Source organism: Argopecten irradians, chromosome 15 (genome assembly GCF_041381155.1).
Source record: "Argopecten irradians isolate NY chromosome 15, Ai_NY, whole genome shotgun sequence".
Lineage (NCBI taxonomy): Eukaryota > Metazoa > Mollusca > Bivalvia > Pectinida > Pectinidae > Argopecten > Argopecten irradians.
In genome coordinates this window covers 20,548,141-20,620,229 of record NC_091148.1, presented here as the reverse complement: position 1 = coordinate 20,620,229, position 72,089 = coordinate 20,548,141, and the positions used below count along the sequence as shown (strand labels likewise).

The window sequence follows — 72,089 nt, the reverse complement described above, 5'->3', positions numbered from 1 at the left end:
AAACGCTGTGTTTGATATTCGATGACTTGGTACCAGAGGAGTTGTTTAACAGAGTCTTTGCTGTGATCTTGCGGACTTTTAAAATATCAGCACTACCCGGAACAGCTGCACAAGATACCATCTGCCTTTTCAGGGGGTTTGGATGTTTCGAGATCAACGATCTTTGCAGCATGATACTGTCCATGCACTGGGAACGATCAACTATAGCGGTCACTGTGTTCAGCCATTCACAACCAGAACTTCCTCCAGGCTCGGGATGTCGGGCTAGAGAAACCCTGGAACGGATATTACAGGAGACGTTGGCAATGAGCTGTCAACAGCATTACCAGTATTCGTACAAGATGCACTGCAACTTTTACCTGAATCCATATGACACTCCAGTAGATAATGTACAGCGTGATGTACGCCCACGGAGGGATGTCCTGTAAAGGAGACGACTGTCGAGGGAAACATAAACTGACAGGATCGGATCTACTGGTTTGGGGGATAACAGAGGTATAAATAATCTCTAAAAGACAGAATTAGGTAAGTGTTTGTTTTCCGGAAGGAATATGCCAAACATTTGTTATATATTTTACTTATAAACATAGATTGAATATTCATAAGTGCTGAAAAAAAGGTAAATATATGTATCAGATGTTCAGAAAATGTACTGATAACTAAACCATATTAGTTTTCTAGAAGGAAATGATATATATGGTAAACATATTGTAAATACTAGTGGCCATTATGAGATTTCCAATTTATATCAAATAAAACAAAAACAAAATATATGAATAAATAAAAAATACGTAATAAAATCACTGTTTTAAAGTTGATGTCGCACTCATTTTTACAGACTGGTAGAGTCCCCCAAAAACTACGATTCAATAGCGGTACGTAGATGTCACACAGCCATTTGATAACTACAATTTTTTTTAGTGTGAAACATTCATTTTCCAATTCTCATTGAATTTATATCATTATTACTCAGATTTATACCCCAGTTTGATACAAAATTTAAACCTGTATTACTTGTAATAGTGTAATTAATAATACAATTGCATTCATCGTTTTAGTGGAAACCTACCTAAGCAGGAGGCCAACACCGAAGGAACTAGGTCAACTGTCGTTTGCCATAGTGGCATCTAGACGTGAGCTGTTCTTTATTGAGCTAGGTCTGTCATTAGCAGAGATTTCAAACATCGAGGAAGGAGCTAAAACTCTCGGGGTTGAAACACAGACTACGAAGATGTTTCTTAGATGGACTTGCTGCTATCCTAATCTCACATTTGGTTATATCCAAGATGCGATGAAGAAAGCCGATATGGCTTATAATGAACTAGGCAGATCTATAGAGCGTTCGCAAGGCATCACTCTAGGTAGATATCAACATATTTGAATTGAGCTATCGCCTCATAACCAATCAGATGAGATAAGTGTTTCTGACTTAACAATAAATACAATGATATAAATAGAAAGCACAGGTTCGTAAAAATTAGAATTTCATCATATCTCATTAATATGAAGACTAAAGATTTTACAAAACTTGAGTGCAAAAGCGTTATTGAACACTGGTTTATTTCTGTGTCTGATTTACAGTACATTATGATTTTTGCTTAGTTAATTTCGATCCACACAATTTTTCTTATTTATTTTATTTTATTTATTTATTGAGATTAACAATTTGGCTCTTTCAGATGGCATGGACTCAATTGACGAGCTCAACAAGCCACTGGATGTCGGGAATATCAAATTTGTTTTAAGAAATGTTGGAAACAATTACTTCATCTTGTTTCTGGAGCTTGGACTTTCCGCCTCCGCCATAGAGAGATGTGAAGTAAATCACCCAGATATCGAAAAAAGGTTGGAAGCTCTCCTCAAGCTCTGGATAAATACTTTCCAGGAACACGCAACCATTACGAAGATTCTGAAGGCCATGAAATTGTGCGGGATGGACTGGAACTCAACAGCTGGGTTATGTTGTGGCACTAATGCTACCAGTGTAAAAGGCCTAAAAGGCGTTGCAACATTTTGTAGCACACTATGATGGGTGCAACTTATCCGATGTTGCAAGACAATTTCTGTCTATGTCATATCGACGACTTCCATTTCATATTTGTATAAGCAACTACGTCCACATGATTAGTACTGGATCAGTGCATTTGTTCAGCTGCTGTGGATCCGTTTTGTATAAAATGTTTCATAAGCAGGAGATATCGTTAAAATGACGTTGATAATATTTCCCCCCAAACGAGAACTGTGGTTGATAGAATGTATTTCCATGGTTTATGTTTACACTTATGCCAACAATCCTCTATCAAGTGTATTTTTTATAAATCCAAATTTTGTTATCATTTTAACATTTTAGCATTCCCTGTGCATGTAAAATCCAATATTCTAATATACATATAATAAAAAAAAAAACATTGATGATTATATACCAGGATTTCTGTTCTTTTTTTTTTCAAGAACAAAAGAATGCCTTTTTCTCTTTAAAAATGAGTTTTTGATGGTTAAACGATTTTCTGGTATATCTTAAAAGTCCTTAAACACATACTAAAAAGAATTAACGTTTTGATATTGAATTATTACAGACAACAATTTTGATATATTAAAGATAAACACTTCACTCTCACTTGTGATTATTTTTTCAAATTTTATGGCAGCGTCATCTTACCCTGAGATTTCAACATGGTTTATAGGCATCAAAACGATTCATCGATACACAATAAAAATGGTAATATAATAAGTTTAAATTGCATACCTAACTAATTTGTTGCAAAAATAATAAATTGAAATAAACCTGATATTTTCGCTTCTATCCAAGCAAATTTTTAAGAAAAGCAAACTGAACTTAATAAAACCGAAAACATGTTTAACTCTATATAAATGCCTTTGATCATAATCTAATTATCATACAATGTCTTTTGGAGTGTTTTTTCCTATTGTTACATAACGTATATATCAATCAATTACATTACTGCCCTCTTGAGTCATACGACCGTGTCATAAATATCGTATGACACACATTCAATAACACTAGCGTCATACTAATAGCATGACGTCGTAGGATTGTCCGGTAGACGGAAATGTTAAATCTTAGCCTAAGCGTTTGTACACAATTAAAATTTTATATTTCCATAATGACTATAGTTATATGATCAATAAGATCTTACAAGTATTTCCAATTTTAAATATGAATTTTTAATATATCGATTTTGCGAAAATACCCATATATCCAGATCGTTGCTTTTCTTCAAAGTATAAATTGGTAGTTATAATTTCTGACGGATTAAGACATTTCTGTTCAGGAAAATACTGTAAGATTATATTGTAAACTTAAAATTCTATTTCATATATAATAAAAGTGTACCATTTTGGGTAGTGTACCAATTTGGGAAGGCCACGTTAGGTGCTACATATATTACATTGCTTTAACAGTGAATTTAACATGAAAGTCTAGCATACCTACAGGTGTCATATTGGTTTATCTGATGCAATGCACTCATGTCGCCTGATGCTGTGTTGCATGACTACCCATGCAAACTAGCATTAAGGCGTCTTTTTGTAAACATAATTGTAATTTTTTTGCGAGGAATTAGGATGTTCTTTACAGAAACAAGGCTAGTTTTAATATAAAGAATGAAAATAACGAAAATTACGTTACAATATCACGCAATTGTCATGTACAGATAATTGAATTGCAGCTGCAGTTTTCTTCGAACTTATTCCTCAAAATAGAGATCTATCATATTTGTAAAATTGTAATAAAGCCTCGAGGTATGAAATACCCTTTTATATGTGTTTATGAAGATAATGATATTCTACCCTCGGGATCACAAAATCCTAACCCTCGGGTAGATTACCTCTATCCATTATTATATCAACTTATGAAAAAATCTTATGATATCACATATTTACATATATTGTACGTCTTTTACCTGATATTGTTCTAGTAATACAAGTTTTGTAAGCATGCACAATCCTTTTTTTTCCATTTTTAGTTTATTGATCAGCCCTAATAGTGTCATCGTCGGTTACCCATTTTGATCAGCCTATGGAGCGTAGTGGAGTTAAGACATTGGTTATGGGATTTCGATGATGTAATTGTGTAGCCAGATGATATCTGGTTTTTGTCGTAAAAGAATTCTGATCAATTGTTTCCATATCAGATTATCATCACAAACTTGATACAAAGGATTTAATTGAAAGTGTATTTGAGTGATTGTCTGTGTTCCCATTATGCCTATTACAATATATATTACAAGCATAATTTACCTAAATATTAAATGGAATGTATTTTTAAATAAATGTTATCATATCATAAATCTAAGCATTAACGGAAGTGTCGAATTTTTTTTCGAGATAACGTAGTTTATTTGTACAGTGTTATTATGTATGTCATTTATCGTAATCACTTATTTGTATTTGTATCTTTCCATCAAAAAATATTAAACATTTCTTTTTTTGCAATACCGCTCAATGTTATTCTTTAAGAAGTTTTATATATTTCCTGTATCGTGATATACACTTAGCATAAATATAACATGTTTGAGTTAGATTTTGTATATAAAATATCCTGTTGGAACAATGTAAATTAATAATAGATGCATTTAGAAATTTGATCAAATTTTGATGTACTGGAAAGATATTTTTAAGATGTTATCGAAACATGCCAACTATATATTAACTTTTGCTTAAATGTGTATGCTGAATTTGATATGTATATTTTTTGTTTTTGTTGGTGTGTTTGTCTATAGCCTACAGTTATCATATATAAAAATATTAGGATAATACTGTATTTCATTGAAAATGCAAAGTTAATGGAAATGATTCATTGTAGTGAAAATGCGTATCTAACTTGACAAATTGTGTCTAAACATCGTTGTTAAATTTTGAACAATAAACATATATTTAACTCTAAACGTTCCAAATGTTGCCATGGTATTCATGATTTTTGGTGTCAAACATATGTTCATATGACGAATCTTCAGGTTATATGCATAAGTCTTTTCCAAGTCAAACCAGCCAATAGAATATTACTGCATCGACATGAAGTCAAATTATTATTCCAAAGTTATGTTTATCAATCATGTAATAGGTAAGTGCCGTCAAAAGTCTTACAACCTTATTTTGGATAATTTATTTTCAGTAACACCGTTATGTACATTTCGTAAACGATAGAGCGGTCAAAAGCTTTTACAATTTTCAACTTACAATACCAGCATATCGATAAGTTATCAATAGTGGTGTTAAATGCCTTATAATTTAACTTTGGTAAATTCAGATTGATTAAAACCGGCGTGTGTACATTTATAATTGATGGGATTACAAACACTGGTAAATCGAGGCATGAACATATTTTGGATTAACGATTTAAGGGGAATAAACTCTTGTGTGATTGCGACGCGTTTAGCGTAATAGTTAAGTCAAACAACCATTCAGGTTAATCATAGAAGACACGCTTATGACTATTAAAAACCAATGGTTATGTTACTTCTTTGATGCTAAACATGTTCTTAAACGTTTATTATTTTTAACCTACACATATAAAACGAGAACGGTACAAGCACACAAATGAACAATTAATAATACAACGTATTTTTTTTAAAATAAGATACAAATACGTTCATCTTGCAAGATCCACCGATTTGCATTATCACCGATATTGTTTATCAAATAGTCACAGAAAACCAGACAATAAACAATTTATCTTTAGACTTTTAATTGGCAAAAATGGTCATGGCTTCACAGACAAATACCCTCATGAGCTCTGGGAACAGAAGCCCATGAATATGGGTAATATTAATAACAAACCAAATTTATTTTGGAAGCTAGGCACTCACGAAAATGATCAAACACTTGTTCATAAATTCGATAAGTCCAAAATCTGTTGGAAGCATTTCCGGTTCATAAAAAAAATTCCGCCAAATGCCTGGTAAACCAGGCACCGCCACCACGAGTGACGGTATGGACCGGCAAATGCATTATTAACTGAAACCATGCCGGCAAAACTAAAATAATCACCGAGAATAAAGTATTTTTGTAGTTAGTCAATATGCAAACATTTGCATTGAGAATAAATTGAAAACAAATTATGTAAATATGTCTGGATAATTTGAATGAAAAAACCTTGCAACCTTCACTACAGTAAAACTCCGGACAAAATAAGCTCATATAAAATTTAGATGACCAGATTGGTCAAACAAGTGAATTATTCAATTAGTTAAAAGATGAGTAGATAAAAACGTGGACCAGATATGTCCCACAAGCTTAGATGCCGACCCTAGATTAGGGCGAATATGGCAACAAAGCAGATAAATGTCGACAAATTTAATTAAACAGATGTTTGTGAATTATTCGAAAGAATGTAAATCAACTTTCTGAGATTCAGAAAATTCATACTTTAAACAGAAAATTTTTTCTAAGTTTAACCATGGACCAAACTCCTGAGATTCAGGAGAGCAACCAGAATGATTGCCTGCAGATAACATTCTTTGAAGACCCTGTTGAATACGAAACAAAAATATATCATTGCCGAGGGGGTTCAGATGAACTCCATCTTCTAAATATAAACCCGGTGTATCTACAGAGAATTCGGGGTATCTAAAATACCAGCCCCCCGCACGAACTACTGCAGCCCCAATTTGACTGTTCACACGGCGACGTATCCCTTCACACCCTAAATGACATTTTTTCGTACCTCCAAGTTAGTCTTGGAAGAATCTGTGACCAAACAACTCTTGTGTCAGGTAAAAGGCTAAAAACTTTATCCAAGAACAAGACAATATTTTGTGCCTTAATACACAAGAATCTGTAAAGCCAATATCGTTACCACCACAATGAATTATTAAGATTTTGGGCGGATCCTCGAAATGTAATAATTGCTATATTTTTACCTGGAATCTCCGCAATTTTCATACCCCCTTTAACCTTGCCACCAAAGTTTTGAGTAGTGTCGTGTCATTGCTAGGTCTGTCCTTTCCTCTGAATTTCTTGCATGTATAAATGCTCTTTTAATGATGGATGAACCAACCAGTCCATAAGTTTACTGGAATAGCTGAAAACTTAAAGCTGATAATCAGCTGGAATGTATTGACTAGGTATAAACTTACTTTAATATTACTAGTAAATACCGCATGAGTTTTAAAACCAGAAGTAGGTATCCTGATATAGCCCTTAAAAGCCTTAGATTCCCACCTACCCATTTCCATGATTTGGGTGTCGGAGAAACCAGTCATGGCTGCTGTTGTTGCAGCCCCTACTCTGAAAGAATGTGTATTGTAATCTGAACCTTCCACGCCAATGGCACGCAAAGATTTTTTCAACACCGACAGAAATTGATACCGGGTGACAGGTAAACCACCGTAATGACAAAAAAGTGGACCAGTGGAACTAGGTCTGATCTGTATGTAAGATTTTAACAGCTGTACGGGGCAAGATATCTTATTGGTAGCAGGAAGCAACAAGACTGTACCTTTTCCAAACTAATCAGTTTTTGAGGAAATCAATTTCAATTCTATAGCCGCGCCCGATTGTACAAAACGAACATTCGAACTACATACACGTGCGGGCTTGGAGTACCTTGTTAAGTAGGAGACACCAATTTCCCAATACGTAAAAAGGCATGAAAAGCCAGAGAGAATGCAGCTGCAAATACTCTGGCTTCGTAACCTGATGTGCAGACAACTGGTAAAATATCAATTAACCTGTCAAGTAACCGAGAAGTAATTGGTAACCGAGCATCCTTTCTGGCTTGTGTTCTATTCATCCCTGCTAACATTTTCCTGACCACAAAACATTGGGTAACATCCTCGATACCCCGAATTTTACAATTAAAACTGATACCTGAAATATAAGCTTTTACTGTACTTGGCGCCAACCCCTGCATAGACAAGTGAGCCACAAACTTTACTATATGTAATAAGGGTGGAGGCCAAATCAACACTAAACTATAGTGATTCCCTAAATTTCTCAAATTGATTCAGACTATTAGAATAGACTGTCCTAGACGATGGGCAATAGAGCTATTTTAACAGCCGCTCAGTTTCATGCTCCAGAGTAGATGTAGAAAAAACTGGGGAACTGGAGTTGGGCTTCTCTCTGCGAGTGGTGCTAGCTGCTGAAAACGGTCCCAGTGCTGTCGAGAGATAGCATCAGCAATACAATTGTGAACTCCAGGAATGTGTGAAGCTTTAAACTGAATATTGTTCAACATCGCTATCAAGATCATGGGCCTTAACAAGTACATGACTCTGCTTGACTTAGAAGACTTTCTGTTTAGAATAGCCACCAACCCATCATTGTCTGTGTGCAATGTTATTTTTTTTATTCTGGAAAGATGAAGCCCAAATAAACATAGCCATGGCAATAGGAACCAACTCTAAGAATGTTATGTCTCTAATAACTTCTGAGGACCACCCAATGCTCTGGCCACTCCAAAAAAGTCCAAAAAGGAGCAAAGTAGGCTGCTCTACCTCTCCCCCCCCCTCCTGCACTGTCCAGTAAACAGCTGAATCTCCCAGTCATCCATCCAATCAACCTCTGCAATACCGCAGTAACCATTGAAAAAATCTAAGGAATACAGCCAAGTTTGCAAGTCATCTTTGATGTCTCTGGCTTAGGTCTAATGAAATGGTGGGGGGATTTTTACGCCAGCCAATCACATCATACAATCTTCTAATAAAAGCCCTAGCTGGGGGAATGGCCTTAGCACAGAAAGTAAGTCTACCTGCTAAAACCTGTAGGTCCTTCAGAGTACTTCTCTTCCTTTCCAATAACCACACCAAGGTATTTCTTAATTCTACTCTAACTTGGTCACTAGGAATTCTGACTGACATTTCCAGAGTGTCAATTTCAAGCCCCATGCGTAGGCAAAACAGTCTTATCCTCAGCTATTGGTACTCCCCAATATCCTTACACACATCCGAGAAGACTGGACATAAGCGTTTGACAGTTCTGAGAATCATGACTACCTGCGAAGATAAAAAGTCATCTAAATAGTGGTCTATAGTTTCTAGCTTAGCCTTATCCGAGACTATCCATTGTAAGGCTGTGGCAAACTTTTCCAAAATGTGAACAAGAGATCGAACAACAAACCATCGGTAAACACTTGTCGATAAAAAACCATATCTTCAATCTTAAAACCTAATAGATCAAAATCTGAAGGATGCACCGGTAGAAGCCTAAATGCCGACTTGATGTCCATTTTCCCCAAATAATGTACCTGTCCCAAGTGATCTGATAATGCTTACTTTAATCTTATCAAATGAAGAAATATTCAACAGACAGATGCCAGATCCCCTGTCAATAAAATCATTAACACTTGAACTTTTAGGATAAGAGATTTACAAATTGATGGATTAGACGCCAAGAACCATCCTTTTTGGGAAACTAGGCCAATAGGCGACAATCTGAGATTTGGTAATGGAGGGGAAGGGAAGGGCCCTGCTATTCTACCGAGGCTTATCTCTTTAAAAACTTTTTTGCCAACGTTACCTCAATGTTTTTTTTCTCTAGTTGACAATAGGTTAAGACAATCTGTGCTAATTCTAGGCCCATTATAATGCAAGTGAAATCCCTGGTCAAAACCTTCAACAAGCTGAACTACTAACTCCCTATCCTCATGACATGACAAATATTCTCCCAACAAATCACTATTAATTGGTGTATGGCCTAGTGCCTGCGGACTGGATTGTGGTTCCCTTTGATGCTGTGCTTGGAGCTGAGGAAACTGCCCTTGTTGTACTGGATCTAAAATTAGAACCTTGCTTGTTATGACGCTTTACCATACATTTTATCTGGGGGTGATAACCAGAACAATTCAGACATTTGTAAGCAAATGAACAATGTGCCCTTGTACAATTGCCCTCATAATTGAAGTTGTAACATTTGAGTTCCCGAGATTTTGTTTGCCCAGAAATACTGGGATTACCAGTTGACAGTTTGCTGGTACTGTACATATACAACAACCATAGTTCTTGGTCAACGACTCCCCACTGCATCTCTGGACGAACAGATTTTTTCAATCGAAATTGTTCGTCATAATATTTCCAACCCAGATTGCTAATTCTTTTGGCTCCGAGTCTAACAGTATGAACATATTTCAACAAATCTTGTGTCTCATCAGCAGTGACCACTGGTAAATATAGCCATATCTGTCAAAAAAGCATCCGTCCATTGATCAATATCAATTAATTTTTGGTTGTTTGACTTTAGGCTTCATAACTAGTTGGCGCTATTGAAATATGCCTATCACTACTCTCATTTAAGTTAACAGAATTATGGAGTAAGAGACTTAGATCAATGTATTTACCCTCAAGTATTTTCTGACGTATTGTGTCAGCAACATTAAAGCCTAAATTGCTATCATAGCAGCTTACTGAATGGGTGTTTACATCAATCACATTAATATTTGTATTTTCTGACTCAATCCCATTACCTGCGGTTTCATCATTGGATCCCTTTAAAGTTTGTATAAGCTGGGGTGTCACCCTATCTGCCACCTTCTCCCTACAATGGAAGCCAATGTTGACTCCGACAATGGATGTGCTTGAGTTACTCCCTAAGGCAGCATTTGTATTCTCCTCTGCTACAACAGGACTCTCCTTCACTAAACGAGCTGGTCTCCTAGGACAAGCGAGCCGGTCTCCGCTCCCCGGGAGCCGCGCTGATGCCTTCTGGGTCTTTGGCATATTTAGATTGATTACACTACAACTTAAAAACATATTTGTATAAATCTCTATACTGAACAAGTGACAAGGTTAATTTATTTGGAATTTGAAGAAGTTTGTAAGGTGCAATTATTTCACGGACTTGAGCAAGGCTACCACACGTGCTCGAACACTTCCGTGACCGAAAATCTACTACAATGTAGCATGTAGCAGATTGATTTTTTTTTTCACTTGTTAGTAAACCCTTAATCGTATACATATGATTAAATTAGCCCAAAACAATTATGTAATAGCTACGTATATCGAACCACGATGGACTGCACCACAACATACTACATACGTCATGTATACATCATTTGTGTGTTCTAATTCTAACTCAACAAAAAGTGACAACATGTACCGAATATTTCCCAACTACATGTGTCCATTGTATTAATCCACTACGCTGTCGCATGCTAAAACACATGGTTTTCCATGCAACACATTTTTAAATCCAATATTATCACTCCATTAGTAATAATATACAAGCCAAAATTGGCTTAATTCAGTAGTAAATCGATAAATTCTTAGGTATATATAATAATAATTGCAATAGGATGGTACGTGGGAAACATACAATATAAAGTTTTTTATACTCCCTGAATATACTTTCACCTGGTCTGTCAGGCTGAGCAGAGAAAATGGAGAGTTCCATAAAGGGGAACTAACTCTCTTAAACCAAAGCTTGGACCTACTAATTAAAGAGCCGGAAAAACATTCTGTTTACATTTGATAACCCAATTTTAATCTGTAATTCGATTAAAATTCATTTTTTTTTTTACAACTTAGACTTTCCGTATGTTAAATCCATAATAGTCGATATATTATATGTACGATCGTCAATTTCCACTTATAATACCACAGTATTGGTTAATATTAATCAAAATTATGTGATGTATACATTACTTGGAATTGTCTCAACCTCATAAAATGTATAGGACTTTGGGTAATGAATCTACACATCGTTTTTGAAAATACATGTCTTTTATCTCTTCCGAAATAAAACACGTTTTTCTCCCAATTTCATATTACTTTAATTTTATTGGTCACATCATTTAATTCTGTAAGAACATTGCTTACAATGTTCATTCAACATAAAATATTTGTATGTCAAATTCGTATATATTCTACTGGATGATCATTTGAATAGAAACGATTTAATCATTTTACGAGCAAAAACCAATTTTTTATAAATAATACATTCCGCAATAGGGACCGTCAAACTAATCTTGAACATTGTAAATATTTAATACAATTAAGCATGCAAAAAACACTATATTCTAAACATCTCAGTTAAAAAAAACAATGGAAAACATTTTCTCACATAGCTAGCCATGTAAAAAGAGTAAACATGAAAAAGACAGCAAGTAAGTAGATAAATGTATCTTACATTAGCTGTAACGTCACTATTGCAGAACAATCAGATGACGTTCATATAGCCAAAGTTGACGTCATTTTTTTCATTTCTATTTCGATTGATTTGCCGGATTTACATTTACCATTTCATTTGTTTAATTTGCATAACTCAAACCGTTTTACCCTACCTTATTTCTTGTTTTATATAATGTAGATTATAAACCAAACTTTGATGAGCTCATTTAATTAATGGTTTCTTATTTTTAAAAAATCGATCAAATTGAATAAGTTAAGATTTTGTCAAAAAAATTGCCTCACCTTTCGTGCAACTGTAACTCGACAAGCAATGTAAAAATAAACTTTTTGGATACGTTAATTTGTAGTTTTTGTTTGATCGAGAACTATTCCACCCTTGGGTACATAAGTTTTTTTCAGAAACCTCGGCAAGCCTCGGTTCTGACCCAAAAAAAATTCTGTACCCTCGGGTGGAATAGTTTATTAGTATCATTTAGTTTACATATGTACATATAGAAAGAGTCATATAATTAGAACTTCCTGAGGCCGGAGTAAATGTCACCATTGCAAAGATGACTGCAATTCGGTTTCACTGCTAACAAGTGGAGGGATGATCTCATATAGAAAGGGGCGTCAACTTTTCAACGAGATTATCATGCAGTAGGCGATAAAATAAGAAGAATGATCTGAATCGAATGCATCATGCATTTATCAATATTTAGATTTTACGATAAATGAACAGAACAAATTAATTGAATTGTAATTAATGTAAGTCTAAGTAAATCTGTAATGTGTATTTGATATTGAATTCAATTTACAAGTTTTACAAAGAGATACATCATACTTCAACAAGTTTTTATTGAATAGCAAAGTTATTTTTTATCGAGTTTTTTTATGTCATTTAATATTACTAAATGGAAAGGTATTATTACAGTAGACAATACATTAAAATCTTCATTAAATTTGCTCTGCTTAGTTTAATGTTCTTGTTAATAAATATACTTTAACATATTTATTTCACATTTTTACCAATTTTTCATTACCTTTTGCTGTGGTTTGTTCCGGAAAATTACATAACCGTAAGTAGTCATTACTATTCTCATATTGAACATTAACGCTTCAACAGAATTATTATGTAGAAGCAATATATAAGAAAATTGATCTGATCAATTATGCATTCAAAGAATATTACGAATGTAAAGTCATTTTTTTTTATTTACTAAACTGTAATTATTGTTTATTGTCTACGTAAATTTAAATGGGTATCACTTTGTATTTAATTTTTCAAGTCCGTCAAAATATAAATGTGAAGCTAGGTTATCAGTTTTTTCAAAATATAGGAACTTTAATTAGTGATGCATTTGAACCTTAATTTTCATTATCATATATCATTTTTTTATTAAGTATATATTTTGAGTTTTTCCCAGAAAATAAATAACGTCAATATAAAACGCTTTAACATTTTTGGGATTAAACAAATGTCATTCATTTCATTTCGGATTGATATTAATTTGATATTAAAATGACTTGATGAAAATCATATCGTTTATTATGTTATATTGAGTTATAGATTACCAGTTAAATTTATCAGGGTCTACATCACTTTCAATAGACATTAACCGAAATGTGAGAAAAGATTTAGAAATGTGCAATGAATTACATTTAAGTCGCCATTAGGCAAAAAACTACATAACTATGATTACTATGATTGTTAAATGTATTACATGTGCATAATTTACATAAAAAATATGTTGCTCAGTTTACTATTTAAAAAAACTCAATTAAAGCTAAATTTTTGATACAATCACATAACTTTTAGGTCACCTGATACGAAGTCTCAAGTGACCTATTCTAATCGCTTTTTGTCCTTCGTCAAGTCGTCCGTGTCGTTGTATGGCAATAAACCATTTTGTTTTATTCACTTTTTCCAATTCTGATATTAAATTTAATTACTATGTAATTGCCTCATAAAGATCAATCAGTCATTATGTTATTATTATATGACATTTCAATATATCAGCAGTTGAAATTATTTTTTGAAAGTAGAAAACATGTAAACAAAATTTGGAAAACTCATGTACAGAAATAGTACTTTACAACAATTACAATGAAGGTGATACTTCAAATACGTTAATTTTATTATTTGTTTTTTTTTAAACTCTTTGTCATTTTTTTTCCAGATGGTAATTAATCTGAAATCATGGCGTTTCATGTAATTTTAATTAACATTATTAATCTCATAAGAGAAATCATTTCTACAGTCGAATATGTATATCGCGGTAAACCGTTATGGTTATTTGACCACGTTGACTCAAGTTCAAGATCAGTTAGTTCTGAGGGAAACTTACTATTTTTCTAAACTTACTTCATATTAATGACATGCTCACTGTCTGGAAGAGACCCCACGTATGGCCGCTAAAGAGACTCACATATAGGTGTTATTCTCTCATCCAAAATGTACAATCCCTGATACGTTGACAACGCTGACAGAAAGGAAGTAATCTGTACACTCCCCCATATCAATTGATTATGTAAATCACTATAAATATTAGATATTTGTCACACAAAGTGTTATACTTCCGTCTGCTGTATTTGGATGTGAATACGGTGATAACCGTTAAGTAGAACTTTTTGTGATATCCTATCAAATTGAAACATCACAGCATATGTTATTAGCCTTATTCGATTAGAAATCTGTGAATCGTTATAGCGGACTTGGTTATGTGTGAAAATATAGTTTGGAGTAGTGAAATCAAATCAGGAAAATATACATGCTTAACGTCGTATTATCTATATGTCGTCTATAAGTGTTCAGAATAATAAAATTTAGCAATGGAAAAGGTACACCCAACTCCGAAAGTAAAAAATACAGTACTGAACATAAGTAAAAATACTATACACTTAACTCCAACCTTGTAACTAGGCGTGAAGTACTGGTTACTCTAAATCTCTGTAAAAATTGCTGTGATTCTCAGGTTTTGAAGACAAGATACATTGACATTTTAGTGGCCGGTACTTATTGTTTTTTTTTTCTTTTTCACAAAGTTTTAATTTAGTTTTAAATTCGTACCTGACAAACCAAGGATGGGTCTGTTTTATATATTATATTAAGATGTTTTTAAAAGGCTTTGTTTTTTATGTCGATTTATTTACAAGTTCTACAAAAAGCAACCAGGATATTATCACCTTTCAATATTAGTTTACCATGTTATATCGACAGCATAAGTTTGTGTAAATAATTGCAAAATTATCTTTGATTCCCCCTTAGTTTTTACATTTAAAAACTTTAAAATACAGCCACACACATCACCGACACACATCACACAATATCGCTCTTGTTCATTATATGAACTAAGGAAACCTATCTGTTCCGGAGTTAACTCCCCTCTCCCGAAAACGTAAGGTATACGTTTGCTTGCTACATTTCATTTATATGTAAATGACCTGTTTACACAGGCATTCCAACAAAGTTTATATATATCAAGAGAAAATTTATACAGCTAGGGTGGAGGTTGCATATCCGTTACAAGCAAAAGGTCACCCAATCCCCAAAACTGGAGAGTACTGGAACCACAAATCAAGTCAAAATAATACAATTCACTTAACTCAATCAACTTAATCACTGTAAAGTTACTGGTACGCTAATATCTGTAAACAATTGCTCTAGTTTTTCATGTTTCACGAGAAGGATACAGTGATAGACAGATTTAGTGGAATACTTATATGAGTTTTGTAACATGAGTTTACATTTTAGGTTAACATCTTATAGACTGACAAATCCAAGACTGGGCTTTTGACATTATTATTATGTGTTTTAAGGCGTTGTTTTTAATGTCGATTTAATTAACAGTTTTCTATTCCTACAAAATTCGCAACTGATGTTATCACGCCAAGTCGTTTATTAGTTTACATGTTATTTCGACAGATAAATTGTGTAAATAATAACAAAAAAAAACATCAGTGAATTCGTCCCTTAAATATTTACATTAAAAAACTTTATATATGGCAAGGATGGGAGCGGTGGCATAACATATAGCAAAGAAAAAGGTCAACCCTCAAATCCAACAACAGAATACAGTACTGTAATAAGTAAAAATACAATTCACTTAACCTACCCTCCCCAAACTTGTCACTGTAAAGTTACTGGTAAACTAACTATCTCTGTAAAAAATTGCTGTGGTTATCATGTTTTGAAAGAAAGATACATGAAACATTTTGAGTGATGCTCCCACACTTTATTGTTTTTCATCAAGAGTTTTACATTTATGGTTTAAAATCATACTGACAAACCAAAGATGGGCTTTACATTATTTGATTATGAGTTTCTTAAGGCGTTGTTTTTTATGTCGATTTAATTACAATTTCTACAAAAAGCAAACACTGATAACCTATTATCACAATTCATTATTAGTTTACATGTTATTTCGACAGCTAAATTGTGTAAATAATTGCAAAAAAATCAGTTGATTCGCCCCTTAATTTTACATTAAAAAAACTTTTAAAAAAACCACACACACACACACACACACACAAAATAGCTTTTTTCTTATATGAAAAACGAAACCTTTCTGTACGAGTTATCTCCCTCCCGAAAACGTAAGGAATACGTTTGATTGATACATTTCCATTATATGTAAATGAGCTGTTACCACTGGCATCCAACATGTATTTTATATATACGAGAAATTTATACACGCAGGGTGGGAGGGTGGCCAAAAGATCAGTTCCAAGCAAAGGTCACCCAATCCAACAGAGTAGAGTACTGGACCGCTAATCAGGTAATAACTCCAACTTATCACTGTAAAGTATGGTACGGTAATCTCTGTAGAAATTGCTCTAGTTTTCATGTTTGAAGAAGGATACATGACCATTTTAGTGATACTTGTAGTTTTTTAAACAGAGTTTACATTTAGTTTACATCTTACTGACACATCAAGACGGACTTTACATTATAATTATGCGTTTTTAAGGCGTTGTTTTTATGTCGATTTAATTACCAGTTTCTACAAAAAAGCAACCTGATTATTATCACAATTCATTATTTAGTTTACATGTTATTTCGACAGCTAAATTGTGTAAATAATTGCAAAAAAAACCATCAGTGATTCGCCCTTAATTTTACATTAGAAAACCTTGATATGGGCAGGGTGGGAGGGGTGGCATATCAACAGATACAAAAGAAATACAATCCACTTAACTCCAACTTGTCACTGTAAAGTACTGGTACGTTAATCTCTGTAAAAATTGCTCTAGTTATCATGTTTGAAGAAGGATACATGACATTTGAGTTATACTTGTAGTTTTTTAACAGAGTTTACATTTAGTTTACATCTTACTGACACATCAAGACGGGCTTTTACATTATAATTATTGTGTTTTTAAGGCGTTGTTTTTTTGTCGATTTAATTACAGTTTCTACAAAATGCAACCTGATATTTTCACAATTCATTATTAGTTTACATGTTATTTCGACAGCTAAATTGTATAATAATTGCAAAAATCAAAAAACAAACCAAAAAAACATCAGTGATTCGCCCTTAATTTTACTAAATTAAAAAAAAAAAAAAAAAAAATACACACACACATATATAGGCTTTTTTCTTATATGAAATCGATAAACCTTTCTGTATGAGTTACCTCCCCTCCCAAAAACGTAAGGAATACGTATTGAATGATTACTTCCATTATATGTAAATGGGCTGTTAACAGATTGGCATCCAACATGTATTTATTATCAGAAATTGTGTATTCGGCAAGGGTGCAAGTAGGATGGACAGAATGCGAGGGTATTTGCCATAGGTCACCCCCCCCCCCCCCCTCCTTTTTCCTCACCCCTTTTCTCTACAGTGTACAGTACTGGTCGCTAAATGCAGGTAGATAAACGTCGAATACTTATCACTTGTAAAGTACTAGGTACGTTAATGACTCTGATAGAAATTGCTCTAGTTTTCATGTTTGAAGAAGGATAAATGACATTTTAGTGATACTTGTAGTTTTTTAACAGAGTTTACATTTAGTTTACATCTTACTGACACATCAAGACGGGCTTTACATTATAATTATGCGTTTTTAAGGCGTTGTTTTTATGTCGATTTAATTACAGTTTCTACAAAAAGCAACCTGATATTATCACAATTCATTATTAGTTTACATGTTATTTCGACAGCTATAAAATTGAGTAAATACTATATATGCAAAAAATACCATCATTGATTCGCCCTTAATTTTACACCCGAAAACGTAAGAAAACTTGATATAGGCAGTGGTGGGAGGGTGGCATATCAGGATACAAGAAAACTACGGCAATCCACTTAAACTCCAAACTTGTCACTGTAAAGTACTGGTACGTTAACTGGGTCACTGTAAAAATTGCTCTAGTTTAATCAGGTTTTGAAGAAGGATAGCATGACATTGTGAGTATACTTGTAGTTTTTTAACAGAGTTTACATTTAGTTTACATCTTACTGACACATCAAGACGGGCTTTACATTATAATTATGTGTTTTTAAGGCGTTGTTTTTTTGTCGATTTAATTACAGTTTCTACAAAAAGCAACCTGATATTTTCACAATTCATTATTAGTTTACATGTTATTTCGACAGCTAAATTGTATAAATAATTGCAAAAACAAAAAAAAAAAAAACATCAGTGATTCGCCCTTAATTTTACTAAATTAAAAAAAAAAAAAAAAAAACACACACAAAATAGCTTTTTTCTTATATGAAAACGAAACCTTTCGGTACGAGTTACCTCCCTCCCGAAAACGTAAGGAATACGTTTGATGATACATTCCATTATATGTAAATGGGCTGTTACCACTGGCATCCAACATGTATTTTATATAAGAGAAATTATACGGCAGGGTGGGAGGGTGGCAAATCAGGTCCAAGCAAAGGTCACCCAATCCAACAGAGTACAGTACTGGAACGCTAATCAGGTAGATAACTCCAACTTATCACTGTAAAGTACTGGTACGGTAATCTCTGTAGAAATTGCTCTAGTTTTCATGTTTGAAGAAGGAAAAATGACATTTTAGTGATACTTGTAGTTTTTTAACAGAGTTTACATTTAGTTTACATCTTACTGACACATCAAGACGGGCTTTACATTATAATTATGCGTTTTTAAGGCGTTGTTTTTATGTCGATTTAATTACAGTTTCTACAAAAAGCAACCTGATATTATCACAATTCATTATTAGTTTACATGTTATTTCGACAGCTAAATTGTGTAAATAATTGCAAAAAAACCATCAGTGATTCGCCCTTAATTTTACATTAGAAAACTTGATATGGCAGGGTGGGAGGGTGGCATATCAGATACAAGAAAAGGTCACACAATAACAGAGTAACAGTATCTGGAATAGAGGTAAGAAATACAATCCACTTAACTCCAACTTGTCACTGTAAAGTACTGGTACGTTAATCTCTGTAGAAATTGCTCTAGTTTTCATGTTTGAAGAAGGATACATGACATTTGAGTTATACTTGTAGTTTTTTAACAGAGTTTACATTTAGTTTACATCTTACTGACACATCAAGACGGGCTTTACATTATAATTATGCGTGTTTTTAAGGCGTTGTTTTTAATGTCGATTTTAATTACAGTTTCTACAAAAAGCAACCTGATATTTTCACAATTCATTATTAGTTTTACATGTTATTTCGACAGCTAAATTGTATAAATAATTGCAAAAAAAAACAAAAAAACTCATCATTGATTCGCACTTAGCCCTTTACTAAATTAAATAAATTGATAAAAAAAAAAAACACAAACACACACACAAAATAGCTTTTTTCTTATATGAAAACGAAACCTTTCGGTACGAGTTACCTCCCTCCCGAAAACGTAAGGAATACGTTTGATGATACATTCCATTATATGTAAATGGGCTGTTACCACTGGCATCCAACATGTATTTTATATAAGAGAAATTATACGGCAGGGTGGGAGGGTGGCAAATCAGGTCCAAGCAAAGGTCACCCAATCCAACAGAGTACAGTACTGGAACGCTAATCAGGTAGATAACTCCAACTTATCACTGTAAAGTACTGGTACGTGTAATCTCTGTAGAAATTGCTCTAGTTTTCATGTTTGAAGAAGGATACACTGACATTTTAGTAGTGATACTTTTTATGTAGTTTTTTTAACAGAGTTTACATTTAGTTTTACAACTTCTTACTGACACATCACGGACGGGCTTTACATTTATAATTATGTGGGATTGCGTTTTTAAGGCGTTGTTTTTATGTCGATTTAATTACAGTTTCTACAAAAAGCAACCTGATATTATCACAATTCATTATTAGTTTACATGTTATTTCGACAGCTAAATTGTGTAAATAATTGCAAAAAAAACATCAGTGATTCGCCCTTAATTTTACATTAGAAAACTTGATATGGCAGGGTGGGAGGGTGGCATATCAGATACAAGAAATACAATCCACTTAACTCCAACTTGTCACTGTAAAGTACTGGTACGTTAATCTCTGTAAAAATTGCTCTAGTTATCATGTTTGAAGAAGGATACATGACATTTTAGTGATACTTGCAGTTTTTTAACAGAGTTTACATTTAGTTTACATCTTACTGACACATCAAGACGGGCTTTACATTATAATTATGTGTTTTTAAGGCGTTGTTTTTTTGTCGATTTAAGTACAGTTTCTACAAAAAGCAACCTGATATTATCACAATTCATTATTAGTTTACATGTTATTTCGACAGCTAAATTGTGTAAATAATTGCAAAAAACCCATCAGTGATTCGCCCTTAATTTTACTTAAAAAAACCTTTAAAAAAAACCAAAAACAAACACACACACAAAAATAGCTTTTTTTCTTATATGAAAACGAAAGCCTTCTTTCTGTACGAGTTACACTCCCTCCCGAAAACGTAAGGAATACGTTTGATGATACATTCCATTATATGTAAATGGGCTGTTACCACAATGGCATCCAACAGTTATTTTATATAAGAGAAAATTATATTTACGGCAGGGTGGGAGGGGGTGGCAAATCAGGTACCAAGTCAAAGGTCACCCCAAATCCACCAGAGTACAGTAACTGGAAACGCTAATCAGGTAGATAACTCCAACTTAATTATCACTGTAAAGTACTGGTACGGTAAAATCTCTTGTAGAAAATTGCTCTAGTTTTCATTTTTATTCATTTGAAGAAGACGGATAAATCGACATTTTAGGTTATCCATACTTGGTAGTTATTTAAGAAAACAAGAGTTTTTACATTTTATTATAGGTTACATCTTACTGTACACGATCAAGACGGGCTTTACAACATTATAATTACTGAAGTTTTGCGAAGAGGCGTAGAGTTATTATGTCGATTTAAAAAAAAAACAAAAAAGCAACCTGATGTTATCACAATTCGTTATTAGTTTACATGTTATTTCGACAGCTAAATTGTGTAAATAATAAAAAAAAAAAAAACATCAGTGATTCGCCCTTAAATTTACATTAAAAAACCTTTATATGGCAGGATGGGAGGGTGGCATATCAGATACAAGAAAAGGTCACCCAATCCAACAAAATACAGTACTGTAAAACTAATCAAGTAAAAAATACAATTCACTTGAACTCGAACTTGTCACTGTAAAGTACTGGTACTCTAATCTCTGTAAAAATTGCTGTGGTTATCATGTTTGAAGAAAGATACATGACATTTTAGTGATACTTATTGTTTTTTCACAAAGTTTACATTTAGTTGAAATCTTACTGACAAACCAAGAAGGGGGGCTTTTCATTATTATTATGTTTTTTTTAAGGCGTTGTTTTTATGGTCGATTTAATTACAATTTCTACAAAAAGCAACCAGATATTATCACAATTCATTATTAGTTTACATGTTATTTCGACAGCTAAATTGTGTAAATAATTGCAAAAATATCATTGATTCCCCCTTAATTTTACATTAAAACTTAAAAAAAAAGCCACACACACACATGCACAACAAAATAGCTTGTTTTCTTATATGGAAAAGGAAACATTTTCTGTACGAGTTATCTCCCCTCCCGAAAACGAAAACGTAAGGTATACGTTTTGGATGATACATTCCATTATATGTAAAAGAGCTGTTAACCACTGGCATCCAACAAGTTTTTTATATATATAAAGAAGAAATTAAACAGTTACAGGCTGGTAGGGTGGCATATCAGTTACACGCAAAGGTCACCCAATCCAACAAAGTAGAGTACTGTAACTACTAATCAAAGTAAAAATACAATTCACTTAACTCCACTCAAGCTTATCACTGTAAAGTACTGGTACGCTACGCTAAATATCTGTTAACAATTGAGCACTAGTTTTCATCATGTTTGAAGAAAGGATACATTACAGTTTAGTGATACTTATAGTTTTTTTAACAGATGTTTACATTTATGGTTCCATCTTACTACACAAACTAAGAAGGGCTTCTTTCATTATTATTATGTGTTTTTAAGGCGTTGTTTTTATGTCGATTTAATTACAGTTTCTACAAAAAGCAACCTGATATCATCACAATTCATTATTAGTTTTTACATGTTATTTACATGCTTATTCGTGTAAGTTAATAACATTTTTAATTAAAAATTTATTATTTTTAAATTACACATAAAGTTTTATTTAGGTACATTAAATCAGATATAAAAAATGGTCACCATGTCAATACAAAGTCACCCACTGTTAAGTATAAATAAAAATAAAATTAACTTAAACTTAACTTTTACTTTAACGCTAAATCTCTGTAAAAATTGCTGGTTTTCATGTTTGAAAAAGGATACATTGACATTGAAGTGAATACTGTATAGTTTTTTTAACAGAGTTTACAAATTTGGTTTACATCTTACTAACTAAACAAAGAAGGGCTATTCATTATAATTATGTGTTATAAGTGAAAGGCGTTGTTTTTTATGTCGATTTAATTACAGTTTTACTACAAAAAGCAACACTTGATGTTAACACAATTCGTATTTAAACAGTTTACATCTTATTCTCGTACAGCTAAATTGTGTAAATAATAACAAAAAAATCATTGATTCAGTGATTCGCGCCTTAAATTTACATTAAAAACCTTTATATTGCAGGATGGGAGGGTGGGCAAATCACGATACAAAGAAAAGTCAACCCAAGCCAACAGAATACAGTACGTGGGGTATTAAGTAAAAATGACAATTTCCACTTGAAACTCCAACTTGTCACTGTATAGTACTGTTACTTTAAACACTGTGTAAAAAGTGCTGTGGTTATCATGTTTGAAGAAAGGATACATTACATTTTAGTGATACTTAGTTTTTTTCAACAAAGGTTTACATTTAGTTGTTAAATCTTACTGACAAATCCAAGAAGGGCTTTTATTATTATTATGTGTTTTTAAGGCGTTGTTTTTATGTCGATTTAATTACAAGTGTTTCTACAAAAAGCAACCAGTATTATCACACAATTCAGTTATAAGTTTACGATGTTATTTCGAGCAGCAAAATTAAAAATAAAAATAAATAATTGCACAAATAACATTGATTGATTCCCCCTTAATTTTACATTAAAAACTTTTAAAAGCCCCACAGCAAGCACACACACAAAAAAGCATGGTTTCGTTATATATGAAAAGGTAAACTTTTATCTGTACGAGTTATATCCCACTTACGAAAAACGTAAGGTATACGTTTGATGATAACAATTCCACATTATATGTAAACAATAAATGAGCTTTCACATGTTTTACTATATGCATGATTAAGGCCAACAGTATTTTTTTTATTAATATAAAGAAATATACACGGCAGGGGGGGGTGGGGATTGGTATCAGGTTTACTAAACAAAGGTCACCCAATCCAACAAATACAGGTTGTTTTGTAATTAAGAATAATGTCAATGCTATTAAATAAATAACTTGTTTTGTCACTGTAAAACTTTTACAAATGTTACTAATCTCTGTAAAAATTGCTCTAGTTTTCATGTTTGAAGAAGGATACAACTTTAGTCAACAGTTTTTTTTATTTTAAACTAACTGTTTTTTAAAATTTTTACAAGTATAAACACTCATGTTAAAAAAATGTAATGTAATTAATTTCTACATCTTTTAGCATTATATACAAAATTTTTATTAGTTTAATGTAAACAAGAAAATCATACAGCTAATTGTATGTAACAGATATTAGCGTACCATTACTGTTTACAAATTGGTGATAAGTTTGAGATGAGAGTTAAGTGATGATTTGTATTTTTACTTGATTAAACAAACAAACTTGTACTCTACTATGTTGATTGGGTGGACCTTTTTGCTTTGTAACTGATATGCCACCTTCGACATAACCTGCTTGAAAGTTATTTCTCTAAAATATATAAAAATTTCACTGTTATGGATGCATGGTACAGTAAATGGTAACAGCTCATTTACAAATAAAGGGAATGTATCATCAAACGTATAGCCTTACGTTTTTTCGGGTAAGGAAGATAAACTCGTACAGAAAAGTTTCCTTTTCATATAAGAAACAAGCTATTTGTGATGTGTGTGTGTGTTGTGGCTTTTTAAGTTTTTAATGTAAAATAAGGGGGAATCAATGATGATTTTTTGCAATTATTTACACAATTTAGCTGTCGAAATAACATGTAAAACTAATAAATGAATTGTGATATATCTAGGTTGGTTTTTTTAGAAATTGTAATTAAATCGACATAAAAACAACGCCTAATAAAAAAAAACATAATAATAATGAAAAGCCCTTCTTGGTTTTGTCAGTAAGATGTAACCTAAATGTAAACTTGTTAAAAACTCTACAAGTAACTAAAAAATGTAATGTATCTTCTTCAAAATGAAAACAGAATTTTTACAGAGAATGTACCAGTACTTTACAGTGACAAGTTAGAGTTAGTCTACCTGATTAGCGTTCCAAACTGTACTCTGTTATTTGACCTTTTTTGTAACTGATTATGCCACCCCCCACCCTGGTATAATTTCTCTTTGTACTTGTTGGATTGCCAAAAGTCACCATTAATGTAATGTAATCAAATATACCTTAGTTTTTTTAGTTGTAATAACTTGTACAAAAACATTAAGCTATTTGTGTGTGTGTGTGTGGTTTTTTTTTTTTTTCTAATTAAAATTAAGGGCGAATCACTGATTGATATTTTTGCAATTATTTACACAATTTAGCTGTCGAAATAACATGTAAACTAATAATGAATTGTGATGAAATCAGGTTGCTTTTTGTAAATTGTAAATAGAAACTGTAATTAAAACACAAAATAAAAAAACACATAATAATAATGAAAAGCCCTTCTTGGTTTGTCAGTAAGATGTAACCTAAATGTAAACTTGTTTTATAAGTATCACTAAAATGTAATGTATCTTTCTTCAAACATGAAAACTAGAGCAATTTTTTACAGAGATTAGCGTACCAGTACTTTACAGTGACAAGTTAGAGTTCAGTCTACCTGAATTGTATTTTTAGCTTATTACAGTACTGTATTCTGTTGGATTGGGTGACCTTTTCCCTTTCTTGATCTGATATGCCACCCTCCCCATCCTGCCATATAAAGTTTTTTAAATGTAAATTTAAGTGCGAATCACTGATGTTTTTTTTTTGTTATTAAATTACAACAATTTAGCTGTCGAAAATAGCATGTAAACTAATAACGGAATAGTGATAACATCTATTGCTTGCTTTTTTGTAGAAACTGTACATTAAATCGACATAAAAACAACGCCTTTAAAACACATAATAATAATGAAAAGCCCTTCTTAGTTTGTTAGTAAGATGTAAACCTAAATGTAAAACTCTGTTAAAAAACTATAAGTATCACTTAAAATGTAATGTATCCTTGCTTGAAAGGCATGAAAACTAGAGCAATATGTTACAGATATTAGCGTACCAGTACTTTTACAGTGATAAGTTGAGTTGAAGAGTTAAGTGAATGCTTATTTTTCACTTAGATTAGTGTTCCTAGTACTCTACTTTTGTTGGATTGGGTGACCTTTGCTTGTAACTGATATGCCACCCTGTCCCACCCTGCTGTATAATTTCTCAACTTCGTATATAATAAAAACTTGTTGGATGCCTTGTGGTAAACAGCTCATTGTACATATAATGTGAATGTATCATCAAACGTATTTACCTTACTCACGCCCCTCGTTTCGGGGAGGGTAGATAACTCGTACAGAAAGGTTTCCTTTTCATATAAGAATCACAGCATATTTTGTCAGTGTGTTGTGTGAGTCTGGTGTGCTGGACTTTTTTAAGTTTTTTTAATGTAAAATTAAGGGGGAATCAATGATATTTTTGCAATTATTTACACAATTTAGCTGTCGAAATTAATCATGTAAATCTTATAATGAATTGTGATAATATCTGGTTGCTTTTTGTAGAAATTGTTAATTAAATCGACATAAAAAACAACGCCTTAAAAACTCATAATAATATTGAGAAATGCCCTTCTTGGTTTGGTCAGATAAGATTTACAACTAAATAGTAAACTTTGTGAAAAAACAATAAGATATCACTAAAATGTCATGTATTCTTTCTTCAAACACATGATAACCACAGCAATTTTTACAGAGATTAGAGTACCAGATACTTTACAGTGACAAGTTTGAGAGTTTAGTGAATTGTATTTTTACTTAATTACAGTTACTGTTATTCAGTTGGATTGGGTGACCTTTTATCTTGTATCTGATATGATCCACCCTCCCATCCTGCCATTAATAAAGGTTTTTTAATGTAAATTTAAGGGCGAATCACTGATTTTTTTTTTTTGTTATTATTATTTACACAATTTAGCTGTCGAAATAACATGTAAACTAATAACGAATTGTGATAACATCAAGGTTTGCTTTTAGAATATATATATAATAGAAACTGTAATTAAATCGACATAAAAACCAACGCCTTTAAAAACACATAATATAATGAAAATGAAAGCCCTTCTAAGTTTTTTGTTAGTAAAGATGTAACCTAAATGTAAACTCGTTGTTTAAAAAACTATAAGTATCACTCTAAAATGTAATGTATCCTTCTTGAAAACATGAAAAAAACTAGAGCACATTGTTACAGATATTAGCGTACCAGTACTTTACAGGTGATTAAGTTGCAGTATGGAGTTAAGTGAAATTGGTAATTTTTACTTGATTAGTGTTCCAGATACTCCCCCCTACTATATGTTGTGAATTGGGTGGACACTTTGCATGTAACTGATTATGCCCAGCCTTCCCACCCTGCTGTAATAATTTTCTCTTATATATAAAAAACTTGTTGGATGCCAGTGGTAACAGCTCATTTTACATAATAATTTGGTAATGTATTCATCAAACCGTAATACCTTTACTTTTTCGGGAGGGAGATAACTCGTTACAGAAAAGTTTTCCTTTTCATTGATAAGAAACAAGCTATTTTGGTGTGTGTGTGTGTGTGTGTGTGGCATTTTTAAGTTTTTAATGTAAAATTAAGGGGGAATCAATGATATTTTTGCAATTATTTACACAATTTTTTGCTGTCGAAATAACATGTAAAGCTTATAAATGAATTGTGATAATATCTGGTTGCTTTTTGTAGAAAATTGTAATTAAATCGACATAAAAACAACGCCTTAAAAACTCATAATAATAATGAAAAGCCCTTCTTGGTTTGTCAGTAAGATTTCAACTAAATGTAAACTTTGTGAAAAACAATAAGTATCACTAAAATGTCATGTATCTTTCTTCAAACATGATAACCACACAGCAATTTTTACAGAGATTAGAGTACCAGTACTTTACAGTGACAAGTTGGAGTTCAGTGAATTGTATTTTTTTACTTATTACAGTACTGTATTCTGTTGGATTGGGTGACCTTTGCTTTGTATCTGATATGCCACCCTCCCATCCTGCCATATAAAGGTTTTTAATGTAAATTTAAGGGCGAATCACTGATGTTTTTTATTTTGTTTTTTTTGTTATTATTTACACAATTTAGCTGTCGAAATAACATGTAAACTAATAACGAATTGTGATAATATCAGGTTGCTTTTTGTAGAAACTGTAATTAAATCGACATAAAAACAACGCCTTAAAAACACATAATAATAATGAAAAGCCCTTCTTGGTTTGTCAGTAAGATGTAACCTAAATGTAAACTCTGTTAAAAAACTATAAGTATAACTAAAATGTAATGTATCCTTCTTCAAACATGAAAACTAGAGCATTTTTTACAGAGATTAGCGTGACAGTACTTTACAGCGACAAGTTAGAGTTATCTACCTGATTGTATTTCTACTTGATTAGTGTTCCAGTACTCTACTTTGTTGGATTGGGTGACTTTGCTTGTAACTGATATGCCACCGTCCCACCCTGCTGTATAATTTCTCTTATATATAAAAAACCTTGTTGGATGCCAGTGGTAACAGCTCATTTAACATATAATGGAATGTATCATCAAACGTATACCTGACGTTTTCGGGAGGGAGATAACTCGTACAGAAAAGTTTCCTTTTCATATAAGAAACATGCTATTTTGTGTGTGTGTGTGTGTGTGTGGCTTTTTTAAAGTTTTTAATGTAAAATTAAGGGGGAATCAATGATATTTTTGCAATTATTTACACAATTTAGCTGTCGAAATAACATGTAAACTAATAATGAATTGTGATAATATCTGGTTGCTTTTTGTAGAAATTGTAATTAAATCGACATAAAAACAACGCCTTAAAAACTCATAATAATAATGAAAAGCCCTTCTTGGTTTGTCAGTAAGATTTAACCTAAATGTAAACTGATAAGTGTGAAAAAACAATAAGTATCACTAAAATGTCATGTATCTTTCTTCAAACATGATAACCACAGCAATTTTTACAGAGATTAGAGTACCAGTACTTTACAGTGACAAGTTGGAGTTCAGTGAATTGTATTTTTACTTATTACAGTACTGTATTCTGTTGGATTGGGTGACCTTTTCTTGTATCTGATATGCCACCCTCCCACCCTGCCATATAAAGGTTTTTTAATGTAAATTTAAGGGCGAATCACTGATGTTTTTTTTGTTATTATTTACACAATTTAGCTGTCGAAATAGCATGTAAACTAATAACGAATTGTGATAACATCAGGTTGCTTTTTGTAGAAACTGTAATTAAATCGACTTAAAAACAACGCCTTAAAACACATAATAATAATGAAAAAGCCCTTCTGGGTTTGTTAGTAAGATGTAACTTAAATGTAAACTCTGTTAAAAAACTATAAGTATCACTAAAATGTAATGTATCCTTCTTGAAACATGAAAACTAGAGCAATTGTTACAGATATTAGCGTACCAGTACTTTACAGTGATAAGTTGAGTTGGAGTTAAGTGAATTGTATTTTTACTTGATTAGTGTTCCAGTACTCTACTTTGTTGGATTGGGTGACCTTTGCTTGTAACTGATATGCCACCCTCCCACCCTGCTGTATATAATTTCTCTTATATATAAAAACTTGTTGATGCCAGTGGTAACAGCTCATTTACATATAATGGAATGTAATCATCAAACGTATACCTTACGTTTTCGGGAGGGAGATAAACTCGTACAGAAAGGTTTCCTTTTCATTATAAGAAACAAGCTATTTTGTGTGTGTGTGTGTGTGTGGCTTTTTTAAGTTTTTAATGTAAAATTAAGGGGGAATCAATGATATTTTTGGCAATTATTTACACAATTTAGCTGTCGAAATAACATGTAAACTTATAATGAATTGTGATAATATCTGGTTGCTTTTTGTAGAAATTGTAATTAAATCGACATAAAAACAACGCCTTAAAAACTCATAATAATAATGAAAAAGCCCTTCTTGGTTTGTCAGTAAGATTTCAACTAAATGTAAACTTTGTGAAAAACAATAAGTATCACTAAAATGTCATGTATCTTTCTTCAAACATGATAACCACAGCAATTTTTACAGAGATTAGAGTACCAGTACTTTACAGTGACAAGTTGGAGTTCAGTGAATTATATTTTTACTTATTACAGTACTGTATTCTGTTGGATTGGGTGACCTTTTCTTGTATCTGATATGCCACCCTCCCATCCTGCCATATAAAGGTTTTTTAATGTAAATTTAAGGGCGAATCACTGATGTTTTTTTTTGTTATTATTTACACAATTTAGCTGTCGAAATAGCATGTAAACTAATAACGAATTGTGATAACATCAGGTTGCTTTTTGTAGAAACTGTAATTAAATCGACATAAAACAACACGCCTTAAAACACATAATAATAATGAAAAAGCCCTTCTTAGTTTGTTAGTAAGATGTAACCTAAATGTAAACTCTGTTAAAAAACTATAAGTATCACTAAAATGTAATGTATCCTTCTTGAAACATGAAAACTAGAGCAATTGTTACAGATATTAGCGTACCAGTACTTTACAGTGATAAGTTGAGTTGGAGTTAAGTGAATTGTATTTTTACTTGATTAGTGTTCCAGTACTCTACTTTGTTGGATTGGGTGACCTTTGCTTGTAACTGATATGCCACCCTCCCACCCTGCTGTATAATTTCTCTTATATATAAAAACTTGTTGGATTGCCAGTGGTAACAGCTCATTTACATATAATGGAATGTATCATCAAACGTATACCTTACGTTTTCGGGAGGGAGATAACTCGTACAGAAAGGTTTCCTTTTCATATAAGAAAAACAAGCTATTTTGTGTGTGTGTGTGTGTGTGTGGCTTTTTTAAGTTTTTAATGTAAATTTAAGGGGGAATCAATGATATTTTTTTGCAATTATTTACACAATTTAGCTGTCGAAATAACATGTAAACTAATAATGAATTGTGGTAATATCTGGTTGCTTTTTTTTGTAGAAATTGTAATTAAATCGACATAAAAACAACGCCTTAAAAACTCATAATAATAATGAAAAGCCCTTCTTGGTTTGTCAGTAAGATTTCAAACTAAATGTAAACTTTGTGAAAAAACAATAAGTATCACTAAAATGTCATGTATCCTTCTTCAAACATGATAACCACAGCAATTTTTACAGAGATTAGAGTACCAGTACTTTACAGTGACAAGTTGGAGTTAAGTGAATTGTATTTTTACTTATTACAGTACTGTATTCTGTTGGATTGGGTGACCTTTTCTTGTATCTGATATGAAAACTAAGCAATTGTACAGATTTGCGTACCAGTTACAGTGCTGAGTTAAGTGAATTGAATTTGTGTATTGATATGTCCACCCTTCCCCACCCTGCTGTATAATTTTCTCTTATATATAAAAACTTGTTGGATGCCAGTGGTAACAGCTCATTTACATATAATGGAATGTATCATCAAACGTATACCTTACGTTTTCGGGAGGGAGATAACTCGTACAGAAAAGTTTTCCTTTTTCATATAAGAAACAAGCTATTTTTTGTGTGTGTGTGTGTGTGTGGCTTTTTTTTAAAGTTTTTAATGTAAAAATTAAGGGGGAATCAATGATATTTTTGCAATTATTTACACAATTTAGCTGTCGAAATAACATGTAAACTTATAATGAATTGTGATAATATCTGGTTGCTTTTTGTAGAAATTGTAATTAAATCGACATTAAAACAACGCCTTAAAAACTCATAACAATAATGAAAAAGCCCTTCTTGGTTTGTCCAGTAAGATTTATCAACTAAATGTAAACTTTGTGAAAAACAATAAGTATCACTAAAAATGTCATGTATCTTTCTTCAAACATGATAACCACAGCAATTTTTTACAGAGATTAGAGTACCAGTACTTTACAGTGACAAGTTGGAGTTCAGTGAATTGTATTTTTACTTATTACAGTACTGTATTCTGTTGGATTGGGTGACCTTTTCTTGTATCTGATATGCCACCCTCCCACCTGCCATATAAAGGTTTTTTAATGTAAAGTTAAGGGCGAATCACTGATGTTTTTTTTTTTTTATTATTTACACAATTTTAGCTGTCGAAATAGCATGTAGACTAATAACGAATTGTGATAACATCAGGTTGCTTTTTGTAGAAACTGTAATTAAATCGACATAAAAACAACGCCTTAAAACACATAATAATAATGAAAAGCCCTTCTTAGTTTGTTTAGTAAGATGTAACCTAAATGTAAACTCTGTTAAAAAACTATAAGTATCACTAAAATGTAATGTATCCTTCTTGAAACATGAAAAACTAGAGCAATTGTTACAGATATTAGCGTACCAGTACTTTACAAGTGATAAGTTGAGTTGGAGTTAAGTGAATTGTATTTTTACTTGATTAGTGTTCCAGTACTCTACTTTGTTGGATTGGGTGACCTTTGCTTGTAAACTGATATGCCACCCTCCCACCCTGCTGTATAATTTCTCTTATATATAAAAACTTGTTGGATGCCAGTGGTAACAGCTCATTTACATATAATGGAATGTATCATCAAACGTATACCTTACGTTTTCGGAGGGAGATAACTCGTACAGAAAGGTTTCCTTTTCATATAAGAAACAAGCTATTTTGTGTGTGTGTGTGTGTGTGGCTTTTTTTAAGTTTTTAATGTAAAATTAAGGGGGAATCAATGATATTTTTGCAATTATTTACACAATTTAGCTGTCGAAATAACATGTAAACTTATAATGATATTGTGATAATATCTGGTTGCTTTTTGTAGAAAATTGTAATTAAATCGACATAAAAACAACGCCTTAAAAAAACTCATAATAATAATGAAAAGCCCTTCTGGGTTTGTCAGTAAGATTTCAACTAAATGTAAACTTTGTGAAAAACAATAAGTATCACTAAAATGTCATGTATCTTTCTTCAAACATGATAATCACAGCATTTTTTACAGAGATTAGAGTACCAGTACTTTACAGTGACAAGTTGGGAGTTCAGTGAATTGTATTTTTACTTATCACAGTACTGTATTCTGTTGGATTGGGTGACCTTTTCTTGATAAATAAAATGATTTCGGAACACTTATAGACGTACATTAGATAATACGACGTAACAGGTATATTTTCCTGATTTGATTTCACTAACTCAAACTATATTTTCACACATGTCGAATCGCATATACGGTCACATATTTCTAATCTAATAAGCTTAATAACATAGTGCTGTGATGTTTCAAGTTGATGGATATCACATTAAAGTTTAGTAACGTTATCCCGTAGTTCACATCCAAATTTAACTAGCGACGGAAGTATAACTTTTTGACAAATACTAATATTTATATAGTGTGTACACAATCAATGAGTGATTGTAGTGTAGCATATTACATCCTTTCTTGCAGGCGTTGTCAACGGTATCAGGGATTTGTCATGTTGGATGAGAATAAAAGCCTAGATGTGTCTTTAGCGCCATCGTGGGGTCGCTTCCAGACTAGTGAGCATGTCATTAATATGAAGTAAGTATAGAAAAAGATTGTAAGTTTCCCTCAGTAACTAACTGATCTTTGAACTTTGAGTCAACGTGGTCAAGAACCATTACGGGTTACCGCGATATACATATTCGACTGTAGAAGTCATGATATGTGTGGTATATTAATTTAAAGTTTACATGAACGCCATGATTTCAGATTTAAAACCAATCTGGAAAAAAAGTGACAAAAGAGTAAAAAAAAAAACGAAATAAAAATTAACATTATCATGAAGTATATTTTCGATTGTATTATGTTGGTAAATTTGTATCTATTCATCTGCATGAGTTTTCCAAATTTTGTTTACAATGTTTCGGCTACTTTCAAATTGAACGCTGATATACCTTGATGTCATATCCATAACATAATGACTGATTGATCTTTATGAGGCAATTATAGTAATTAATTTAATATCCAGAATTGGAATGAATAAAACAAAATGGTTTATTGCCATACAACGCACGACGGACGACGTGACGCATGACGAAGGACAAAAAGCGATTAGAATAGGTCACTTGAGACTTCGTATCAGGTGACCTAAAAACTGTGAGATATCAAATTTAGCTTCTAGCAGTTTTTAGGTAATACTGCAAACATATTGTTTAATGTATATGCACATGTAATACATTTAGACAATCATAGTAATCATAGTTATGTAGTTTTCCTTTTTGGCGACTTAAATGAATTCATCTGCACGATTTCTAAATCTTTTCTCACATTTCGGTTACAATGTCTATTGAATGTTGATAGACCTTGATGCCTGGTAATCTATACCACATCAATAACATAATAAACGATATGATTTTCATCAAGTCAATTTTAATATCAAATTAATATCCGAAATTGAAATGAATGACATTTGTTTGCTCCAAAAATGTTAAGCGTTTCCCGACGGAATACGTTCTGGGAAAAACTCAAAATATACTTAATAAAAAATATGATATATGAAATTAAGGTTCCAATGCCATCACTAATTAAAGTTGTATAATTGAAACTCGATAACCTAGCTTCACATTTATATATTTGACGGACTTGAAAATTAAATACAAAGTGATACCCATTTAACATTTACGTAGACAATAAACAATAATTACAGTTTAATAACTTTGTTCATTTGTCTTTACATCGTAATATTGATATAGAATGCATAATTGATCAGATCATCTTTCTTATTATATTGCTTCTACATAATAATTCTGTTGAAGCGTTAATTTCAATATGAGATATAGTAATGACTACTTACGGTCTGTTTCCGGAACAAAAACCACAGCAAAGAGGTAATGAGAACTGAATAAATATGTTAAGAGTATATTATTATTAACAAGAACATTAAGACTACGCCAGAGCAATATTTAAGGAAGATTGCAGATTGTATTGTCTACTGTAATAATACCTTTCCATTCGTAATTATAAATGTATAAAGAAAACTCGATAAACTAACTTTGCATTCAATAAATGTTGTTGACTGATGTATCTCTTTGACCGACTTGTAAATTGAATTCAATGTAATACACATTACAGATTTTCTTAGACGATGGACATTAATTACAATTCAATTAATTTGTTCTGTTCATTTATCGTAAAATCTAAATATTGATAAAGAATGCATATTCGATCAGATCTATTCTTCTTATTTTATCGCCTCTGCCATGATAATCTCGTTGAAAAGTTGATTTCTATATGAGATCATCCCTCCACTTGTTAGCAGTGAAACCGAATTGCAGTCATCTTTGCAATGGTGACATAATACTTACCGGCCTCAGGAAGTTCTTAGATTATATGACTCTTTCTTATGTACATATGTAGGATAGAACTATTCCACCCGAGGGTACAGAATTTTGGGTCAGAACCGAGGCTTGCCGAGGTTTCTGACCCAAAATTTATGTAACCCAAGGGTGGGAATAGTTCTACTCCTACATAATTTACGTATGAAAGAGTTATTTTTTTCACATTGCTTGTCGAGTTACTTGCACGAAAGGTGAGGCAGCCATTTTTTGACAAAATCTTAACTTCTTCAATAATTGATCGATTTTAAAAATAAGAACGCCATTCGAAAGAGCTCATCAAAGTTTGGTTTATATTAATAAATATAAACAAGAAATCTTAGGTAAAACGGTTTGAAATGCAAATTAAACAAATGAAATGGTAAATAAATCCGGCAAATATCAATCGAAATAGAAGAAAAATGACGTCAACTTTGGCTGATATGACGTCATCTGATTGTTCGGCAATAGTGACGTCACAGCTATGTAAGATACATTTATCTTACTTAGCTGTCTTTCATGGGACAACTCTATCTTACATGGCTAGCTATGTGAGAAAATGTTTTCCATTGTTTTTTTTAACTGAGATGAAATAGAATATAGTGTTTTTTTGCATGCTAAATTGTATTAAATATCAATGTTCAAGATTAGTTTGCGGTCCCTATGCGGAATGTATTATTTATAAAAATAGTTTTTGCTCGTAAAAGAATAAATCGTTTCTATTCAAAGTCATCCAGTAGAAAATATACGAATTGACATACAAAGATATGTTTGAAAGACATGTAAGCAATGTTCTTACAGAATTAAAGAAGTGACCAATAAAATTAGTAATATGAATTGGGAGAAAAACGTGTTTTATTTCGAAGAGATAAAGACATGTATTTTCAAAAACGATGTGAGAATCATTACCCAAGTCCAACATTTTATGAGTTTGAGACAATTCCAAGTATGTATACAGTCACATAACTTTGATAAATATTACAAATACTGTGGTATTATAAGTGGGAAATTACGATCGTACATAATATATCGACTATGGATTAACAACGGAAGTCTAAGTTGTAAAAAAAAATGAATTTAATCGAATTACAGATTAAATTGGGTTATCAAATGTAAACAGAATGTTTTCCGGCTCTTTAATTAGTAGGTCCAAGCTTTGGTTAAGAGAGTTAGTTCCCCTTTATGGAACTCTCCATTTTCTCTGCTCAGCCTGACAGACCAGGTGAAAGTATATTCAGGGAGTATAAAACTTTATATTGTATGTTTCCCACGTACCATCCTATTGCAATAATTATATATACCTAAGAATTTATCGATTTACTACTGAATTAAGCCAATTTTGGCTTGTATATTCTTACTAATGGAGTGATAATATTGGATTTAAAAATGTGTTGCATGGAAACCATGTGGTTTTAGCATGCGACAGCGTAGTGGATTAATACAATGGACATGTAGTTGGGAATATTCGTACATGTTGTCACTTTTGTTGAGTTAGATTTAGAACACACAAATGATGTATACATGACGTATGTAGTATGTTGTGGTGCAGTCCATCGTGGTTCGATATACGTAGCTATTACATAATTGTTTTGGGCTAATTTAATCATATGTATACGATTAAGGGTTTACTAACAAGTGAAAAAAAAAAATCAATCTGCTACATGCTACATTGTAGTAGATTTTCGGTACGGAAGTGTTCGAGCACGTGGTAGCCTTGCTCAAGTCCGTGAAATAATTGCACCTTACAAACTTCTTCAAATTCCAAATAAATTAACCTTGTCACTTGTTCAGTATAGAGATTTATACAAATATGTTTAAGTTTGTAGCGTAATCAATCTAAATATGCCAAAGACCCAGAAGGCATCAGCGCGGCTCCCGGGGAGGAGACCGGCTCGCTTGTCCTGGAGACCAGCTCGTTTAGTGAAGGAGAGTCCTGTTGTAGCAGAGGAGAATACAAATGCTGCCTTAGGGAGTAACTCAAGCACATCCATTGTCGGAGTCAACATTGGCTTCCATTGTGGAGAAGGTGGCAGATAGGGTGACACCCCAGCTTATACAAACTTTAAAGGGATCCAATGATGAAACCGCAGGTAATGGGATTGAGTCAGAAAATACAAATATTAATGTGATTGATGTAAACACCCATTCAGTAAGCTGCTATGATAGCAATTTAGGCTTTTATGTTGCTGACACAATACGTCAGAAAATACTTGAGGGTAAATACATTGATCTAAGTCTCTTACTCCATAATTCTGTTAACTTAAATGAGAGTAGTGATAGGCATATTTCAATAGCGCCAACTAGTTATGAAGCCTAAAGTCAAACAACCAAAAATTAATGATATTGATCAATGGACGGATGCTTTTTTGACAGATATGGCTATATTTACCAGTGGTCATGCTGATGAGACACAAGATTTGTTGAAATATGTTCATACTGTTAGACTCGGAGCCAAAAGAATTAGCAATCTGGGTTGGAAATATTATGACGAACAATTTCGATTGAAAAAATCTGTTCGTCCAGAGATGCAGTGGGGAGTCGTTGACCAAGAACTATGGTTGTTGTATATGTACAGTACCAGCAAACTGTCAACTGGTAATCCCAGTATTTCTGGGCAAACAAAATCTCGGGAACTCAAATGTTACAACTTCAATTATGAGGGCAATTGTACAAGGGCACATTGTTCATTTGCTTACAAATGTCTGAATTGTTCTGGTTATCACCCCCAGATAAAATGTATGGTAAAGGGTCATAACAAGCAAGGTTCTAATTTTAGATCCAGTACAACAAGGGCAGTTTCCTCAGCTCCAAGCACAGCATCAAAGGGAACCACCAATCCAGTCCGCAGGCACTAGGCCATACACCAATTAATAGTGATTTGTTGGGAGAATATTTGTCATGTCATGAGGATAGGGAGTTAGTAGTTCAGCTTGTTGAAGGTTTTGACCAGGGATTTCACTTGCATTATAATGGGCCTAGAATTAGCACAGATTGTCTTAACCTATTGTCAACTAGAAAAAAAACATTGAGGTAACGTTGGAAAAAGTTTTTAAAGAGATAAGCCTCGGTAGAATAGCAGGGCCCTTCCCTTCCCCTCCATTACCAAATCTCAGATTGTCGCCTATTGGCCTAGTTCCCAAAAAGGATGGTTCTTGGCGTCTAATCCATCATTTGTCTTATCCTAAAAGTTCAAGTGTTAATGATTTTATTGACAGGGATCTGGCATCTGTTGAATATTCTTCATTTGATAAGATTCTAAGCATTATCAGATCACTTCGGACAGGTACATTATTGGGGAAAATGGACATCAAGTCGGCATTTAGGCTTCTACCGGTGCATCCTTCAGATTTTGATCTATTAGGTTTTAAGATTGAAGATATGTTTTTTATCGACAAGTGTTTACCGATGGGTTGTTCGATCTCTTGTTCACATTTTGAAAAGTTTGCCACAGCCTTACAATGGATAGTCTCGGATAAGGCTAAGCTAGAAACTTTAGACCACTATTTAGATGACTTTATCTTCGCAGGTAGTCATGATTCTCAGAACTGTCAAACGCTTATGTCAGTCTTCTCGGATGTGTGTAAGGATATTGGAGTACCAATAGCTGAGGATAAGACTGTTTTGCCTACGCATGGGGCTTGAAATTGACACTCTGGAAATGTCAGTCAGAATTCCTAGTGACAAGTTAGTAGAATTAAGAAATACCTTGGTGTGGTTATTGGAAAGGAAGAGAAGTACTCTGAAGGACCTACAGGTTTTAGCAGGTAGACTTACTTTCTGTGCTAAGGCCATTCCCCCAGCTAGGGCTTTTATTAGAAGATTGTATGATGTGATGGCTGGCGTAAAATCCCCCACCATTTCATTAGACCTAAGCCAGACATCAAAGATGACTTGCAAACTTGGCTGTATTCCTTAGATTTTTTCAATGGTTACTGCGGTATTGCAGAGGTTGATTGGATGGATGACTGGGAGATTCAGCTGTTTACTGACAGTGCAGGAGGGGAGAGGTAGAGCAGCCTACTTTGCTCCTTTTTGGACTTTTTTGGAGTGGCCAGAGCATTGGGTGTCCTCAGAAGTTATTAGAGACATTGTATTCTTAGAGTTGGTTCCTATTGCCATGGCTATTGTTTATTTGGGCTTCATCTTTCCAGAATAAGAAAATAATATTGCACACAGACAATGAGGGGTTGGTGGCTATTCTAAACAGAAAGTCTTCTAAGTCAAGCAGAGTCATGTACTTGTTAAGGCCCATGATCTTGATAGCGATGTTGAACAATATTCAGTTTAAAGCTTCACACATTCCCGGAGTTCACAATTGTATTGCTGATGCTATCTCTCGACAGCACTGGGACCGTTTTCAGCAGCTAGCACCACTCGCAGAGAGAAGCCCAACTCCAGTTCCCCAGTTTTTTCTACATCTACTCTGGAGCATGAAACTGAGCGGCTGTTAAATAGCTCTATTGCCCCATCGTCTAGGACAGTCTATTCTAATAGTCTGAATCAATTTGAGAAATTTAGGAATCACTATAGTTTAGTGTTGATTTGGCCTCCACCCTTATTACATATAGTAAAGTTTGTGGCTCACTTGTCTATGCAGGGGTTGGCGCCAAGTACAGTAAAAGCTTATATTTCAGGTATCAGTTTTAATTGTAAAATTCGGGGTATCGAGGATGTTACCCAATGTTTTGTGGTCAGGAAAATGTTAGCAGGGGTGAATAGAACACAAGCCAGAAAGGTTGCTCGGTTACCAATTACTTCTCGGTTACTTGACAGGTTGATTGATATTTTTACCAGTTGTCTGCACATCAGGTTACGAAGTCAGAGTATTTGCAGCTGCATTCTCTCTGGCTTTTCATGCCTTTTTACGTATTGGGGAATTGGTGTCTCCTACTTTACAAGGTACTCCAAGCCCGCATGTGTTATGTAGTTCGAATGTTCGTTTTGTACAATCGGGCGCGGCTATAGAATTGAAATTGATTTCCTCAAAAACTGATCAGTTTGGTAAAGGTACAGTCTTGTTTTTTCCTGCTACCAATAAGATATCTTGCCCCGTACAGCTGTTAAAATCTTACATACAGATCAGACCTAGTTCCACTGGTCCACTTTTTTGTCATTACGATGGTTTACCCGTCACCCGGTATCAATTTCTGTCTGTGTGAAAAAATCTTTGCGTGCCATTGGCGTGGAAGGTTCAGATTACAATACACATTCTTTCAGAGTAGGGGCTGCAACAACAGCAGCCATGACTGGTTTCTCCGACACCCAAATCATGGAAATGGGTAGGTGGGAATCTAAGGCTTTTAAGGGCTATATCAGGATACCTACTTCTGGTTTAAACTCATGCGGTATTTACTAGTAATATTAAAGTAAGTTTATACCTAGTCAATACATTCCAGCTGATTATCAGCTTTAAGTTTTCAGCTATTCCAGTAAACTTATGACTGGTTGGTTCATCCATCATTAAAAGAGCATTTGTACATGCAAGAAATTCAGAGGAAAGGACAGACCTAGCAATGACACGACACTACTCAAAACTTTGGTGGCAAGGTAAAGGGGGTATGAAAATTGCGGAGATTCCAGGTAAAATACAGCAATTATTACATTTCGAGGATCCGCCCAAAATCTTAATAATTCATTGTGGTGGTAACGATATTGGCTTTACAGATTCTTGTGTATTAAGGCACAAAATATTGTCTGTCTTGGATAAAGTTTTTAGCCTTTTACCTGACACAAGAGTTGTTTGGTCACAGATTCTTCCAAGACTAACTTGGAGGTACGAAAAATGTCATTTAGGGTGTGAAGGGATACGTCGTCGTGTGAACAGTCAAATTGGGGCTGCAGTAGTTCGTGCGGGGGGCTGGTATTTTAGATACCCCGAATTCTCTGTAGATACACCGGGTTTATATTTAGAAGATGGAGTTCATCTGAACCCCCTCGGCAATGATATATTTTTGTTTCGTATTCAACAGGGTCTTCAAAGAATGTTATCTGCAGGCAATCATTCTGGTTGCTCTCCTGAATCTCAGGAGTTTGGTCCATGGTTAAACTTAGAATCTGTTTAAGTATGAATTTCTGAATCTCAGAAAGTTGATTTACATTCTTCGAATTTCACAAACATCTGTTTAATTAAATTTGTCGACATTTATCTGCTTGTTGCCATATTCGCCCTAATCTAGGGTCGGCATCTAAGCTTGTGGACATATCTGGTCCACGTTTTTATCTACTCATCTTTAACTAATTGAATATTCACTTGTTTGACCAATCTGGTCATCTAAATTTTATATGAGCTTATTTTGTCCGGAGTTTTACTGTAACAGGTTGCAAGGTTTTTCATTCAAATTATCCAGACATATTTACATAATTTGTTTTCAATTTATTCTCAATGCAAATGTTTGCATATTGACTAACTACAAAAATACTTTATTCTCGGTGATTATTTTAGTTTTGCCGGCATGGTTTCAGTTAATAATGCATTTGCCGGTCCATACCGTCACTCGTGGTGGCGGTGCCTGGTTTACCAGGCATTTGGCGGAATTTTTTTATGAACCGGAAATGCTTCCAACAGATTTTGGACTTATCGAATTTATGAACAAGTGTTTGATCATTTTCGTGAGTGCCTAGCTTCCAAAATAAATTTGGTTTGTTATTAAAATTACCCATATTCATGGGCTTCTGTTCCCAGAGCTCATGAGGGTATTTGTCTGTGAAGCCATGACCATTTTTGCCAATTAAAAGTCTAAAGATAAATTGTTTATTGTCTGGTTTTCTGTGACTATTTGATAAACAATATCGGTGATAATGCAAATCGGTGGATCTTGCAAGATGAACGTATTTGTATCTTATTTTAAAAAAAATACGTTGTATTATTAATTGTCATTTGTGTGTTGTACCGTTCTCGTTTATATGTGTAGGTTAAATAATAAACGTTTAAGAACATGTTTAGCATCAAAGAAGTAACATAACCATTGGTTTAAATAGTCATAAGCGTGTCTTCTATGATTAACCTGAATGGTTGTTTGACTTAACTATTACGCTAAACGCGTCGCAATCACACAAGAGTTATTCCCCTTAAATCGTTAATCCAATATGTTCATGCCTCGATTTACCAGTGTTTGTAATCCCATCAATTATAAATGTACACGCCGGTTTTAATCAATCTGATTTACCAAAGTTAAATTATAAGGCATTTAACACCACTATTGATAACTTATCGATATGCTGGTATTGTAAGTTGAAATTGTAAAGCTTTTGACCGCTCTATCGTTTACGAAATGTACATAACGGTGTTACTGAAAATAAATTATCCAAAATAAGGTTGTAAGACTTTTGACGGCACTACCTATTACATGATTGATAACATAACTTTGGAATATATTTTGACTTCATGTCGATGCAGTAATATTCTATTGGCTGGTTTGACTTGGAAAAGACTTATGCATATAACCTGAAGATTCGTCATATGAACATATGTTTGACACCAAAAATCATGAATACCATGGCAACATTTGGAAGTTTAGATTTAAATATATGTTTATTGTTCAAATTTAACAACGATGTTTAGACACAATTTGTCAAGTTAGATACGCATTTTCACTACAATGAATCATTTCCATTACTTTGCATTTTCAATGAAATACAGTATTATCAATATTTTATATATGATAACTGTAGGCTATAGACAAACACACCAACAAAACAAAAATTATACATATCAAATTCAGCATACACATTTAAGCAAAGTTAATATATAGTTGGCATGTTTCGATAACATCTCAAAAATATCTTTCCAGTACATCAAAATTTGATCAAATTTCTAAATGCATCTATTATTAATTTACATTGTTCCAACAGGATATTTTATATACAAAATCTAACTCAAACATGTTATATTTATGCTAAGTGTATATCATGATACAGGAAATATATAAAAACTTCTTAAAGAATAACATTGAGCGGTATTGCAAAAAAAGAAATGTTTAATATTTTTATGGAAAGATACAAATACAAATAAGTGATTACGATAAATGACATACATATATAACACTGTACAAATAAACTACGTTATCTCAAATTCGACACTTCCGTTAATGCTTAATTTATGATATGATAACATTTATTTAAAAATACATTCCATTTAATATTTAGGTAAATTATTCTTGTAATATATATTGTAATAGGCATAATGGGAACACAGAATCACTCAAATACACTTTCATTAAATCCTTTGTATCAATTTGTGATGATAATCTGATATGGAAACAATTGATCAGAATTCTTTACGACAAAAACCAGATAGCATCTGGCTACACAATTACATCATCGAAATCCCATAACCAATGTCTTAACTCCACTACGCTCCATAGGCTGATCAAAATGGGTAACCGACGATGACACTATTAGGGCTGATCAATAAACTAAAAATGGAAAAAAAAGGATTGTGCATGCTTACAAAACTTGTATTACTAGAACAATATCAGGTAAAAGACGTACAATATATGTAAATATGTGATATCATAAGATTTTTTCATAAGTTGATATAATAATGGATAGAGGTAATCTACCCGAGGGTTAGGATTTTGTGATCCCGAGGGTAGAATATCATTATCTTCATAAACACATATAAAAGGGTATTTCATACCTCGAGGCTTTATTACAATTTTACAAATATGATAGATCTCTATTTTGAGGAATAAGTTCGAAGAAAACTGCAGCTGCAATTCAATTATCTGTACATGACAATTGCGTGATATTGTAACGTAATTTTCGTTATTTTCATTCTTTATATTAAAACTAGCCTTGTTTCTGTAAAGAACATCCTAATTCCTCGCAAAAAAATACAATTATGTTTACAAAAAGACGCCTTAATGCTAGTTTGCATGGGTAGTCATGCAACACAGCATCAGGCGACATGAGTGCATTGCATCAGATAAACCAATATGACACCTGTAGGTATGCTAGACTTTCATGTTAAATTCACTGTTAAAGCAATGTAATATATGTAGCACCTAACGTGGCCTTCCCAAATTGGTACACTACCCAAAATGGTACACTTTTATTATATATGAAATAGAATTTTAAGTTTACAATGTAATCTTACAGTATTTTCCTGAACAAAAATGTCTTAATCCGTCAGAAATTATAACTACCAATTTATACTTTGAAGAAAAGCAACGATCTGGATATATGGGTATTTTCGCAAAATCGATATATTAAAAATTCATATTTAAAATTGGAAATACTTGTAAGATCTTATTGATCATATAACTATAGTCATTATGGAAATATAAAATTTTAATTGTGTACAAACGCTTAGGCTAAGATTTAACATTTCCGTCTACCGAACAATCCTACGACGTCATGCTATTAGTATGACGCTAGTGTTATTGAATGTGTGTCATACGATATTTATGACACGGTCGTATGACTCAAGAGGGCAGTAATGTAATTGATTGATATATACGTTATGTAACAATAGGAAAACACTCCAAAGACATTGTATGATAATTAGATTATGATCAAAGGCATTTATATAGAGTTAAACATGTTTTTGTTTTATTAAGTTCAGTTTGCTTTTCTTAAAAATTTGCTTGGATAGAAGCGAAAATATCAGGTTTATTTAATTTATTATTTTGCAACAAATTAGCTAGGTATGCAATTTAAACTTATTATATTACCATTTTTATTGTGTATCGATGAATCGTTTTTGATGCCATAACCATGTTGAAATCTCAGGGTAAGATGACGCTGCCATAAAATTTGAAAAAATAATCACCAGTGAGAGTGAAGTGTTTATCTTTAATATATCAAAATTGTTGTCTGTAATAATTCAATATCAAAACGTTAATTCTTTTTAGTATGTGTTTAAGGACTTTTAAGATATACCAGAAAATCGTTTAACCACAAAAAACTAATTTTAAAGAGAAAGGCATTATTTGTTCTTGAAAAAAGAACAGAAATCCTGGTATATCATCAATGGTTTTTTTTCTTATATGTATATTAGAATATTGGATTTACATGCACAGGGAATGCTAAAATGTTAAAATGATAACAAATTTGGATTTATAAAAAATACACTTGATAGAGGATTGTTGGCATAAGTGTAAACATAAACCATGGAAATACATTCTATCAACCACAGTTCTCGTTTGGGGGGAAATATTATCAACGTCATTTTAACGATATCTCCTGCTTATGAAACATTTTACACAAAACGGATCCACAGCAGCTGAACAAATGCACTGATCCAGTACTAATCATGTGGACGTAGTTGCTTATACAAATATGAAATGGAAGTCGTCGATATGACATAGACAGAAATTGTCTTGCAACATCGGATAAGTTGCACCCATCATAGTGTGCTACAAAATGTTGCAACGCCTTTTAGGCCTTTTAGGAACACTGGTAGCATTAGTGCCACAACATAACCCAGCTGTTGAGTTCCAGTCCATCCCGCACAATTTCATGGCCTTCAGAATCTTCGTAATGGTTGCGTGTTCCTGGAAAGTATTTATCCAGAGCTTGAGGAGAGCTTCCAACCTTTTTTCGATATCTGGGTGATTTACTTCACATCTCTCTATGGCGGAGGCGGAAAGTCCAAGCTCCAGAAACAAGATGAAGTAATTGTTTCCAACATTTCTTAAAACATATTTGATATTCCCGACATCCAGTGGCTTGTTGAGCTCGTCAATTGAGTCCATGCCATCTGAAAGAGCCAAATTGTTAATCTCAATAAATAAATAAAATAAAATAAATAAGAAAAATTGTGTGGATCGAAATTAACTAAGCAAAAATCATAATGTACTGTAAATCAGACACAGAAATAAACCAGTGTTCAATAACGCTTTTGCACTCAAGTTTTGTAAAATCTTTAGTCTTCATATTAATGAGATAAGATGAAATTCTAATTTTTACGAACCTGTGCTTTCTATTTATATCATTGTATTTATTGTTAAGTCAGAAACACTTATCTCATCTGATTGGTTATGAGGCGATAGCTCAATTCAAATATGTTGATATCTACCTAGAGTGATGCCTTGCGAACGCTCTATAGATCTGCCTAGTTCATTATAAGCCATATCGGCTTTCTTCATCGCATCTTGGATATAACCAAATGTGAGATTAGGATAGCAGCAAGTCCATCTAAGAAACATCTTCGTAGTCTGTGTTTCAACCCCGAGAGTTTTAGCTCCTTCCTCGATGTTTGAAATCTCTGCTAATGACAGACCTAGCTCAATAAAGAACAGCTCACGTCTAGATGCCACTATGGCAAACGACAGTTGACCTAGTTCCTTCGGTGTTGGCCTCCTGCTTAGGTAGGTTTCCACTAAAACGATGAATGCAATTGTATTATTAATTACACTATTACAAGTAATACAGGTTTAAATTTTGTATCAAACTGGGGTATAAATCTGAGTAATAATGATATAAATTCAATGAGAATTGGAAAATGAATGTTTCACAAAAAAAAAATTGTAGTTATCAAATGGCTGTGTGACATCTACGTACCGCTATTGAATCGTAGTCTTTGGGGGACTCTACCAGTCTGTAAAAATGAGTGCGACATCAACTTTAAACAGTGATTTTATTACGTATTTTATTTATTCATATATTTTGTTTTTGTTTTATTTGATATAAATTGTAAATCTCATAATGGCCATAGTATTTACAATATGTTTACCATATATATCATTTCCTTCTAGAAAACTAATATGGTTTAGTTATCAGTACATTTTCTGAACATCTGATACATATATTTACCTTTTTTCAGCACTTCTGAATATTCAATCTATCTTTATAAGTAAAATATAACAAATGTTTGGCATATTCCTTCCGGAAAACAAACATTACCTAATTCTGTCTTTTAGAGATTATTTATACCTCTGTTATCCCCCAAACCAGTAGATCCGATCCTGTCAGTTTATGTTTCCCTCGACAGTCGTCTCCTTTACAGGACATCCCTCCGTGGGCGTACATCACGCTGTACATATCTACTGGAGTGTCATATGGATTCAGGTAAAAGTTGCAGTGCATCTTGTACGAATACTGGTAATGCTGTTGACAGCTCATTGCCAACGTCTCCTGTAATATCCGTTCCAGGGTTTTTCTAGCCCGACATTCCGAGCCTGGAGGAAGTTCTGGTTGTGAATGGCTGAACACAGTGACCGCTATAGTTGATCGTTCCCAGTGCATTGGCAGTATCATGCTGCAAAGATCGTTGATCTCGAAACATCCAAATCCCCTGAAAAGGCAGATGGTATCCTGTGCAGCTGTTCCAGGTAGTGCTGATATTTTAAAAGTCCGCAAGATCACAGCAAAGACTCTGTTAAACAACTCTTCTGGTACCAAGTCATCGAATATCAAACACAGTGTTTTTGAGACAGCAAGTTGTTTCAGAGAGTAGGTGATATCCTTGAGATCTTGGAGTTCTTCAAGTTTGCTTGGGACGGTATACGTCTTACTGAAGCGTACATCACCCGTAGTGTTGTCAGTTATCTGCATTTTCACAATAAGGCCAAACTTCTCCATCAATGCAAGCAGATTGTCGGCGTGATATAGGAAATCGTTGTTTTGTCTTTGGTTGAGAATGCCATTGATCAACTCTGGAGTCAGCTCGCCTTTAGTCTTATATTATTCTAGATCGCGGGCCAAGATCATATCGTCTTGCTTAAGAAATTCATTGTCAGTGACAAGTGCAGAGAAAAAGTCCACCAGGAACTGTGGATCATTGACTATGCAGTCAATCTCCCTAAAATAGATCACCGACCTCGTACAGTGTAGATATCTAGAAAAAAGATCACAAGATTCTTGAATATCTACAGCATTACCATAAACATGATGATATCTCTATAATATAACATCACCCTCTATCATACTCAAAATGTGTCGTGACGGTCATTAATAAAGTAATACATTTTATTCTTTTACATTTTGTCGTTTTAATATTTCCCTATCAGGTAACATGTCAATATTTTAATTTTTGTTTCTAGATCTTGATTATATCATACAGTGTTTCGATATCCAACTCTTAAACGAATATTGCTCCAACGACTATATGCAATTTATGTAGGGAATGGGAGACACCTCCAGGAATTACTTGAACTATTAACAGACGGTTGCTAAAGATATCGAATCAAATACTTTTAAATTGCAAAGTCTTGGAGATATGATTAAAGTATTAATATGCAGTAAATGTTTTAATGTTGACTTAAATATCACTGCACTTGTTCTTAAAGCATGTTAAATGCAGTATGTATATTCTATTGTGAATGACATATTTCTATGTTACTAAGTAAACGTCAATGATATAACATCGAAGGAGATAACCACTATTTTTACAAACACGTTGGTTACTCGATGATATTAGATTTTAATGTTGAACAAGGTCTTAATGCTGACAAAACACTACACTAGTGCTATAGTTTTATTATCATATATGATCGCATTTGATTATAATGCTAGCTTTAATGATACTCACTCCAGGGCCATTTTGATTTCTTCCTCATGATCAAATGGTGCAGCAGACTTTTCATTGATTTGCAGCACGTCATTTAACGTCAGTATCTTGGTTCCCTTTTCTCTCTGCATCATTATCTCCAATTCCAGATGAAGCCATTTGTAAGGAAGTTCCCTGCCCCACTGGTCTTGGTGTTCTGCTAGGTCGGTTATCTGTCCACGCAGCTTCTCCAGGTCCTCATTACCTTGTTTAGGCTCTAAAGTGTTATCTATTGTACAGAACCGGACATGTTTGTGGGACGACAGCTCCGGAAACTTCATTATGCTTGACTTTATATCGTCTATCCGACTTTTGTAGTCCTCCTTAACATAATCACAAAAAATTACCTGTTAAAACCATTATCAACAGAAAGTCAAACAACACAGATTAATGTCAGTTGTTGTTAACCAGGTATATAAGAGAAAATCGTGTTTATTAATGCTAAATTATTAAAAAAGAAGAAAATATGTGCAGTCATCTATTTTCATTTGGCTCTTTCTTTGTAGAAGATAAAAAAAATGTACAAATATGTATAGATTCAAATTCTTGGTGAGACATCAACAGAGTATGTAATGTTCGCGTGGTGGAACTGTAAAAAAAGAAAGTTATTTTAAAAAATACCATTTTAATCATTAAAAGCCAGAAAGGTAGTGGGCCTTCACGAAATTCCTGTTTCGTAGTGGACATTCATTCATGTCCCTTTCAAAACAGATCAAACTGAGTTGTTTCGGGTAAAAAAAACCGACGCCAATGGACATAATACACATATCATTTGCGGAAACACAATGCTATATTCAATATATGAATTGAGGTTACGTGGATATCTCAATACCATACATGTTTCTTCAAAATGAACAAATATTTTGTTTAAAATGTAAGCTATCTAACATCTACATATATTACATTTCTTTGTCCGTAAAAGAGCATAAATGTATTAAGAATGTGGTTAACACTACAATTATGCTGCCATATTGTGTTTTTAAGATATTTAAATCCATAATAAACAGCCAGTATTAAGTTGGGGATTTAAATAAAGAACAGCGTATCTGCTGCCGACAGTGGATTAGAAATTCTAAATTCTAAAATTCAGTTTGAAGTCATTTTCATTTGAGTTTTGATGCTGTTAACTATATTAACGATATTACCCAAAAATATACGGATTTCTAACTACGAATCCCCGAGTACGATAATAGTTTAGAAAGACATATATAGAAAAATTGTACGAATGATATGAATAAATAATCATTGCCAGATCAAATTACAGGTGTTGAATAATCTGATTACAGCGGAATTTAGATAGTAATTTCGTGCTATATAAACATATATATTGAAATTTATTTTTTTTCGAAACATTTAGAGATTTTAAGGAATTTAAATAACGTTTCTCCTACTAGCATCACATGCGGAAAATTAACATCTATGTGTATGATATATATAATGTTATAGATCTAGAATAATTTGATGATTTCTTAATGAATAATGATAATTAAACCGGATCAGAAGGGAGGGGTGTCACTTTGGACCGTTTTACGGCCACTTAGAGATAAGCAAACTATTTTACATGAAGATTCATTAGAGTCAGCTGCATATGCTATTCAGAATATTCGATTTTTATCTGAGATCATGGTAATTTTAGGGGTCAAAGATCAAAAAGTGAAAATTCATTGAAAGGTCTTAATTTTCAGCAAAAATATTAAAGTTTTTGAATGCTAAGATCGAACAAACACTTAACTAGGTCACTGTGACCTATTATTTGAAGTTTCATCACTTTTTCCTCTAAACTTAACTTCACAAACCTTTACAAAGATTTTCAGGCAAAAAATGCAAAGAAAGAAAACAATCTCTATTATAATATTAAATTAATTTGGACTTAAACAATGAAACTTTGACCTCTGAAATTACCATGAGCCCAGAAAATATCGAATTTTCTGAATAGCATACAATATGCAGCTGACTCTATTGTGTGATCGTGCAAAATATTTTGCTTATCACTGAGTGGCCGTAAAACGGTCGAAAATGATATCCCTTCTTCGGCATTCCAAGTTCAAAGTCACTAGAAGATTAAACATTTTTTTTAATAATGATTTCAATGCTACCCGCGGATTAGACATTCAAAACGAAATGATAAACTTTAAACCTCCTTTGAAATTAGAGATCTTAATTATAAATCAATTACCGACTGCGGATTCATGGTTCAACATATTCAATGTTGACGTATATATTCGAGCAATATTTTATTTTGCGATTTTATATTAATAGGATAGCTAAATGTATTAATATGTTTTCAATATATACATGTTTATGTCTTATGTGGCCGACAGCAGATATTTACGTAAAAACACTTCGAAATATTCTCCACAATCAATATGATTCAAACTAATCATGTCGGTTTTTATTGCTGCGGGATTTAAGTGCAATGTAAACGTCAGGATTTTTTTTATATTTCGTTAAAGTGAATAGTCACGTAAAAAACACTTCGAAATATTCTGTATACTAATAGACTATCAGTCACAATGTTTAGGTTGTCATATGGCTTCAAAACTAATCATGTCGGGATTTTTCATTGCTGCGGGATTTAGTGTATAGGCAATGTAAACCGTCAGGATTTTTTTTTATATTTGTCGTTAAGGGGAAACGGCAAAATTAAATGCACCGGAACCACCCTCCTTCGATACAAAAAAAAACAAATTTGCCCTTCGCAAAAATATCCCAATTTATGGTATTAGAAAATATAAGATATATTGAAATGATGTAGCATCACCGGGTGTTAGTCGCGTAGGTTCATTTATAAAACTATAAAACAAATTATGTTTAATGCAAAGTCTAGATATATGGCCATTCAGTGGCGACATATCAATATCAATATCACCATCAGTATAATTCATAGCAGTATCAGAAGCTCTATTTAAAGCATTATCAAGTTTGATTCAGTAGCCAATATTACTGTTTGGTTATCTATATAAACAACCTAGTAGACATTTATGATTATTAAGTAAGACTTCAGACCGTAGCAGCTCAACAACATCACTTTTAAAATCAGCTGTCCTTTTCATAATTATACTATTTTTGGTTGACCAGCTCTATCTTTTCTGTATTGATGGTGGTGAAATGAGTGCAGCTGTATGCCACTTTTCATAAAAGGATTTAAGCGTGTTTAAGTTATGCATATTATATTATGATTATATTATGATTATCAAGTTCAGCTTCTATTGACAGAAGATATTTTTCTTCGAATTTGTGCTACATTAATATGAGCCATATAAAGATTATGCATGGAACCTTGGCGACTTTCAATAACATTCAAACGAGCAAAATAAGAGAGAGTGTACTTAAGAAAATAATAAATTAGCAAAACATGAACATAATGGGATATTCTGATACTCCGGATAACTTACACGGAAAATGTTCATACTATTTAGATAAACGATATGTGGTGACAACGAAAACAGTAATATATGATGTCGCGGTGGCCGAGTGGTTAAGATGTACCGACATATTACCACATGCCCTCCACCTCTGGGTCGCGAGTTCGAATCCCATGTGGGGCAGTTGCCAGGTACTGACCGCTGGTCGGTGGTTTTTCTCCGGGTACTCCGGCTTTCCTCCACCAACAAACCTGGCACGTCCTTAAATGACCCTGGCTGTTAATAGGACGTTAAACTAATCCACAACAAAAACAGTAATATATGAGATGGCCTAATAACTTTTGGAGGCATATACATGTTTTCTTTGTATATACATACACTTAAATTATGCACAAACATAAGGCATAATCAAGTATAGCTACGCTCGAAACTTCCACGTATTCTAACTTTACTTACCGAGAATTGTGCCTTTAACTCGTCAAGGAATGTTCCTACCAATATTAGTGGGGGGTAATGTTCCTTTATTCTTCCTGTATTATACTCCACTGCCGAGAAGGTTCCAATCATCCTTATCCATTTCTTCAGTCGATCTTTACCCAGAAAATATGATTTTGTAAGTTACAACATAATTTAATTTTATATCATTTGATATTTATTAAACTGAAATAAAAATAAAATATTGATATTTAATATCATACCATCCTTATTCATTTTCTATCATACCAAAAGTAGCATACATTGAATACGTTTAAAGTCAACAAATGAGGAAGTATGGTAGCTCTTAAAACATTGGATATAATAATAAAATGGAGAAGAGATAGCAAAACATGCCATTTGTAATATAATGTATTATCATAATTAATATGATAACATGTATCTGTTCTATTTACCTGTTTCCTGTTTGTCTTTCAGAAATTCTTGTAACTTGAAGACTAGTAAGTATATGCCATGTGACGATAGGAAGACATTGTGTGATGTCTGGAACTGCAAGTGACCACCCATATCCCAAAGGGACACAAAAGCCATATCAGATATAGCGGTGTGTGTAGCATTTTTAACTTCGATTAATTCCTTAAGCATTTCGGTCTGTTCGTAAGTAATGTTCCACGAGAACACTGGAATAAGAAAACGAACATTTATCTATACAATTCAATTTTTATTCGATTTCATATAGGGATTGGATTGCGCTTTTATGTTAACCATGCTTGTATGGAGCAATTCCTCTAAGAATATATTCTGAATATATTCTTAGAGGAATTGCTCCATACAAGCATGGTTAACATAAAAGCGAAATCCAATCCCTATATTTACACTCATACGACTTTATTTATTTATATTTTATACTATAAAATCGTCATTTGAATTTGACGTAATTATTCAATAAAAGTCGGTCAAAAGTGGGAGGAGCTTACTCAATGGAACAGCGAAAGATGACTCTTCACGTGAGGTAAAATTATTCATCCGCGACGACAATAAAGTTCAATATTTCATTGTAAAATAAACATGACAAACGAAGTAAATTTCAGAGAAATTTTTTTTTCATCTGATCAGAACTTTAAATATATATTAAATTTTGCTAAAAGTTAATATATAGCGAAATAACACAAAGAATTTGTACTCAGCCACATGTGTGAACTCGGTGACCGTTTTTGTGCAGCGAGGCGAACCTGACGCACGCTTACACACTGGAGTTTGCCGAAGTTGTCAAAACACCGATATTCAAGTAGCTCAACGTGTTTGAGATTGTCGTCTGACTTGACGATATTACATCCTTAGGAGCCATGTGATTATATAATCTACGCTTAGATCCATCGCCATCTACAGACGGAAAATCTTCACTTGTGTTCGATGGGTACAATATATTTGTTGTGACGCGCAACTGTCAATACGTGGATTACTAGCGGTGAATGCTTTATAACACACATGGTTAAATTCTCAAAGAACAAAGACAAGAGGATATGTTTATAACTGCTCTCTGTTAGAGGGGCTCACGCCCGTCCACCTCGAAGACGCGATCGTAGGATGAACACAGACACAGAGGTAATGTTTACATTTGACAGCACTGCACCTCGCCCCTGTCGGGATATTTTCCCGTTTCTTTATACAATTGTTAATTTGAAAAATGTTGGTATCATAGATACATACAAAACATATTTGGATTTATGCAGAGCATAAAGTAATTTATATCCACTATTTTTTCATCTATTATTATGTTTCTCCGGTTCATCAGTATAAAATTATGTTCCGTATCTGAGATTTATCTCCCTTATTTAGTAGTCACGTGACGTTGATTTATCACGTGACTCTCGATGAAAAAATTTCACACACTTTGCAACGACCTGGGAAAGAAATTGAAAATACGACAGATATTTTACTACTAAAAGCCAATCCAGAATAGCCGTAGCATCTGGTGAGATCCCAGGGGTGTGTGTAAAGGGAAATTTCTCTTATATTGCCGATGTAAGTAGCATTATTTCCAAATTTTTGGATTGTCGCTTCGAGGAGCGAGCTATATTTAGCACAGCCCTTTGTTTGTAAACAAACTGTTGAGTGACCTCGCTTACAGAGATCTGCTTAATCATGGTAGTGACGGCAATGTTGTTAGGACATTCTTTTTATACAAGGATCAATGATTTCGTCCAAAGTTCGACAGACATTCGAGTAAATAGGAATTTTAATTTTAGTCCAAGTGAAGTGACGGTTCAGTGTCTGGGCTACGGGGGGGGGGGCGTATTGATAGTATTCGGAGGAGGACCCTGCCGTTAGTGGAATCTCGTCGACCGGATATAGTAATTCTACAAACGGCATTGAATGATTTATGTGATCAATCTAAGTCAGTGGAGGACATTTTCCGGCAAATGATTGATCTGTTGTTAGTCCTTAGGTATAAATTCGCCGTGCGCCATGTTATAGTGATGCAGGTGTTACATCGCCTCCCCCCTTCCAGACCCATTCGATATGCTGTCGATACAGTGAGAGCAGAAGACTTAACCGTCGACTGGATAGTTATGTGAAAGGCATAGACGGGGTTAAGTTTTATAAACTGACAGGTTTTTGGTCAAAAGAAAGTCAAATGAAAGTCTATGACTCGGATGGTGTCCACCTCAACTCAGAAGGGAATAAGAAGTATTACAATAATCTGAGAGGTGTCTTGGTATCAGCATTGAAACAGCTGTAGCCTAGTAGTAAGGTGGGTATGGTCGCATATATATATAGAGTTTTATACATTTGTATGTCAGTCACTCACCGTAATTGACTTACATGAATAGAATATGTCAGGTGGGTCAGTTTATATCTTGACCGGTACCCCATTATTGTTATGTGATACATGCATTACGTAATTAATTGCTTTTGTTACCAAACTGAAAATAGATATTATTATAAGCCGGCATTTCAAGCCGGTGTTTGGTTATCTGTTTTGTGCATGCATTTGACAATTGCAATCTTCATCTCCCTAATTCCAAGACTCGGGTATATATATATACCCGTTTTGATATATATATGGTGGTTATATGTTGACCTATAAAGGTTAGTTTGCGGTCGTGTATTTGTAAGTGTCTTACATTTCTGTAAAGGCTGTGGTATACCGGAAATACAAGATGTTTCATACTGATTATATATCCTACACAGTACTTTCAGGCCACATATAAATATCATTCATGTATCATATAGTGATACAATTCAAGTGCACATAACTTGTTGACCGTGTGGTCAGATTTTGGTCGTGTATTTGTAACGGTGTTACATTTCTGTAAGGTGCTGTTCATGCTGTGTTTGTTTAGCACGAGTACCATTTACCAGTTGTTTATACTGATAATACAAATGTATCTATATATACAGCACCTTCAGGCCATACATTTTACCATCATAGGTGTTTATACTAGTTGACCGAGTGGTCAGTTTATGGTCGTGTATTTGTAACAATACTTAGTAGTGTTACATTTCTGTAAAGTGCTGTTGTTTCAGAATGTATTATTATAATAAGTAAGTGGATTTGCACATGTACAGGCATTTATGCAGCAATTTTAGGCCATAATTCATTGACATGCTTATATTTTATGTGCATGCATATATAAAAATTGCTACTTGACTTGCAGGTCAGATAATGGTCGTATATTTGTAACATTTTTTGTTTAAACATGTTGCAAAGCTTTAAGGTGCTGTGTTAAATTATCAATTACCAATTGCAAGTTATTGCAAATTTGTGCAAATATCATATAATATATATATATATATAGCACAAGTTTAATTTAGCCAGCACTTCCAGGCCATATCAGTCTATTACACACATATATATGTGTGTATTGATCAATTCATCATTTATTTGTAACAGTATTTGTGTTACAGTTCTGGCAGGTGCTTAACTACATCATATTATCATACAATCATATATATCAACCAAACTTCCAAAAGGTTATGCATGGTTGGTCATGAAAATGAATTAATATATACATAGCACCTGTTCAGCCATTCAGACTCATTTGATAATATATGGCAGTGTTTAATTTGAATTGGCTAACAAGTGATTGATGTTACAGATGGTCAGAAAGAGCAAGGACAGTGGACAGGTAGAAAAGACAGCACAAAGTCAACCTGTGCCCAAAAAACGGATGACAGCAGTACCACCTGCCAGGTCCCGTGCACAAGTCACAGGTATGCCAACTATAGCTATTGCTGGACAGGGGCCTGCGAGAAAGAGGTCTGTAACAGCAGCGACAGGATCGGCCAGCCAATAAAGGCTGCAGGTATCCTCAAGATATGGTCATCATGATGGTGACCATGAGGCAGTTCAATTAATGGACCAGCCGGTACCATTAACCAATGAGGAGCGGCAAGCTGAAATGGTAAATAATATCACGCAGCAAGTTCTGTCAAGGTTGGATGCCAGAGGCAGATCACGGTCTCGGAATCACAAACGAAAGCGAACGCGTAGAGAGTCACCATCTTTTTTCACCATCAGGTACAGAATCTGACAATGACATTAGTAGTGGTAGCAGTAATAGTGATATTAGCAGTGACTATGAAAGTTCTGATGATGATCTCGCTACCCCATCTTCTGCTCGCCTTTCTTGCCCAATATCCAGTCAAATTGATGTTAAATTGAAAAACAAAATTTGGCAAAATAAATATGTTATCTTTGCTAAATTGCTGCCTCAAACGAGAGCTTCGCATTCCGACTCCATAAGCTATCAGGCTACTGGTCACTCACATTTGAAAGTGACCAAATCAAAACCTAAAAATGTTATAAGCAACATTGAGCAATGGACAACATCATTTTTGAGGTTTGTGGCTGTTTATTCAGAGAAATACTCTAAAGAAACCCCTCATGTCATTAAACATGGTGAGTTGGTCAGAGATTTGGCGAGTAGGAGAACCGGGAATGGCTTGGTTGGATTACGACCAACATGTTAGACGTGATATTGAGGTCAGATCTATTCCTTGGGGAGAATTCCATAATGAGTATTGGATAATGGCAAACACCCCTAGGTCGTATCCTAATACCGACCAGCTATTTCGAGGTAAGTCAAAGGGATTTCGTGCGAGACACAAATCCAGAATACCAACTGGACAATGTTATGCCTTCCATAAAAAAGGCAAATGTCTCAAGCAATCTTGTGCATGCCAGCATTCTTGCTTCCAGTGTGGTCAGTCCCATTCCGTCCTCAATTGTTCAAAGAGAGCAAACAACTCCAAAGTCCCAAACAAAAATCAGTTCGGCGCAAAGTAGTATGCAGTCGACTGGTACTGAAGTTGTTACACCAGTCAAAGCAAATATCTTGGTCAGGTTTTTGACAGGCTATGATGAGGATCTAAAGAAGTATTTGAGTAATGGTTTTTTAAAAGGTTTTCGTATAAACTTTGAAGGCCCACAGCAATTTAGAGTAAGTCGAAATCTGATATCAGCCTTTCAACATCCTGATATATTACAGGAGAAACTAAACAAAGAAATTATGGCAGGAAAATAGCGGGTATCTTTCACAACCCTCCGTTTAACTCCGTTTAAATGTTCTCCCATTGACTTGGTTCCAAAGAAGGAACCAGGTGAATTTCGAATGATTCAACATTAGTCTTTTCCTGAAGGGCTATCTTTCAATGACCATATTCCAGATGAATTTTGTTCAGTGTCTTATTATACAGTCGATGATGCTGTTAGCATCATTAAAAAACTTGGTCAAGGTTGTTTGCTAGCAAAAACTGATATAGAGTCAGCTTTTCGTATTGTCCTCATTCACCCATGTGACCATCAGTTGCTGGGTATATTTTTTCAGGGTCAGTATTATTATGATAAGTGTTTGCCAATGGGCTGTTCAATTTCATGTTCAATTTTTGAGAAAATTAGTACAGCCTTGCAGTGGATTGCTTGTACAAAGTTTGGGATACCGAACATGCTTCATGTTCTTGATGATTTTTTGTTTGTAGGTCCACCAGAATCGGGTATATGTTCTGTAAGTTTGTCACAGTTTATAAATATGTGTTTTGTGTTGGGCATTCCGATAAAATCAGAGAACACCGAGGGCCCTTCAACTGTTTTGACATTTCTAGGAATAGAGTTAGACACTATGAAAATGCAAGCAAGATTACCACAAGAGAAAGTTGACAAAATTAAGTTGGCCCTTCATTCAATCAAACACAGGAAAAAGGTGTCTTTAAGGGAGTTACAATCTTTAATTGGCTTGTTGAATTATGCCTGTTGTGTTGTTGTCCCTGGCCGAGCTTTCCTACGTAGATTGATTAATCTCACGAAAGGCAAGTCAAGACCTCATCATTACATTAGACTGAATAAGCAAGCCCGTTTAGATATTCAGGCATGGATTTTATTCATTGAGTCATTTAATGGAAAATCTATCTTTTTAGATGATGTGTGGCAGAATTCATCCAAGCTCGATTTGTATACAGATGCATCAGGCAAGATAGGTTTTGGAGCAGTATGTTGGAAAGAATAATTTTATGGGCAGTGGAGTGAGTGTGGTTTGAAAAACCATGATATAACAATGAAAGAGTTTTTTCCAATAACCTTAGCTATGAAAGTATGGGGGCACAAATTTGCTGACAAGTGTATCTTGTTTCATTCTGATAACCAGGCTGTGGTTGAAATTATCAACAAAATGTCCCCAAAACATGCCTATGTCATGACCCTTTTAAGATGGTTGGTTTTTGTATGTATGAAACATAATGTGATGTTCCAAGCTGAGCATATACCGGGTAGGTTAAATATTTTACCTGATTTACTGTCCCGTTTACATATAGATCGGTTCAGGACACTCGCACCGGCTATGGATCGATGTCCTACCAAGGTTCCACAACTCTTGCTGCACCTTTGACAGCAACAGCAAGGCAGTTGATTGCAGCCTCAGTATCAGAGAATTCGCACCTGGCATATTCTACCGCCATGATCTCATACAACAGATTTCATCTACAAATGTTTGGGAGTGAGTTCAAATTTCCACTAACAGTTGCAAAAGTAGTTAACTACATTGCTTGGTTGTATGACCAAAAGAAATCACCAAATACCATTTCTACATACTTGGCAGGGTTAGCACATGGTCAGAAAATGCAAGGATATGCTGATCCATTACAGTGTTTCTTGATTAAAAAAGTGCTAAAAGGTGTATACAATTTGTCAGCTAGTCCAGACGTACGCCTCCCTATTACACCTGCTATCCTGAAGAAACTTATGATTGCTCTTTGCCATACAGCACCTAACAGGTTTGACCAGTACATGTTGAAGGCAATGCTTTCATTCAGTTTCTTTGCATTTTTGAGAGTGGGGGAAATAACATCTAAATCTCCACATTGTAGAAATAAAAATCTTTTACAGGTTTCGAATCTGTGTTTAGAGATAACACACAAAAAGCCTCAGCATATGTCTCTAACATTTCATAATTTCAAACACCACACCTCACAGAAGCCTATTGAGATGTACATTACTGCTCAAACATGTAAACGCATATGTCCTGTTCGAGCTATGCCAAAGCACATGAACCTCAGAAATAACGGTGCTTGTTGTCCAATATTTAAAATGGATGGATCTCTCCCAGTGTCCCAGGCTTTCTACATCACACAATTGAACCAGACTCTGTCTTTGCGAGTCTCAACACATCTCATTATAAATCTCATAGTTTTCGCATTGGTGCAGCAACAACTGCCTTTCAATGCAACATACCTGAAGATCATATCAAGTTGATGGGTAGATGGAGATCAGATGCTGTCAACAGATACTTTAGAATATCTGTATTTGAGTGCATGCACATTAACATCTGAAATATCTAATAAGAACCATTTACAAGAAGCCTTTTCACTTTTCTTGTATGAAAGCCATGGTCAACGTACTACATACTTGTTTATTGCTCTATATTCTTCTAATTCGTAGTTTGGTTTGTCATTCCCTAACACTCTGTTATGTACTCTATGACATATATACCATAAATGTATAGGTTGTGCCAAATATTGGTGGACAGTGACTGACTGAGGTGGCACTGTCATATATAAAACTGTGTTTATATAGTTATGTATACATACTAGTATACTAGAATGACAATCAAGTTGATACAGTGTTTTATGTACTAGAGTGATAATCAATGCAAGTTGATACAGTGACTGTCTGAGGCGGCACTGTGATACATATGAACTGTGTTTAATGTACTAGAGTGATAATCAAGGTGATACAGTGACTGTCTGAGGCGGCACTGTGATACATATGAACTGTGTTTATGTTCTAGAGTGACAATCAATTTGATACAGTGACTGTCTGAGGCGGCACTGTGATACATGTGAAATGTTTAACTATATATAAATTATATGTATTATATATATATATACTAGAGTGACAATTATTTTGATAAACAGTGGCTGCCTGAGGCGGCACTGTGATACATGTGAACTCTGTTTAACTATCTAGGGCACTGTACATGTGATACATCTGTTAATATATTGAACATTGTTCTACAACACTTCAGTGACAATCATTTTATAAACAGTGTCTGTCTTGAGACAGTACTGGGATACATGTTTTATGTTCAACTCTTTTTGAATTGCATTCATTTACAGTTACACTCATTTTATTTAACAGTAGCACGTTGATTTGCTATTTATAGCAACAGTCAACATATTTATGCAATATTATACACGAAACCCAGACCTGTGTTGAGGAGGTACTCCTGAATTGCTTGTTAATTGCTGGTTAAGTGTATGCAAATATATAAAATGTTAATATGTGTAAAGCAAGTTATGTTAATTTTCCATTACAAGGTGTATGGGCAATATTCAAAATTCAATTTCAAGAAAGTTATGCAGATACAGTATTTATGTTAAAGAATTCAATTTTTAAAACCTGTATTAGTCAGTTTTATACCTTTGCAAATAACTTTTTATTCTTTGATATACCCACATAAATCTCACTGGCTGGGGGGCACTTGATATTAGATACTCGTTATTTAATTTCAAGTTGATGGCGTTTTTTTATTTGTAAGCTACCCCCATCTTTTTTGGCTTGTAAAACAAGTTTATCACTGGCATTTAATAAATGCTCAATTTCGACATATACACAGTCTTTGTTGTTTTGTTGCCAAAAAACATAGCAGTGAATTTTGTGGGTTAAGTTCTTCAGCTGGTTAAACAAAATACGATGATATAATTGGATTTATGCACAGCATAAAGTAATTTATATCAACTATTTTTTCATCTATTATTATGTTTCTCCGGTTCATCAGTATAAAATTATGTTCCGTATCTGGGATTTATCTCCCTTACTTAGTAGTCACGTGATGTTGATTTATCACGTGACTTTCGATGAAAAAATTTCACACACTTTGCAACGACCTGGGAAAGAAATTGAAAATACCCACCACCTCCCCTTCTGTAATTTCCTCCAGACAAGTGTAGTAGAAGATTTTATATAATTTGTTTGCATCAGAATTAAAATTTGATACTATTCTTTCTGTTGATATAATGATGGGATGGCGTTTTTTATTTGTAAGCTACCCCCATCTTTTTTGGCATGTAAAACAAGATTATCACTGGCATTTAATAAATGCTCAATTTCGACATATATACAGTCTTTGTTGTTTTGTGGCCAAAAAAAGATAGCAGTGAATTTTGTGGGTTAAGTTTTTCAGCTGGTTAAACAAAATACGATGATATAAATGTATTGTTTATATTTCCCCAAAATTCTATGAAAAACAACAATATACACGTAATGTTGTGTCAAAATGTAAACAAAGCCATGTGTTTCTTTTTAAAAAAGTAGCCCCTTTACTTTGCATAGAACATTTTCATACGCAAGTTCAAAGTTCAATGTTACCATGCAGTTATGGTTAACAAAATCGGCTAGTACTTGCGTATAGTGAACAAGCCTAGCAAATGTAAATATAGTCTCATATGCTTTACTACATCAACATTATGTAGATTCCATCGTCGGTATTGCCCATTTCATCAGAATCATGCATTGAAATTATGCATGCTGAGTGGGTTCGAGGTAGAATCCTATAGAAGAAATACACGTCCAAACGTTAACAACTGTTCGGGAAATTAATATCATGAAAGTCATTGTGTAATGGAATGCCAAAGAGTATATATTCTTTCAAAAATAGTAAAAGGTACGAGGAAAAAGAAAACAGGACAACTATACATAACAATCTGTGTATTCCTGTCACATGCGTCGAGAATAACAGTTTCGACATCGGTGTAACGTAAACATCATGTTATATCAACGTCAAATTCAAATCACCACTACTGAAAATTGTCACTGCGCGCTGCTGATACGGTATTATTTCGAAAAACGAACTACAAATGTAGGTACGGTGTAAAACAATGTATTTAAATGTTTTCCAAAATATGAAAAAAGAAACATAAGTTGACAGAAAAAAATGTATGGAAACTTCTCATGGTCCAGACATATTTTTTCTCTATAGGTGTTGCTATTAACACCTACAGTGGCGCCAATTAAAAATTTCCCTATAATTTGGCTGTTCTATCACACAAATCGCCGCATATATCATATTGAATACAGTAGTTATTAAGTGGAAGTATAAGCTAACGAGCTTCACACAATAGTAAATCACCCCAATGCAGATAAATACCCAATCTACAGATAATATAAAAAATAAAAAAGTATAAGTATTACCATCAGAGTAATTATCTTCACTTGTAGGCGGTTTCGTCATCATTCCGGCCATTCGTGTTCTCAATACTTCTTTGGATTCTTTGTCATCATCATGATTCCATGTCTTTGATCCCAAGTCTATTGTAAACCAATGCTGATATAAATCGGCTCCTTCTGTTGGTTTACGTGTCGTAAAGTCGACATCTTTATCTCGAAGACGGCTACACAGAGTTGTCTTTCCGACCCCTTCACGGCCACAAAAGACAACTCGGAGGTGTTGAAACCTCTCCCGTCTTCCTTTAAACTTTGCCAAATAGTCATCGATGTAACCTGCAATGATACCGCATGCAGTTTAGTAATTTTAATCTCAATAGTAGGGCAAACCACACTTTCAAACTACACTTGCACTATATCTTCGGTAATATTTCAACATTTTATAAATTCTCATGGAAATTGATGTCAGAGATAATTTTATTAATTGTGTTTTACTAAAGAAATCAGCATCATTCTTTATTCTTCAAAATTGATGAGAATACATGGAATTAAAAAGAGGTAAAATGAATATATTGAAAGGGACCTATTTAAATTTGGATTTACTGATTAAAGCTCACTCAGCGATAATATCGCGGATCTATATCACTGTAACATGCCCGTATAATAGAGTTCATATATTTAATTCGCACTATTGATCACTTTCTATGATTGGTCAATCTCTCATTCAGAGACCGATCTTCATGCATGGCTATAGCCTCTTTCACGAAAAGCTTTTACTGAATTTGGATCGAAATGAAATTAGTTTGTACTAAGGTGCACACACTACGGGGGAGAAATACCCCCTTTTTTGTTTTCGAGTTGTCTATAAACTTGAAAAGTTTACGTATACATTTGCTTTTCGGAACACTTATAGGCGTACTTTAGATAATACGACGTAACAGGTATAATTTCCTGATTTGATTTCACTACTCAAACTATACTTTCAGACATGCCGAATCGCGCATACGGTCACATATTTCTAATAAGCTTAATAACATAGTGCTGTGATATTTCAAGTTGATGGATATCACATTAAAGTTTAGTAACGTTATCCCGATGTTCACATCCAAATACTAGCGACGGAAGTATAACTTTTTGACAAATACTAATACTTATAGTGTGTACACAATCAATGAGTGATTGAGTGTAGCATATTACATCCTTTCTTGCAGGCGTTGTCAACGGCATTAGGGTTTGTCATGTTTGATGAGAATAAAAGCCTAGATGTGTCTTTAGCGCCATCATGGATCGCTTCCAGACTAGTGAGCATGTCATTAATATGAAGTAAGTATAGAAAAGATGTAAGTATCTGATATTTGAACTTTGAGTCAACGCGATCAAGAACCATTATGGGTTACCGCGATATACATATTCGACTGTAGAAGTCATGATATGTGTGGTATATTAATCATAGTTTGCATGAATGTCCTGATTTCGGATTCACCAAAGATGGGACAAAGAGTAAAAAACGAAATAAAAAAATTAACATTATCATGAAGTATATTGTCGATTTGTACTGTAAGGGTAACCGAAAATCGTAATAATAAAACGATTAATTTTATTTAAACTAATTAAAATGTTGAAATCATGACCTTGAAGGTGTGTATAATTACACGTGACAGAAGAAGGAGTAAAAAAGTTCTGAATCTAAAGTTAATCATTGAAACATTCAACTGAGGTAACGATTTCATAGCATTAACAAAAATATATGTTAAATCGACAATGTATCCTGAACGACACTAAGTGGGAATAAGAGATTCATGTATATGTTGGTGATATTAATCATTTCATCCGCATGAGTTTTCCAAATCTTGTTTACATGTTTCGGTTACTTTCAAATTGAACGCTGATATACATTGATGTCTGGTAATCTCATATCAATAACATAATGACTGATATGATCTTTATGCAGCCATTATAATAATTAATTAAATATCCAAAACTGGAATGAATAAACAATTTTGCTTCAAAAATGCTAAGCTTCTCCCACCGAAGAACATATTGAAAGATATCAGACGAGATTTACTTAAAAAGTGGAAGATATTAAACTATTATAATATTTCCAACAGTTTTTAAGAAAATACAGCTTTACAGTCAAAACATCTTGTCACCTGACCTATTATTAACCGACTTGTATGCTAAATTAAGAGACAAGCAACTACACTTACATTTAAACTTCTTCGTTCGATGCATTCGTCGGGAAATTTGAAAGTAATTCAAATGAAAGTATAACCGATCAACTATATTTTAGCATGTTATAGTCTCTATTATTAGATTATATTAATCTCGTTAAAGCATTATTTTTTTATTACATATGTTAAGATTACTTACCACCTGTTTTCAGATCAAACCACACCAGAGAGGTAGTAAAAAGAAAACAAAAAACACATTTATATAAGAAAATGATATAATATTGAAAATATATTACTTTGTATTAATACAATCGTTATGACTGATATGATCTTTATGTAGCCATTAAAAGTAATTAATTTAATATCCAAAATTGGAATGAATAAAACAAAATCGTTTATTGTTTTATTGCTGGCTATTCATTTCAGATTTTCTTAGACAATGGATATTAATTACAATTTGATTAATTTGTTCCGTTCATTTGTCGTTAAATCTGAATATTGTTAAGAATGCTTGTTCGATCAGATTATTTTTCTTAATATATCGCCTCTACATGATAATCTTGCTGAAACATTAATTTCTATGAGATGTAGTAATGATTACTTACCGACTGTTTCCGGATCAAACCACAGCAGAGAGGTAGTGAGAAGTGAACAAAATGAATAAATACGTTAGGAGTATAATATTGACAACAACACTGTTAAGACGATGCAGAACAATTTACGGCAAAATTATATTATTTTTAAAGAATACATGATGGATAAGGTCAATTTTCATATTCTATCTCCTCAACATACTTAATATTGTAGCTGTGATATAATAATAATCATAGGTATGTACGCCATGTTTTCAAATTTTACCACGACCGAAAAGTAGTAATGAAATGAAACAAGAAATGGAAATTAAAAATTATCGACCAATTCATGCTTCTTATTCAATCGGCTCTACATAATTATCTCGTTTAAGCATTAATTTCTATTTGAGATGTAGTAATGATTACTTACGTTCTGTTTCCGGATCAAACCACAGCAGAGAGGTAATGAGAAGTGAAAAAATGGAGAAATACGTTAGGAGTATAATATCAACAACAGAAATATTAAGACTATGCAGAGCAATTTTAGGGAAGACTGCTAATATATTGTCTAGTGTAATAATACATTTTCATTTGTAATCATAGAGGTATAACGGAAACTCAATAAGCTAACTTTGCATTCAATAAATGATGTAGACTGATGTATGTCTTTGACCGACTTGTAAATTGAATAAAAAGTTATACCCATTTCAGATTTTCTTAGACAATGGATATTAATTACAATTTGATTAATTTGTTCCGTTCATTTGTCGTTAAATCTGAATATTGTTAAGAATGCTTGTTCGATCAGATTATTCTTCTTAATCTATCGCCTCTACATAATAATCTTGCTGAAACATTAATTTCTATATGAGATGTAGTAATCATTACTTACGTTCTGTTTCCGGATCAAACCACAGCAGAGAGGTAATGAGAAGTGAAAAAATGGAGAAATACGTTAGGAGTATAATATCAACAACAGAAATATTAAGACTATGCAGAGCAATTTTTAGGGAAGACTGCTTATATATTGTAGGTATAACGGAAACTCAATAAGCTAACTTTGAATTCAATAAATGATGTAGACTGTTGTATGTCTTTGACCGACTTTTAAATTGAATAAAAAGTTATACACATTTCAGATTTTCTTACACAATGGATATTAATTAAATTTGATTAATTTGTTCCGTTCATTTGTCGTTAAATCTGAAAATGGTTAAGAATGCTTGTTCGATTAGATTATTCTTCCTATTCTATCGCCTCTACATAATAGTCTCGCTGAAACATTAATTTCTATATGAGATGTAGTAATGATTACTTACGTTCTGTTTCCGGATCAAACCACACCAGAGAGGTAATGAGAAGTTAAAAAAATGAAGAAATACGTTAGGAGTATAAAATGGAGAAATTTGTCTTGTGTAATAATACATTTTCATTTGTAATCATAGAGGTATAACGGAAACTCAATAAGCTAACTTTGCATTCAATAAATGATGTAGACTGATGAATGTCTTTGACTGACTTGTAAATTGAATAAAAAGGTATACCCATTTCAGATTTTCTTAGACAATGGATATTAATTACAATTTAATTAATTTGTTCCGTTCATTTGTCGTTAAATCTGAATATTGTTAAGAATGCTTGTTCGATCAGATTATTCTTCTTAATCTATCGCCTCTACATAATAATCTTGCTGAAACATTAATTTCTATGAGATGTAGTAATGATTACTTACGTCCTGTTTCCGGATCAAAACCACAGCAGAGAGGTAATGAGAAGTGAAAAAATAGAAAAAATAGAGAAATACGTTAGGAGTATAATATCAACAACAGAAATATTAAGACTATGCAGAGCAATTTTTAGGGAAGACTGCTAATATATTGTCTAGTGTAATAATACATTTTCATTTGTAATCATAGACGTATAACGAAAACTCAATAAGCTAACTTTGCATTCAATAAATGATGTAGACTGATGTATGTCTTTGACCGACTTGTAAATTGAATAAAAAGTTATACCCATTTCAGATTTTCTTAGACAATGGATATTAATTACAATTTGATTAATTTGTTCCGTTCATTTGTCGTTAAATCTGAATATTGTTAAGAATGCTTGTTCGATCAGATTATTCTTCTTAATATATCGCCTCTACATAATAATCTTGCTGAAACATTAATTTCTATATGAGATGTAGTAATGATTACTTACGTTCTGTTTCCGGTCAAACCACAGCAGAGAGGTAATGAGAAGTGAAAAAATGGAGAAATACGTTAGGAGTATAATATCAACAACAGAAATATTAAGACTATGCAGAGCAATTTTTAGGGAAGACTGCTAATATATTGTAGGTATAACGGAAAATCAATAAGCTAATAACTTTGAATTCAATAAATGATGTAGACTGTTGTATGTCTTTGACCGACTTTTAAATTGAAAAAAAACTTATACACATTTCAGATTTTCTTAGACAATGAATATTAATTACAATTTGATTAATTTGTTCCGTTCATTTGTCGTTAAATCTGAATATTGTTAAGAATGCTTGTTCGATCAGATTATTCTTCTTAATATATCGCCTCTACATGATAATCTTGCTGAAACATTAATTTCTATGAGATGTAGTAATGATTACTTACCGACTGTTTCCGGATCAAACCACAGCAGAGAGGTAGTGAGAAGTGAACAAAATGAATAAATACGTTAGGAGTATAATATTGACAACAACACTGTTAAGACGATGCAGATCAATTTACGGCAAAATTATATTATTTTTAAAGAATACATGATGGATAAGGTCAATTTTCATATTCTATCTCCTCAACATACTTAATATTGTAGGTGTGATATAATAATAATCATAGGTATGTACGCCATGTTTTCAAATTTTACCACGACCGAAAAGTAGTAATGAAATGAAACAAGAAATGGAAATTAAAAATTATCGACCAATTCATGCTTCCTATTCAATCGGCTCTACTTAATTATCTCGTTTAAGCATTAATTTCTATATGAGATGTAGTAATGATTACTTACGTTCTGTTTCCGGATCAAACCACAGCAGAAAGGTAATGAGAAGTGAAAAAAAGGAGAAATACGTTAGGAGTATAATATCAACAACAGAAATATTAAGACTATGCAGAGCAATTTTTAGGGAAGACTGCTAATATATTGTCTAGTGTAATAATACATTTTCATTTGTAATCATAGACGTATAACGGAAACTCAATAAGCTAACTTTGCATTCAATAAATGATGTAGACTGATGTATGTCTTTGACCGACTTGTAAATTGAATAAAAAGTTATACCCATTTCAGATTTTCTTAGACAATGGATATTAATTACAATTTGATTAATTTGTTCCGTTCATTTGTCGTTAAATCTGAATATTGTTAAGAATGCTTGTTCGATCAGATTATTCTTCTTAATCTATCGCCTCTACATAATAATCTTGCTGAAACATTAATTTCTATATGAGATGTAGTAATGATTACTTACGTTCTGTTTCCGGATCAAACCACAGCAGAGAGGTAATGAGAAGTGAAAAAATGGAGAAATACGTTAGGAGTATAATATCAACAACAGAAATATTAAGACTATGCAGAGCAATTTTTAGGGAAGACTGCTAATATATTGTCTAGTGTAATAATACATTTTCATTTGTAATCATAGAGTATAACGGAAACTCAATAAGCTAACTTTGCATTCAATAAATGATGTAGACTGATGTAATGTCTTTGACCGACTTGTAAATTGAATAAAAAGTTATACCCATTTCAGATTTTCTTAGACAATGGATATTAATTACAATTTGATTAATTTGTTCCGTTCATTTGTCGTTAAATCTGAATATTGTTAAGAATGCTTGTTCGATCAGATTATTCTTCTTAATATATCGCCTCTACATAATAATCTTGCTGAAACATTAATTTCTATATGAGATGTAGTAATGATTACTTACGTCCTGTTTCCGGTCAAACCACAGCAGAGAGGTAATGAGAAGTGAAAAAATGGAGAAATACGTTAGGAGTATAATATCAACAACAGAAATATTAAGACTATGCAGAGCAATTTTTAGGGAAGACTGCTAATATATTGTCTAGTGTAATAATACATTTTCATTTGTAATCATAGACGTATAACGAAAACTCAATAAGCTAACTTTGCATTCAATAAATGATGTAGACTGATGTATGTCTTTGACCGACTTGTAAATTGAATAAAAAGTTATACCCATTTCAGATTTTCTTAGACAATGGATATTAATTACAATTTGATTAATTTGTTCCGTTCATTTGTCGTTAAATCTGAATATTGTTAAGAATGCTTGTTCGATCAGATTATTCTTCTTATTCTATCGCCTCTACATAATAATCTTGCTGAAACATTAATTTCTATATGAGATGTAGTAATGATTACTTACGTCCTGTTTCCGGATCAAACCACAGCAGAGAGGTAATGAGAAGTGAAAAAATGGAGAAATACGTTAGGAGTATAATATCAACAACAGAAATATTAAGACTATGCAGAGCAATTTTTTAGGGAAGACTGCTAATATATTGTCTAGTGTAATAATACATTTTCATTTGTAATCATAGACGTATAACGAAAACTCAATAAGCTAACTTTGCATTCAATAAATGATGTAGACTGATGTATTGTCTTTGACCGACTTGTAAATTGAATAAAAAGTTATACCCATTTCAGATTTTCTTAGACAATGGATATTAATTACAATTTGATTAATTTGTTCCGTTCATTTGTCGTTAAATCTGAATATTGTTAAGAATGCTTGTTCGATCAGATTATTCTTCTTAATCTATCGCCTCTACATAATAATCTTGCTGAAACATTAATTTCTATATGAGATGTAGTAATGATTACTTACGTCCTGTTTCCGGATCAAACCACAGCAGAGAGGTAATGAGAAGTGAAAAAATGGAGAAATACGTTAGGAGTATAATATCAACAACAGAAATATTAAGACTATGCAGAGCAATTTTTAGGGAAGACTGCTAATATATTGTCTAGTGTAATAATACATTTTCATTTGTAATCATAGAGGTATAACGGAAACTCAATAAGCTAACTTTGCATTCAATAAATGATGTAGACTGATGTATGTCTTTGACCGACTTGTAAATTGAATAAAAAGTTATACCCATTTCAGATTTTCTTAGACAATGGATATTAATTACAATTTGATTAATTTGTTCCGTTCATTTGTCGTTAAATCTGAATATTGTTAAGAATGCTTGTTCGATCAGATTATTCTTCTTAATCTATCGCCTCTACATAATAATCTTGCTGAAACATTAATTTCTATATGAGATGTAGTAATGATTACTTACGTTCTGTTTCCGGATCAAACCACAGCAGAGAGGTAATGAGAAGTGAAAAAATAAAGAAATACGTTAGGAGTATAATATCAACAACAGAAATATTAAGACTATGCAGAGCAATTTTTAGGGAAGACTGCTAATATATTGTCTAGTGTAATAATACATTTTCATTTGTAATCATAGCGGTATAACGGAAACTCAATAAGCTAACTTTGCATTAAATAAGTGATGTAGACTGATGTATGTCTTTGACCGACTTGTAAATTGAATAAAAAGTTATTATACCCATTTCAGATTTTCTTAGACAATGGATATTAATTACAATTTGATTAATTTGTTCCGTTCATTTGTCGTTAAATCTGAATATTGTTAAGAATGCTTGTTCGATCAGATTATTCTTCTTATTCTATCGCCTCTACATAATAATCTTGCTGAAACATTAATTTCTATATGAGATGTAGTAATGATTACTTACGTTCTGTTTCCGGATCAAACCACAGCAGAGAGGTAATGAGAAGTGAAAAAAGAAGAAATACGTTAGGAGTATAATATCAACAACAGAAATATTAAGACTATGCAGAGCAATTTTTAGGGAAGACTGCTAATATATTGTCTAGTGTAATAATACATTTTCATTTGTAATCATAGACGTATAACGGAAACTCAATAAGCTAACTTTGCATTCAATAAATGATGTAGACTGATGTATGTCTTTGACCGACTTGTAAATTGAATAAAAAGTTATACACATTTCAGATTTTCTTAGACAATGGATATTAATTACAATTTGATTAATTTGTTCCGTTCATTTGTCGTTAAATCTGAATATTGTTAAGAATGCTTGTTCGATCAGATTATTCTTCTTATTCTATCGCCTCTACATAATA

At 33.2% G+C, this 72,089-nt stretch overlaps 2 protein-coding genes and 2 pseudogenes across 2 annotated transcripts; 3 read left to right on the top strand and 1 right to left on the bottom strand.

Annotated features, from left to right (window-relative positions):
- Positions 1-501, top strand: part of LOC138308661 (uncharacterized) — a 1,889-nt pseudogene extending 1,388 nt beyond the window's left edge.
- A 316-nt stretch (positions 502-817) lies between these two features.
- LOC138308660 (uncharacterized) lies at positions 818-2,315 on the top strand. Its single transcript, XM_069249698.1, has 3 exons — positions 818-875; positions 1,059-1,361; positions 1,680-2,315. The coding sequence occupies exons 1-3, from the start codon at positions 818-820 to the stop codon at positions 2,027-2,029; spliced, it is 711 nt and encodes a 236-aa protein (XP_069105799.1). The 3' UTR covers positions 2,030-2,315.
- Positions 2,316-42,680: 40,365 nt separating this feature from the next.
- Positions 42,681-48,980, bottom strand: LOC138309179 (uncharacterized). Its single transcript, XM_069250332.1, has 5 exons — positions 48,645-48,980; positions 47,048-47,951; positions 46,676-46,712; positions 46,191-46,493; positions 42,681-45,872 (listed from the first exon to the last, which is right to left on the bottom strand). The coding sequence occupies exons 2-5, from the start codon at positions 47,693-47,695 to the stop codon at positions 45,529-45,531; spliced, it is 1,332 nt and encodes a 443-aa protein (XP_069106433.1). The 5' UTR covers positions 47,696-47,951; positions 48,645-48,980; the 3' UTR covers positions 42,681-45,528.
- Positions 48,981-54,228: 5,248 nt separating this feature from the next.
- LOC138308863 (uncharacterized) lies at positions 54,229-58,790 on the top strand (annotated as a pseudogene).
- The last annotated feature ends 13,299 nt before the right edge of the window (positions 58,791-72,089 follow it).

Bases quoted from the DNA above. Each gene is read 5' to 3' on its own strand.
- LOC138308660 (XM_069249698.1), top strand. From the start codon at position 818: ATGTCGCACTCATTTTTACAGACTGGTAGAGTCCCCCAAAAACTACGA. The intron at 876-1,058 runs GTACGTAGATGT...TCATCGTTTTAG, and splicing joins AAAACTACGATTCAATAGCG to TGGAAACCTACCTAAGCAGG. The intron at 1,362-1,679 runs GTAGATATCAAC...TGGCTCTTTCAG, and splicing joins TTCGCAAGGCATCACTCTAG to ATGGCATGGACTCAATTGAC.
- LOC138309179 (XM_069250332.1), bottom strand. From the start codon at position 47,695: ATGGAGAAGTTTGGCCTTATTGTGAAAATGCAGATAACTGACAACACT. The intron at 46,713-47,047 runs GTATAAATAATC...TCATTTTTACAG, and splicing joins TGGTTTGGGGGATAACAGAG to ACTGGTAGAGTCCCCCAAAG. The intron at 46,494-46,675 runs GTACGTAGATGT...TCATCGTTTTAG, and splicing joins AAGACTACGATTCAATAGCG to TGGAAACCTACCTAAGCAGG.